The sequence below is a fragment of the Castanea sativa genome, chromosome 11 (assembly GCF_040712315.1).
Source record: "Castanea sativa cultivar Marrone di Chiusa Pesio chromosome 11, ASM4071231v1".
Taxonomy (NCBI): domain Eukaryota; kingdom Viridiplantae; phylum Streptophyta; class Magnoliopsida; order Fagales; family Fagaceae; genus Castanea; species Castanea sativa.
In genome coordinates, this window is record NC_134023.1 from 1,917,578 (window position 1) to 1,989,666 (window position 72,089).

At 37.6% G+C, this 72,089-nt stretch overlaps 4 protein-coding genes across 5 annotated transcripts; 1 reads left to right on the forward strand and 3 right to left on the reverse strand.

Annotated features, from left to right (window-relative positions):
• Window positions 1–24,304: 24,304 nt before the first annotated feature.
• Window positions 24,305–43,545, reverse strand: LOC142617705 (uncharacterized). 2 transcript variants are annotated; one of them, XM_075790658.1, is made up of 3 exons: window positions 43,475–43,545; window positions 27,501–28,505; window positions 24,305–26,258 (listed from the first exon to the last, which is right to left on the reverse strand). In XM_075790658.1, the coding sequence occupies exons 2-3, from the start codon at window positions 27,868–27,870 to the stop codon at window positions 24,496–24,498; spliced, it is 2,133 nt and encodes a 710-aa protein (XP_075646773.1). In that variant the 5' UTR covers window positions 27,871–28,505; window positions 43,475–43,545; the 3' UTR covers window positions 24,305–24,495. The 2 variants fall into 2 exon arrangements, with proteins under 2 accessions (XP_075646773.1, XP_075646774.1); XM_075790659.1 differs by lacking the exon at window positions 43,475–43,545 and adding an exon at window positions 28,935–29,058.
• Window positions 38,717–42,179, reverse strand: LOC142617706 (putative serine/threonine-protein kinase PBL25). Its single transcript, XM_075790661.1, has 2 exons — window positions 42,122–42,179; window positions 38,717–40,785 (listed from the first exon to the last, which is right to left on the reverse strand). Exons 1-2 carry the CDS (start codon window positions 42,168–42,170, stop codon window positions 38,984–38,986), a joined length of 1,851 nt encoding a protein of 616 aa, XP_075646776.1. The 5' UTR covers window positions 42,171–42,179; the 3' UTR covers window positions 38,717–38,983.
• Window positions 43,546–44,735: 1,190 nt separating the features above from the next.
• On the reverse strand, window positions 44,736–47,786 carry LOC142614478 (uncharacterized). The gene is made up of 2 exons (XM_075786993.1): window positions 47,493–47,786; window positions 44,736–45,253 (listed from the first exon to the last, which is right to left on the reverse strand). Exons 1-2 carry the CDS (start codon window positions 47,691–47,693, stop codon window positions 45,053–45,055), a joined length of 402 nt encoding a protein of 133 aa, XP_075643108.1. The 5' UTR covers window positions 47,694–47,786; the 3' UTR covers window positions 44,736–45,052.
• Window positions 47,787–51,772: 3,986 nt separating this feature from the next.
• LOC142615596 (uncharacterized) lies at window positions 51,773–52,453 on the forward strand. Its single transcript, XM_075788336.1, has 2 exons — window positions 51,773–52,117; window positions 52,391–52,453. Exons 1-2 carry the CDS (start codon window positions 51,773–51,775, stop codon window positions 52,451–52,453), a joined length of 408 nt encoding a protein of 135 aa, XP_075644451.1.
• Window positions 52,454–72,089: the final 19,636 nt, after the last annotated feature.

A 72,089-nucleotide genomic window follows, 5' to 3' on the forward strand; every position in this document is an offset into this window, starting at 1 on the left:
GGAAGAAGCCAGCTCATTCCAACACTCTTTACAGGCTGCCAAGCAGACGAGCTACGAGGAAGGGGTAGCAACCACCGAGGAGCAGCTGACAGAGGTCTTCGCGGCTTTGTGCCGGGAATACTGTCAGAAAGTCTGGGGGGAAGCCCTAAACGTAGTTGGAGTTCCTCTATCCTTGGATCTGAGGAAGTCTGAGAACGTTTGGCTTCCCCTGGAGATACAGGAGATTGAAGAGGCTCCTGCTGCTACTCCTACCCCTGAGTCCACTCTCCCTGCTCTGCCTCCGATGGTCCCACAGCTAATTCCAGATCCTACAGAACCTTCAAGTTCCAACAAAGAGAAGGAAGGAGGCGGGGATGCAAAGAAGGACTTGAGCCAGAAAGTGGAACCCAACGTCCTTCCAACGAAGACAACAGACAAAGGAAAGCAAGTCCTGACTCCCTTTGAGCTGGAGTTGAGAAAGACCGAGGCCACCAGTACCTCTCAGCAAGACCCCCCTCCAAAAGCTTAGGACCTAGCTTTAGGACTTTTTTTTTTCTACATCTGGATTAAATATGTAATGCACATTTAAGTGATTAATGAAGAACTATTTCGTTTGATTCTCATTTATGTCGCATCCATTTTACTTTATTCTTGTTATATTGGTCATAAAGATTGCCATTAGTACATGGTCAAAAAGGGGCAGAGCAAACAAATCTAACTTCAAGTTTTGCACAATCATAACCTCCACGCAGTCATTCGCGTGTTATTAAAAACTTAATAAAAAGTGATATGGCTAATATGTTTAAACAATGCCTTGGTTAAAAAAGAGAGACCTCATATAACGATTAAAACCTTATAATGTGTAGCATTGTTTTTAGTAGGATGTAAGATCCGAGGACCACTCCTTCCTCACATAAATTTGCTTAATACTTTTAAAGAAATAAAACTTAAGATCCGAGTTATTGAACGGTAAGGCACTAACTCCCAGACACAATAAGAAGTTAACTTTGATCAAGTTTATAGTCCGAGGACAAGACTTAACTAATTTTCCATTTGATTCTTTAGACCATTAACTTCAAATGTTAATTTTCCCAAAGTAGGAGGTCCGAGGACCCGGCATAACTAAGGTTCTGTTTAACAAATGACAAGACATCAATTTCCACAAGGTTTGTGGTCCGAGGACTACACTTAACCAAGTTTCTGTTTGATTCTTAAGAACAATAGCTTCAAATGTTAATTTTCCCAAAGTAGAAGGTCCGAAGACCCGACATAACTAAGGTTCTGTTTAACAAATGACAAGACATCAATTTCCATAAGGTTTGTGGTCCGAGGACTACACTTAACCAAGTTTCTGTTTGATTCTTAAGAACAATAGCTTCAAATGTTAATTTTCCCAAAGTAGAAGGTCCGAGGACCCGACATAACTAAGGTTCTGTTTAACAAATGACAAGACATCAATTTCCACAAGGTTTGTGGTCCGAGGACTACACTTAACCAAGTTTCTGTTTGATTCTTAAGAACAATAGCTTCAAATGTTAATTTTCCCAAAGTAGAAGGTCCGAGGACCCGACATAACTAAGGTTCTGTTTAACAAATGACAAGACATCAATTTCCACAAGGTTTGTGGTCCGAGGACTACACCTAACCAAGTTTCTGTTTGATTCTTAAAAACAATAGCTTCAAATGTCAGAGATACTCATAACTTTAATATGTTCACTGACAAAAGCACATTTTATTAATAATAATACCTTCTAATATTGTTTACATTCCATGGGCGTGGTACAATTTTTTCATCTAGGTCAGCTAGCCGATATGACCCTATGCCGGCTACTGAAACAATGCGATAGGGGCCTTCCCAGTTGGGTCCTAGCTTACCCCAAGCTGGGTTCTTAGAGGTGCCCACAACTTTTCTTAGTACGAGATCACCAGGTGCAAGTGGCCTTAGCTTCACGTGGGCATCATATCCCCGTTTTAGCTTCTATTGATAATAAGCCATTTGGACCATAGCTGCCTCGCGCCGTTCCTCAAGCAAATCTAGGCCTTTCTCCAGGAGTCCCGCGTTATTCTCTGGATTAAAAGAGCTCGTCTTTAGGGTGGGAAAACTAGATTCCAGAGGTATCACTGCCTTGGCTCCATAAGTCATAGAGAATGGCGTTTCTCCAGTGGACCTACGCGGTGTGGTCCGATACGTCCACAGAACATGAGGGAGCTCTTCTACCCATCTGCCTTTCGCATCGTCCAACCTTTTCTTCAGCCCACTGACAATGACCTTGTTAACGGCCTCAGCCTGCCCATTTCCTTGAGGATAAGCTGGGGTGGAATATCTATTTATGATACCCATGTCACCACAATACTTCCTAAAAACCTTACTGTCGAACTGAACACCATTGTCCGAGATGAGTGTGTGTGGTATACCGAATCTAATGATGATGTTTTTCCAGAAAAACTTCTTGGAGTCAACATCTCTAATATTTGCTAAGGGCTCGGCCTCAACCCATTTAGTGAAATAGTCTGTTCCCACGAGAAGCCATCTTTTGTTACCTGTTGCCCTCGAAAATGGCCTAACTATGTCTAGTCCCCACTGTGCGAAGGGCCAAGGACTGGAAAGGGGGTTAAGAACTCCTCCAGGTTGATGAATATTAGGGGCGAACCTCTGACACTGATCACATTTCCTGGCATAGTCTTGAGCCTCCCTTTGCATATTGGGCCACCAATAACCCTGAGTCAGAGCTCTGTGGGCTAAGGATCTTCCCCCAGTGTGGCTGCCACAAATCCCTTCATGCAGTTCTTCTAGAAGCCCTTCCGTTGAGTCAGGGTGTACACACAACAAGTACGGTCCTGAAAAGGATCGTTTGTACAGTTTCTGGTCCTCGGACAACCAGAAACGTGGCGCCTTTCGGCGTATCTTATCTGCTTCAGATTTGTCCTCAGGAAGGACATCATTCCTAAGAAAAGATATGACCGGGTCGATCCAACTAGGTCCAGGCCTTATTAGATGGATGCGAGGCGTGTTGGCAATGACAAGAGAGGGTTCTAGTAAATCCTCAACGAGGATAACCCTAGGTAAACCTTGAGCCGAGGACGTTGCCAGCGTGGCTAAGGAGTCTGCATGGGTGTTTCCGCTCCGAGAGATATGAGTTAAGGCGAAGGAGTCAAATTCAGTTTGCTGGCGCTTGATCTGGGCCAAATATTCCTGCATCCTTGGATCTCTAGCCTCCATGGTCCCCGTGACCTGGCCGACCACCAGTTGAGAGTCCGAGAAGACATGGACTTCCTTTCCACCCATTCTATGCACCATTTTCATGCCTACTAAGACCGCTTCGTATTCGGCCTCATTATTAGTGGCCGAGAATGCCAATCTCAAAGACTTTTCGAAAACAATTCCCTCGGGGGATGTCAGGACAAGTCCAACACCTGACCCTCTCTGATTGGTTGCCCCATCCACATACATTTCCCAAATCGGAGATACCGCAGCTGTGATCACACCAACTAATTTTTCACCCATGTGGGCCTCTTTTAGAGTTTCTTCCAGCAATGGCTCGGCGAATTCCGCCACCAAGTCAGCGAGGACCTGGCCCTTCACCAAGGTGCGAGGCTTGTATTTAACATCAAAAGCCCCCAGGATGGTCCCCCACTTTGCTATCCTTCCTGAGTAGTCGGCGCTACGCAGCACTGCCTTGAGGGGCAATTGGGTCAGAACAACCACTGTGTGGGACTGAAAATAATGGGGAAGCTTTCGCGTGGCATGAACCACGGCTAGGAGCGCTTTCTCTAAGGGTTGATAACGCACCTCGGCATCACCTAAAGACTTAATAACGTAATATACCGGTCTTTGCACCCCATTATCATCTTTTATCAGGACCAGGCTGACCGCGTGGACGGCCACTGCCAGATAAGCAAACAAAATCTCATGTGCCTCCGGACAAGACAGAATAGGTGGCCGAGAAAGATATTGCTTGAGCTGTTGAAAAGCTAACTCGCAGTCCTCGGTCCATTGAAACCCTTTCCACTTATTCAACAGTTGGAAGAAAGGACGACACCGGTCAGCTGACCGAGATATGAACCTATTCAAGGCGGCAATCATTCCCGTTAACTTTTGAATTTCTTTTGGGTTCCGAGGAGGCTGCAAGTCCTGAATAGCCTTGACCTGCACCAGATTTACCTCTATGCCTCTATGAGTAATCATGTATCCCAAGAACTTTCCAGACCCCACGCCGAAAGAGCACTTTGAGGCGTTGAGGCGCAACTTGTACTTTCTCAGTATCTGAAAAGTGTCGGCCAAATCTTTCACGTGTGAGGGTATTGTTTTGCTTTTCACCACCATATCGTCCACATATACTTCAATGGTTTTCCCCATTTGCTGTTCGAACATTCTGGTCATCATCCTTTGATAGGTAGCCCCAGCATTCTTCAAGCCGAATGGCATGACCTTATAATAATAATTCCCCGTCGGTGTAATGAAGGCAGTCTTCTCCTGATCCTCTAAGGCCAAGGGAATCTGGTGGTAACCCTGGAAGGCGTCCAAAAAACTCATCCGAGGATGTCCGACAGTGGCATCCACCAGTTGATCAATACGTGGCATTGGGAACGAATCTTTAGGACAGGCCTTGTTCAGATCAGTAAAGTCCACACATACCCTCCACGTTCCATTTTTCTTTCTAACAACAACAGTATGAGCCAACCATTCGGGGTAGAAAACTTCTTTGATAGCCCCCGCCCTTTTGAGTTTAAGAACCTCTTCCTTCACAGCCTCAGAATGTAATCTGGAAGATCGCCGAGGTGGCTGCCTCCTCGGAACAATAGCTGGGTTGACATTTAAGTGATGACAAATGAAGCCCGGATCCACGCCTGGAGCTTCATAAGGATCCCACGCAAAAACATCAACATTGTCCTTCAAGAATTCTAACAATTCCATCTTCTCTTGGTGTGGCAAAAGTACACCGACTTGGAAGAATCTCTCTGGGTCATCGGCTACTGGAAACTTCTCTAACTCCTCGCAATGTGTCTCATCTCCTGTCACCATTCCAGATGAATCAGGAGCCGTTAACTGCTATAAGTCTTTGGTGATTAAAGCCGAAGACTTGGCTTCTGTCTGATGTAGTACCGCAGCCGATATGCACTGCCTGGCTACCGATTGGCTGCCGAGGATTTTCTCAACACATTCCCCCGAGGGGAATTTGACTTTAACGTGTAAGGTAGAGGAGACAGCCCCAAGTGCGTGCAGCCAGGGCCTCGCAAGGATGGCTGTATATGGAGAGTACGCGTCAACCACAATGAAATCCACCTCAACCGTTTCTGAGCCGGATTGAACGGGTAAACGGATCTGTCCCTTCGGCACAACGGCTCTCCCTTCGAAGCTTATAAGCGGCGAGTCGTAAGGAGTTAGATCTTCCAACTCCAACCTTAGCCCCTTAAATAGATCAGGGTACATGATATCTGCACCGCTGCCCTGATCTATCATCACTCTTCTCACATCATAGTTCCCTATCCTGAGGGTGACCACAAGAGCATCGTCATGGGGCTGGATAGTCCCTACCTTATCCTCCTCGGAGAAACCTAAGACGGGCAAAGTGCCCTTCAACCTCTTCGGCCTGCTACCCACATCCTCGGCCTGAGGATGGGAAACCGCCATCACCCTAGTGGGACCTGAGCCGGTCCTACCAGGTGCAGCGAAGATAACATTAATTGTTCCCAATGCTGGCCGAGATGAATTGTTCCTCTGGTTGTTTGAGCCAACTTGACTGACCTGCCCAGTGGGCTGACACAAGTGCTGCTTCAACTTTCCCTCACTGACGAGCTGCTCCAGATGGTTCCACAGGGTCCGACAGTTCTCGGTAGTGTGGCCCACATCCTGATGGTACTGACAAAAGAGGTTTTGATTTCTTTTCGCAGGGTCCCCTGCCATCTTGCTGGGCCATCTGAAGAAGGGCTCTTTACGAACTTTCTCTAGTAACTGATGCACTGGTTCTCGGAACACAGTATTTACAGCCTGAGGTGCTGCCGAGATGGATTGCCCGAAGTAATCCCTCATCGGCTTGTTGTTGTGATATCTGTCCGACCTGAAATCCCTTCTTTCCTGCGGGATAACCTTCTCCTTTCCCTTCCCCTGCTGCTGGTCTTCCTCTACCCTTTTGTACTCATCAATACGATCCATAAGGCGGCGTATGCTGCGGACGGGCTTTTTCGTCAAAGACTTTCTTAGGTCGTGGTCAGTAGGAAGACCTACCTTAAAGGTATTAAGCGCCACCTCATCAAAATCACCATCTATTTCATTAAACATTTCCCAGTATCGGTCGGAGTATGCTTTCAGCGTCTCCCCTTCTTTCATGGCCATGGATAGCAGCGAGTCCAATGGCCGAGGGACTCTGCTACACGTAATGAACCGCGAAGCGAATGCCCTAGTTAGCTCCCCGAATGAGCCTACAGACCCCGATTTGAGACCGTTAAACCATCTCATAGCCACAGGTCCCAAGCTGGAGGGGAAAACTTTACACATCAGAGTCTCGTTGTGAGAGTGCACTGCCATCCTCTGGTTGAAGTGACTCACGTGCTCCACCGGATCAGTCCGGCCATTGTAGATGGTAAAGGTGGGCTGGGTGAACCTCCTAGGAAGCCTCCCCCTCTCAATCCTCCGTGAAAACGGAGATTTGGAGAGTTGGTGTAACGCCCTACTCATAGCGTCGTTGCCTAAGCCCCTAGAAGGAAGATTCTTGCGTCTGCGAGCTGGCCGGTCGTCCTCCTCACCGGAGGACACTGAGCTGGCAGGTGAGCACGATCTCGAACTGTAGCCAGCTCGCCTATCCTCTTCCGAGGAAGGATTAGGTGAGGATGATGAAGGCCTACGTCTGGCGCGGCGTAGCTTTCTCTTTAAACGGTTGATCTCCTTCTGCATGGCTTTAGAACCGTCCTCCTGGGGGGCGCTACCCCCACCATGAGTATGGCTGGCGCCTGGGTACTCTGTATGGACACTTCCCTCACGATCCCTTCGATGTTCAAGACGCTCGAAATGGTCCTCCGGTTGTGATCCCTGTGACTCTGCATGGTGAGAGCCTAAGCCTACCATAATATCCCTACCTCTTCTAGACTAGATTTCCCACAGACGGCGCCAATTGTAAGTGCACAATTGCACCTGGCCCCAAGAACAGTTACGGGCTCAGGCCCAATGAGCCTTAAACAATATGAATTTGTAGAGTGTGGGCTTGAAACCCAGGTTAGAAGTGTCTGAGGATTAAATGACAAGACAAAGATTGCAAACACTTGAAAACAACAAGGAATATTGTAAATCAACCTGCTCGGACATAAGCCGAGAGCTGTTCTTATATTCTCTCTTTCTCTTTTTTCTTTTTCTTTTAGATTACAAAAAAGGGAGCCCCCATTCCTGTTCTAGGTTGCTCCTTAAATACTCCTCTTTTTGATACTTTGTACACGTGTTGCCCCAACTCCCCCTTAGCCTAGATATTTCTTTTGTCAGTGCCTTTGAATAGTAACCAGAAGTTTCCCTTCCACTATTCAGGTGTCACTTCCCCATTAATGCGGCCAGGGTGGTAGGTGCAGGGTCTTTAATGTGGAGGTGGCAGCCTTTATCTTTGGTATTTCTCTAACATCGGTGCTTCTAGGACATTCAAGGGTTCACCCCCTTTAACCATTGGTCTTGACCGTGTCATTCCCTAACCTTTACCATGAAGTCCCGGGTTCTCCGGTGTCCGTCCGAAGGGAAATTCACCCTCGGCTGGATCCTCGGATCCTCGGTGTATGGGCCGACCCGTAGTACTAACAAGTTCTAAACCCAAGAGCGGGTCGGCCTTCTTTAGCATGGCCCAAAGGCCCACATCCCCATCAGGGTCTTTTTACTCCCCACAATTTTTATAGAACTTTATTAGTAATAAGTTCATCATAAAATGCAAAAATTATAAATTGCACACACATTATCCATTATAATTATTCAATTAAAATAATGAGAATTTTTTTTTAAAAAACAAAAACAAAAACTTTTGAGGACTATTATAGAATAAAAGTTTATATAGATTGTGTCTTTCTCTTTTTCCTTAATTCTCAAACAAAATACACATCTCAAACACCCACAATCAATTACATCATTTACAAAATTCACAAATCCACAATGTTCAACCTTAATTTCAAAATTGTAATTGTTGTTGTCATTCGATATAAAATGCAAGCCCCCTTCTTTGGTTGTAGTCAACTCTGTTGGGTTAAAAATGAATTGAACCCTTTGCAAATTAATTAATTACCCAAGTTAATTAATTAGCCAAATTACATGCAATAGCGTGGTAGCACAAATAAATCACCAAATAACTAAATGCAGTGGAAAATAAATTTGACCGGGTGAATGTAAGGTCACCACTCCCGAGAATCCACTATTATCAATTACAAACGGTTACAAGTATAAAGAATCTTACCAAACCCTTTGGCCTATCTCGAAATATCAACCTACAGTTGAACCCTTACGCCAATACCCAATTGGATTTATATTGTAGCGGCAATCTTTCTGTTCAATGCACGGATCCCAGTACGTGACTAACCAATAATACATGGATCCCAATACATGACTAACTCCACCAACTTGAAGAAGATGTTGGCTGCAAAGTTCAATTCATCAACAATGAAGATCAGAATGCTCCTTGGTCACAAAACCCTTGGGGCAAAGACGCGGTAGCTTCTACCGAGAGAATGATGAACTAAAGCAATTTTTGCCTCCGGTCACACAATACCTTTAGGGATATATTTCCATGTGCGACGGCCTTTAAAATAATCATTATATATGTCTAGGGTTTGAGAAAAGAAAACCTACACAAATACATAGGGATATGCGTGTAATTAGATCTGGAATTTCTAATTTCGTTATCTCGACAAATACAGCTTGTGTCAAGCTTCAACATTTAATCTCGATAGAAAGGATTCTGTCGAGCTTTAATGAACAACACTTCTTCACTTGTTTCTTGATCAGATTTGCATGACTTCAATACTTAACTTGAACATTTGTTTCTTAAAATACTAAACCCATCCTAAATCTACCCAATTACAAGTAAAGTGCGTTTTGTCAAAAGATTAGCCAATTTACATCAAATATGTCCCTAACAATCTCCCCCTTTGGCAATCCGTGACAAAACCACAACAAACAAATGAATCATGAGAAAAGTCTTAAATCACTAAACTCATAACCACTTGTTGGATTACAAAACAAATCTAACCCTAACATAAACTCTTGAAAAACTTTGCAAGAAAAGAGTTAATGGCAAGATAGACTTTCACAACCTATCTTTCTGAAACACTTAAACAAAACTCATCAAGGCATCATATGTGAAACAGAAATAAAGATTGCGTACATAAAGAAACATGTGTATAAAGAGGAAAAAGAAACATACATCACCATCATATATATATATATGTATATATATATATATATATCAAGAAAAGTACAATGTATGTAAAGAAATGGTCACAAGACCGGTGTACAAGAGGCTAATATAAAGAAGAAAAGAAAAGTACATATAAACCTCACTACATCGCTCAAAATCTATATACACTCCCCCTATAAAAAAATGTCCTATACTGACTCTCCCCCTAAGTACAAGACTACTCTCAATCCCAAAACTACTTCCCCTTTTTGTAACAAATGACAAAGGGCAAGTCACTTAGAGGTCGGCATCTCGTCATCACTAGAAGAGCTAGCATCATCTTTATCATCACCAGCATCATCATCCTCATCAGTTGAGGCCTCTGGAGAAGGAGAGGGAGAAGGAACAATGTTAGCCATGCGAGCCTGTCTGAGGGCAATGTGATTGACTCGGGTGTTCACCTGACACATTTCATCTGTGAGATAGTCAAGATAAGCACCAAAGTCAGCCTCCATCCGCTGAAGCTGGGCCATGATGGCCTCTAGGGACACGCCACCAGCAGCAAAGGTAGAAGGAGCCGAGGAAGACGGTGGAGCAGCAGGAGCTGCAAGATCTGTTGTCTCCACTCGTGGCCGCTTCGGTCGAAGCCCTTGCAGTTAAATTTTCAATTAGAATTGTTTATACCAGTGACATTAGCTAATCAGTTACATATATGAGAAGCTCACTTGATGTTGGTGATGTAGATTGATAGAGGTAGGAGAGGGTGAGTTAGACTTATTCCATACTTAAATGATGTTATATAGGTTTCTCCTTTTACTATCATGAACCTTTTTTTTTTAAACCACAAATATTAATAGTTATTCATGATTTGAGATAGATTAAGAAGAGAATCAAACATTTGGCGCATTATTACATTTGTATTAAGATAAGAATAAATATTTGTAAATTCTTGGCACTAACTAACTAATAAAACATCTCCTTAATTTGTATGTGTCAAACATTTGGCGCATGTAACTCCAATATAAATTGCATGTCCATATTAACAATCTACACAAAGGTAGAAATTTTTGGATGGAGGTAGGGGAAATTTGGTTCAAGGATTTCTTTGAATTCTATTTGAGGAATTGAGAAGTGAGAGGAAAAAAAAGCCCACCAAACCTCACTTTTTCATTGCCAGTAGAGAGTATTTTGGATGCATAAATTGCATTGGCAGCTTCTTCATAGTGAACTCCATTTCAACTTCTGTGACATTGGAATTGTAATTATACTATAGCCCTCCACAGACACAACATGCCACAACAATCCTCAAATCCTACAAAATTAAACCATTAATCAACATGAGAAAATGAAATTTGGAAATCATAAATGTATGGCATAATTATCTTTAGCTATAACGTGAGTGTTTATGTGAAGTTGACTTAAACTAATGCAAAAGTGAGTGAGGCATTTTATCAACCACATGATGTTCATGTCCTAAATGGGAATAAGATGAATATTTTGCAACATGAATCCACCCAAATATTACACCTAAGCAAAAGGCTATTTCTTAGGGTGTTCAAAGAGCTCCTTTCCTTTCTCCATTACACCTCCTTTGATTTGTTTCTACATAGTTAACAATTAACAGGAATATATTGAACAACTATGGTATTTAAATAAACAATGATTAATTAACAATCCTGTAGTCTAAACCCAAAAACTTCATAGCAATTTGAATCAGGAACTGCGGAAAAATATAACTAACATAATCAAAAGAGACAAAAGAGAAAGTACCTTTAATACAAAGGCCTTTGAAAGCCTCTTCACTGCGGACCAAAGAATTTGAGGTTGCAATTGTCGATAGTTGAATGCAATGACTATTGGTGACTATGCCATATCACATAGCATTTGATTTTTTCTTTAACATGGAAAATTCTTAGCATTCTTGGAATATAGTAAAATTGAGATCTTTTCTCTCACATTCATGATAGACCCCACCATAAATTTAATGAGTGGACCCTATCATATATATATAGATAAGGGAGCACTATTCACCGTGCTTTGGGAATACTTAAGAATTACTCTTGTAACACAACAAGAGAAGCATTCATTATCTTAGTAGACAATACTTCCAATATGGAGCTCATTGGTAAGATTGAATACTATCTTCAATTTGGGAATCCTAATATAGCACTTAAAATGAGAGAGAGAGAGAGAGAGAGAGAGAGAGAGAGAGAATAGAGTGGTGAGACTGTACATTTTCTTTTTCTTTTTTCTTTTTTTGAGTGATTGTATATCTTCCTAGACCATACATCTCCATTTGTTTACACAAAATGGTTGAATTAAGACTTGAAAAATGAGTAGGAACATTGGTTTGGTCAGATAATATCACTGAATCTGAACTACAGACCATTGTTTGTAAAGAAGTTAAAGAGTGTGTGTAGTCTGAAGGGAAGTTTGTACAGAGGAAGAGAGCTTCTAAGTGAGCCAAGATCTTGGCTTTCAAGTTTCATCTATGCATTGAGGAGGAGAAAGAGAGTTTGTAAGTGGGTTAAGGTTTGGGCTTTCATCTACACATGGGAAAGGATCATGCTTAGGTCATAATATGGAAGGAATAAGTGGGCTAGGACTTTTCATAAGGTTTGGTTTAGTTTTCAATAACAACCCATCTTTTAGATAATAGTAAAAAGAAGTTAACGTGATTTTATGAGAAACATTAAAAACAACTTAATGAGAAGAGGTTAAAAATGCTAAATGCAATATCAGAGTGTGTGTGGACCTTTTTTGCAAGTGTTGGCCTGAGCCGCCTGCCGCTACACTAGGCCCAAAGTTTTTTGGATCAAGGAGTTAGGACCAGTCCAGGCGCAAACCTTCCTAGTCCGGTTTGTGTGCAAACAATGCCTCCGTTGATCAGGTCCTGATCATATGCTTTCGGTAGGCAGGACTGTTACATTAACTATAGCAGGTAGATATAATAAAAACAATAATAGAGATTTAGATAGAACAGACAGTGGGCCCATATGAGGGGTGCCCACTTTACACAATGGTAACAGAAGAATAAGTATTGAATAGAGAAAAACAAGCGTATTCAAAGAAATAAAAGTTAGTCTGCCATGTCAAACCATCCTACGGAATCAACGTCAGGAAGAGGAACCACTCCTTCAACGCTACTAATCTCCCTGAGAAGGAAATTAGCTGCTTTGAAAGAACAGGCCTAAGTGACTTGGGTTGAGTAGAGTTCCTTTTTGTTGCCAGAGGGCATGGATTAGAGGGGGAGAAGGAGATTAACCCATTTGGTGCATGCCAATCACTCCATTCTCTCTGCTTCTCCCTTCCTTTTTTTTTTTTGTTTCTTTTTCCTTTTTCTTTTTGTTTTTACTCTCTTCTTATTCTTTCTCTCTTCTTGTTTCTCTCACTCCCCTGTTTCTTGCAATTTCAATGATTATCTTATAGAGGATTTTCGTCCCCCTTTAGCCGTGCACAGTAGGGCTCCTTTGCCGACCATCACTAACTGGTCAGTCACCCAGACAGCGCCACTTTGCTTCAGAAAAAGAAGGCTTTTTCGTTTTGCTTGCTCCTTGTGGCACCCTCACCTGCCACGGTTTGAATACTCTCCTTCTCTCTACCTCTCTCGGCATGCACCTAGTGGCTCCTACTCAGCTTTACCTCTTTTGGGTAGTATGTCATCCCAACAGGACATTGCTTCCAAAAGGGCTTGAGCAAGAAACACGAAAATGAGTTTTTCCCCCTCCCCACTACCAGACCATACCCCCTTACCTCTGACCCATGACCTCACCATTTCCTGTATTGGCAGGGTACAGGTTGGTGGTGATTGGGCCTTGCACGTGCCTTGCCTTCATGCTTATTCAAACTATGTCTGTTGCTCATCTGTCTGCCGCGGTCTAATCGCCAAATTGTCCAGTTTGCTGCTCGTTTTGGCTTCTTTTGGCGTGGGTTGTTTCACCTGACTCCTCATTTATGGCTTGCATCTTCTATGGGACGAGCCTTGCCCGATTGTGGGCCGTTCCATGCCTTTATTTCCAACCCCTGTTACTTGCTTCCTGTTACACAATTTCTGTTGTGCCTGTTGTGGAGTCTACTTGACCCAAGCCTGCTAGGCCACTTTAGACTTTTTCTGTTCATTCTTTCTCCGAAGGCCCAATAATCTCACTGGGCCCTTTGCTACTCGCGGGCACCCTTGTTCCACCTACTTTCATTTGGGCGTCCTTGGCCTAGTTACTTTCTTGGGCATCCTTGGCCCTTTTTCAATTCTATGTTTCCCATGGGCTTTTACTAATTTCTTGGGCTTCCTCGGCCTAAGTACTTCTCACATTTCCCTTGGGGCTCACGAGTTCTCCATAGCCCCTTACTTTCTTTACTTGCATTACTTTGGGCATGCCGTAACAACCATGGCCCAATCTCACTTTTCCACATCCATACAACCCATGGGTTTGTTGTTACTTTCTTTCGGGCCTTTTTAGGCCCACTTACTTCCTCAAGATCCATTTATTTGCTTTATAGACCCACTTTCCGTCATTCCTGCGACTTAGCTTAATAGCATTTCCATACTACTTTATTTTGTCCATGACTTTGGGCCTTCCTCCCTGCTGGGCTCACAAAAATGAGCGTCTATAGAGTGCCACATGGCAGGAGCTCATGTGCTCCTGCACGAGATCTCTGTTTATCATAAAAAACAACAATTATAAATTACACACTTATATCCATTTTAATTATTCAATTGAAGTAATGAAAAAAAAAAAACTACAACAACAACAACAACTTTAGAGGAATATTTTAGAATAAAAGTTGATATAGTATTTGTCTTTCTCTTTCTACTTAATTTTAAAACAAACTATATATCCCAAACACCTACAGTTAATCACATCATTCACAAAACTCACAAATCCACAATGTCTGACCTTAACATCAAAATCGTAATTGCTGTTGTCACTCAATATAAAATGCAAGCTCCCCTTCCTTGATTGTAGCTAGCTCATACAAGTTAGGATTAGATGAAACAACAATGTTAGAACTAGATAGGTGTTGTCAAAAGATTGAATCTAAATGACATTGTTTTTGGTCTGTGTATTTGACATGTGATGGCATAAAGGGCTATGAATGGGTATATATAAAGGGGTAAAAATGCAAGAGGTGAAAATGATAAATTAAAATACAAAATGTTTTGTGTGTATATGTGAGGGATGAAAAGTCTTAAAACATTGAAATAAAAAATACAAAGAATATTTATTTTTTAATTAGAAAAGTCTTGAAACATTGAACCAAATGAAACAAAAAGTCAATATTTAATTTGTTCTTATCTTTGATATGGCACTTGAGAATATTTCAATTCTCTTTGCATATAATGCGCCACTTGGCAGAACTTCATGCTCTCCCGCTTAAGATCTCTGCTTTTAACCTTGAACCTTGCGCTATACTTTTTGTAAAATTAGTTTCAATTATATTATATTAGTAAAAAGGAGAAAAGAAAAAAGAAACAGTCTTTATAGTCTAGCAGGAAGATGAGTCTAGCAAGAAGTTTACCACAACCATCTTTATAAAGAAAAATGAAAGGTTGAAATTTGACCATTTTGTTCAACTTATTAACAAAATAGTAATGATTCATCTATAATGATTTTGCAGCCTCCTTGAAACTTCCAAAATACATTAATTATGGCTAAATATAGTAAGAAAAATATCCTTTGCCACTAATACCAAGCCTTACTTACCAAGAACTAATACCAAAAAAATGTCCAACACATAAGGGTAATTTTTGCCATCATGAACCTTCAATCCAAGTGATGCAAATTGCCCTTGTGGTTATCAAACATAGTAGTCAAAACCTGAAAGAAAATTTTAAAAAGAAATTGTGTGAATTTTCATTTATAGATGAACTTTATTGCAATAATGTTCAAAGTAGGATAACTATTAAATTCGTAGAGAATTTCAATTAGTGAAGAGAAGCAGCTTTAGTGACCAAATTTGGTAGAAAGTTTTTCAAAAATATTAAAGAATATCATATGCTAAGTTGTAGCTTAGTTCTAATTAAAGCTAATTCATCATCGGGAACTACATAAAGTAAATTAAGAAACATTAGTTGCAGTTACTGTTTAGGCTGCTTACCTTCAACGGGAAGGCATGCCAATTCTCCATCTTGAGCAACACTTTATTGACCATTGAGATAGGCACAAACAATGCGATCCCTGTGTTGAAACCACTCTCAAGCTCCTACAATGGTGGATTGGAAATCACACAAGGAAGAAAGGAAGAGAGTAGAAATCGAGAATTGTGGAAACGAATCTTCTCATTGATAAATATCTTGCTCTATTCCTTATATAGCAAGATCAGAATGGCGGGAAAAGAATAACAAAAAGCTAACTAACCAAATATCCTATAGCATCTATACAAGTGTCAAGACAAAGACTAACCAATTAACTAACTATGAGTATCGACCAAAACTACAAGTCGTTTAACTCCCCACTAATCTATCCTACATGTAGTTTATGTACACAACTACAGTACAGTGTTACAATACATCATACAAACTAATCAATCTTTAACACCTAGGAAATTTGCTATGTGTAGAAAAGCTCTTTGGAAACCACAATCCAACCAAGGTTACGCCTATGAAGCCAGAAAATTTTGACAAAATTTCAAGGGCAACTTGAATTTGTGAATGACCCAAATATTCCTAGAATCATTCAAAAGATTAAAAGACAAATAGATAATACAATTATTTGGCAAGAAATTTTTCAATAAAAATTTTGAGGTGCTAATAAACAGAGAATTCAGGTAGGAGTACATACGGATAAACAAACTAAAAAAAAAAAAAAGGAGCAAAGCTCCTTGATGTGCTTTGTTGGAGACAAAGTTTCAAGGGCTGGCGTTGGCAAAGGCTTCCCCTACAGAATCCCCGACACTCTCAAAAAAGCTCATAATCTAATTATTATTTTTTTTTTTTTAAATTGAATCAGAAAGAGAAGAGCATAAAATTTGAATTTTTAGAGAAGGAGAGATAAAGAGATTTATGAACCTAGTGAAATCAATGAAAAGCGTGGAGAGCACCTCGATCGGTGGTATATTTGAAACCCTTTGAAGTCATTTATTCAAGATTGAGGGTATGACCAAATGTATGTCAAATACCATAAGAGAGGAGATTGATTTGCAGAATAGGAAGAGCTGAAAAGCCATAAGTTTGTGTAATTGAGGAATGGTTTGGGTATGCTAAGGGACATCAAAAGAAGAGAGTTGTGGACTGGAGAGAGTAAATGTGACGATTAATGAGGGAGTTTGGAAGATTGTAGATAGAGAGGCTCTGCTCTTTATTTATATATATATATATATATATATACATATACATTTGATTGATTGATGGGCAGGTATCTAATGGGATTTGTGTTATTCTCCACGTAACCCTTACACCAATTCAGCTAGTTACAAAGGTTATATATAGACATAGATTTTTTTTTTTTTTTTTTAAAGGGAAAAGATAGATATAGATATTGATTTATAAAGAAATATGATTGTCTACATTAAATTTAAATGGGAACTGAAACAGTTAAGAGAGAGAGAGAGAGGTAAACTGGTTCAATGGTTTTTGTTGAAGCAATTAAATAACCAACATCCTTTCAATTTCAAAGAAAGATGTTTAAATTCCATTTTTTAAGAGTTGAGGTGGAAGGTCAAATGCAAAATTTGCTCTAATAAAGCACCACATGGCCAAACGTCATGCTTTTTCGCATGAGATATTTGCTTTTATATATATATACATATATATATATATATATTGATTGTACAAAATTCGCTATTGCAATATTTCCAAGGTCATATAAGCTACAATTTCGTTCTTATAAAGATTTTAAGATAATTGAAATGAGGTATGTTATTCTTACTAAATGATAAGTTAACTATCTTACCACACATTAGCTTGCTTGTGTCTTCTAAAAAAAAATTGTTGTTCTTTTTCTTACCAATTGGTTTAGTTCTATACTTCCTCATAATTTTTTCTTCTGTCCAACATTATCTTTTCGGTATCTAATGATGTATTATTATCTAATGGGATGGTTTCATAATAATTCTTAGGTATATGCTTGAGCATTAAACTTTGATGTTTATACATATCTCTCTTTTCCTTTTGTTTTTTTCTTGATTATTCGATAGTTGGGAGAGAGGGTTTTAAATCCTATACATCACTATTAGAAACATGTCTATGCACATCATAGTGTATCCCGCACATCGGCTGGTATTGATAAAAGGTTTAAATTTTGACAAAACTAAAGTGCATGTGGTTATTCTTCAAATCGAAAATGCTAGAATCAAATTCACACTCGCATTAAAATCACAAGGGTGACAATTGTATGAACCCCCTTATTTTAATACGGTAAACCCCACAAATTGGTTATAGGAATGCCAAAGACTAAAAAAGAGGCTATAACTTGTGTTCTAGGCTATGAAAGGGATACAACAACGATGGTCTATTGGTCTCTAATATCTAATTCCAAACTAAAAGATGAGCCATTTAATATTACAAATATATTCCCCTCTCTGATTAGAAGAATTGAGCATATGATATCCACCTTATTGTTGTATAATATTAGTATTTTTATTTTTTATTTTAAAAAGAGCATCATACCAAGATAACATTTCCATTAACGTTAGACAAGATATGTGAACAATTTGGTTAGTGTCCTAGAGCAATCTGGTCTTGAATATCCTTCATGACTAATATCCCAAGCAAATAATTAAAAGCTTAAAAATTTCCTAGTAATTAATAACATGATCCACCAACAAATACCAACAAGCAAACAACAATGAATTGGCTTGACTAATAAACCTGATATGTAAAATTTGAATAGCAACAACAGATAGATTTATTTATTTAAAAAAAAAAAAAAAAAAAACACAATAAATAGATTTAGCTATTACAATTATTCCTAACAACTTTCCTATATCCCTCAGTAGGGACTCACTCCCTGTCATTTGTTCCCTCTTTGCGCTGCATGCAATTGAATTGTCAACAATTACCTTGCCCTTCCAAAATCCCTTCCAAGGCACTTTGTAGGCTGTTTGCAACCTTAGTCATTGAGGGGCGAAGTACACGTTCTTTACAATGGGGTAGGTGGTGGTACTTTAATTTGGGTCCAAAAACCTATGAATTTCCCTTTGGGCAATGTATGGCACTACAAAATCAACTATAAACCTTTCCTCATTATTTTCATTTGCATGATATGCCTTGCACCCGGACAACATTTCTAGCAATACTACTCCAAAGCTGTACACATCAACTTTGGTTATCAAACTGCCATTAATTACATACTCAGGAGCCATGTACCCAGAAGTGCCCACCACACTTTCACATTCATGACTAGACCAATTGTCCACAGGGGCTTCCACAAATAAGTTGAAATTCGACAGCTTAGTAGTCAACGTGGCATCTAGGAATATGTTAAGCGGTTTGATATCGCGGTGTATGATTGGTGGTACTGCATACATGTGTAGGTATTCAATGCCTCTGGCTATGTCTAGTGCCACTTTAATCCGGGCAGCCCATGACATTAGAGAAGTACTTTCAGGATTGTGAAGCTGGCCATGAAGGGTACCATATTCCACGTGCTCATAGACCAATACGCGCTCCTTACTATCTTTACAGAATGCCAATAAGCGAGCAACATTCTGATCATTGAGGCGGGATGAAGCTTGCAATTCACTTAGGTATTCATTGTCATTGCCAGCACGCTTAATAGCCACTTCTCGGCCATAATCTAAAATGGCAGGGTACATTGGGGCAAAGCGACCTGTTTCAATCTTGCAATCTTTTGAAAAGTTGTTAATGGCTTCAAGTAGCATTTTCAAAGGAAAGTTTTCCCTATCTATAATTTCCAAGTCTTTGAATCTTGTTGTTAGGATTGTGTGTCTATGTCTTTTGGAACTGTTTGTTAGTGACTTGGCTGCAGAAATAATGACAATATGGAATTTCTTTTGGAATGAGATAATTTTAGAGGTGTTCGGTTAGATTTTGAACTATTACTACTCTTCAGCTTAAGAATCTTTTTGAAGTTTGTTGTGCGTCTAGGGCTTGCTGATATGGAAGGATAAGTTGGAACTAGTTCATAAATTTCAGAACTACAGTCTGTTTCAGACCTACCTGGTGGGAAGCATGACGATATAGAATAACAGAATTGTGCTGCTGCACGAGGTGTTACATTAGATTCTGAACAGCTATCATCTGTTTCAATTTCAGACATGGCAGGTGGGAAGAGTAATGAAATGGAAAGATTACTTGCTCCATTAGCATCGGTGTCAGACTTGTTGGCTAGAATTGGATTTGTTTCATTCAATACAGAACTGACAGACTCCAACTTAGCTGATGGGGAAAATGAATACTCTACTAGTGATAGAATTCTTTCTTCACTAATTGTTGGACTACAAAGTTCTGAGTTGTTGGCTACAAATTCTACAACCAAAATAATCGAAATCTGATGAGAAAATATCTAATTCTAATTAATAATCAATAGAAGTCATAACTCTGTTATTATATTAAAAGAGTACAAATCCTATTCGCTAATTACAATATGATAGTCGTACATGGAAAAGCATGCGACAAGCACAATAATCACTTAAAAAACAAAAATAGTACACTACAACTTGTAGCTCAGGAAACTATTGTCATTTATGCAGCCTATAGAAGAAATAAAATGATTATTCCATTGTTTCAATCCTTTGACACTCCTCCTCAAGATGTATCAACAAAATATTGATCACAACCATCTTGGAGAGAAGTGTACCGACATGTCAATTGATAAAGCTCAAAGCCTTTGTCAGCAAGTCTACTTGTTGGGAATGTGTACCAACATGAAGGAACTTTATAATCCCAGCTTGTACCTTGTCCCTCACAATATGGAAATCTACTTCAATTTGTATAGTTTTTTCATGAAAACCCGGATTGGCCCCCATATGAAGGGCTAACTGACTGTCACTGAATAACAAAGTGAGTTGAGAATAAGAGCATTGACCAGAGCATTTCATTTATTGTGATTTTATTTTGATTTTAGTATTTATTTCTGATTTCAACATTTTTAGTTATTTTCTTTTTATTTCGTAGAATTAAGAAACTCATAACTCATTGGCAAAACATATATACTATCATCCCTAGAGATAAAGCAAGTATTAGTGGAGAGATCAAGTACCTTGTAACCCTTAACAGAAAAAGGGTACCCTAACACATTGCTTAGCATTAGGATCGATTTTGGACCAGTTATGGCCTATAGTAGAGGCAAAACAAAGGCAACTAAAAACATTATTAAGGTGTGAATAGGAAGGAATCTGCTTATGGAGTATTTTATATGGAGATTTATTATTTGAAATTAGGGTCTGAAGTTTGTTAATAATGTGCACAACAGTGAGTACACTATCACCTTAATACATCAAAGGAACATTAGTGTGTAACCTCAAGGCCCTTTCTACACATAGAATGTGTTCATGTTTTCTCTCCACAACTGAATTCTATTGTGGAGTAGTAACACAAATACGTTGGTATATGATTCCATGAGTTTAAAACAATTCAATCATGAAAAAATCAAGGGGCATTGTCTGGCCTATAGTAAAGGTGTGGTGTTTGACTAGGATTTCATAAGATAAATCCAAGTTGATATAGTGTGGTCATCAACTATGGTACAAAAAATAATTGTAACCCTCCACACATCACAATGAATCAAATCAAAAGCTTCAATGCAAAAATGATAATGAAAAGGAAATGGAAGACTCTTTTGTTTTGCATGAGGAAAAAATGTCACTAGTCTTACTAGAAGCAGAACTCACATTAGGTAATACATCTCGTACATGCAAAACCTTTGAATTTTGAGGGATATCCTTGTCTAAGGTGCCATAGCTTACTCACGAGTTCATAGTAAAATTGACAAAGAATTTATGTACAGGAAGATGAAAGGAAGCAAGAACAGATTCAAAGTGTTTGAGAAGTTGAATTTTGCAGCAAATGAAGTCCGTTATGAACCTCACCCACACCTATTTTCCTTCAGCATGTGAGGCCCTATATGAAGCAAAAATTTCATAGTTTGACAAGACAACATAGGAGATTTTGAGTAAGCTAACTAACATATAATAAATTGATGGAAATTGTAGGCATATGTAGGACATTTTCAAGAATAAGGTGGGATGAAATTCCAACAGATCCTATGAGAATTTCCGTAGCTGTTTCGCCATTTGGAAGTTCCACACCACAATGCTTAAAAAATGTGATAGTGGTAAGTATAGTTACAGAATGCACAATGTCTTTTGTAGCCCCAGTATTCACAACCCAAGTATCTCCACCATATGAATGTCTACTAACCACTTTTTTCAGAAAATATCCGATGCCTAAAATCACAACTAAAATCAGGACAATGAAAGTTCTGCCAAGAAGGAAAATTACCTGCCATAGAAGTGGAGTGAGTGGCTAGCTGAATTACATTGTTGGTCTTGTGAGTTTCTTTATTAGTGAAAGTGAAATTGCTTGACTGAATCTGAGTTCCCAGCATAGCCAAGAACAGTTGACATTGCTCCTGAGTGAATGGGAATGAAGTAGAAGCAAAACTATAATTCTTTTCAACTTGTTCATCTTGAAGATTGACTTGGTGTACAACTGAGGAATTCTTGACCTTTGGCTTGAAGCCAAGAGGGTAGCCATGGATCTTGTAACATTTTTCATCAGTGTGGCCCATCATTCCACAGTGATTGAAAGTTGGCTTTTCTTTCCCCTTAGAATTCTTGTTATTTTTATTTCCTGAAGAAGAAGATAACTCAGTATCTAGGGTTGATGATTCCATATGAGGACCTGAATTGTTTCCCACAATACAGTGCCTTTCTTCTTGAATTAGCAAAGAGTACACTTTGTTGATGGATGGGAGAGGATCCATCAATAAAATTTGTGCCCTAACTTGAGCATAGGAGTCATTAACACCCATTAAGAATTGCATCACTAAATCTTGATGCTAAAGATCATTGAGTTTCTGACCTAAGTTGCAAGTGCAAAATCCACAAGAACACATTGGAAAAGGTTGAAATTTTTGCAATTGATCCCAAAGCACGTTCAATTGAGTGAAATATGATGTAATTGATGATTGACCTTGAGTAATACCAACAATATCCTTCAGTTATTGAAAAACTCGTGGTCCATTTCCTTGTGAAAGTCTTTCCCTAAGGTTGTTCCAGATTTCAAGAGCAGTGTCCTTATAGACTATACTTGTAGCAATTTTTTGAGAAATGGAATTGAGGATCCATGAAGCAACCATTTTGTTGCAATGAATCCAAGCTTGAATTGCCAATGATTTTTTGACCATTGGAGATGAGAGAGTCAATGTGCCATCAATAAACTCTAACTTGTTCTTGGCAATTAGTGCCATTCGCATTGATCTTTCCCAAGTTGGGTAATTCTCTGTTGTGTATGCAGACTGTACAAGAAATTCAGGAGAATCCTTATTACTTTGTTTCAATTCTTTAACCAAAAAAAATTAAGCTGCAATTATATATTCAGATACTAAAATTAAAATATTCTTGTCTAATTGGAAATTCTTTGAAACTTACCTAGATCAACTTACCTAGAGAGAGAGAGAGAGAGAGAGAGAGAGAATACTCAGTTTTTTGTGGAGGAAATAATGGATTAATTGCAAGAGATGACATCAAATTTATCCAAAATAAAAGAGAGGGAAGAAGAGTCAAAATATAAGAAAGAGAAAATGATGAAGGAATTGTAACAGTCAAGTAAAGAGTAGTGGAGAGGTAAAGAGGGAGGATAAAAGTTCAACGAAGTGTAATATTAAATGTGGACTAATAGGGAGAAGAAGGGTTTTTTTTTTTTTAGAATATGGAGAATAAAAGTTTAGAAAGGAACAATAAGAGGTAGAAAATAAGTAGATGATATGGCACTGATGTAGCTCGATAGGAGTATAGTAAAAATAAATACTAAGTTACCACCGCACACCCTTGGTGCTGTGGTCACTCCACAAGTATAAATATTTGTGGGTTGTGAGGGGCAAGGGCCGCGGTTCAAGTCTCCAGGCTAGAGCTTCACACACATATACAATTAGATTAGGCTAAAGTAGAAATTCTATCTTGTATTAAAAGAAAAAAAAACAATAAATACTATGTTTTAGATTTATATACGTGTGTGTGTGTGTGTGCGCGCGCGCGCGTGTGTGTGTATATTGCAAATTCTTATTTGGCTGCTCTTCAAGGGCCCTCCAAACCTCAGGTTTGTGCAAAATAAGATAATGTTGGAAAGCTTATAAGATTATATTTACAACTGTACCAAATTTGCATCAAATCACACATCCAGATCAAACTTATTGATGATATAGAAAGAACTATGCATATACCGTATGATTAGATGCACTAGTCTTTAGTGGGAAATACAAATAAAAGGTTTAAATTTTGACAAAATTAAAGTGCAAGTGGTTACTGTTCAAATCTAAAGTGCAAGGATCAAATTCACACTCACATTAAAATCACAAGGGTGACAATTGTATGAACCCCTTATTTTAATAGGGTAAATCTGACAAATTGGCTACAGGAATGCTAAAGACTTAAAAAGAGACTATATGACATATGTTCTAGCCTGTGAAAAGGATACGACAAAGCTAGTCTATTGGTCTCAAATATCTAATTCCAAAGCTAGTCTATACAGCAATGAGCATATGATATCCACCTTATTGCTGTATAATTTTTTTAATTTAATATTAAAATATTAAAAAAGAAAAAAGAAAAAAGCATCAAACCAAGGTAACAGTTCCCTTAACGTCAGACAAGATATGCGAACAATTTGGTTAGTGTCCTAGAGCAAGCTGGTCTTGAATTTCCTTCGTGACTAATATGCCAAGCAAATAATTAAAAGTTTAAATCTTTCCTGGAGTAATGAATAACATGGTCAATCGACAAATACCAATAAGCAAACTAAAAATAGTTTTATTTATAAATTTGAATTGGTTTGACTAATAAACCTGATATGTAAAATTTGAATAGCAACAACAGATAGTTTTATTTATAAAAAAATAAAAATAAAAATAAAAAACACACAATAAATAGATTTAGCTATTACAATTATTCCTAACAACTTTCCTATATCCCTGAGCAGGGAGTCGCTCCCTGTCGTTTGTGCCCTCTTTGCGCTGCAGCTCTCTTAAGATATTCTACCAGTCTATCTTGGTTCAATTTCCTCATCACTAATTGATCCACATTCCGCATCAATAATTGATTCAAATTCCGCATCAATAATTGATTCACATTCCGCATCACTAATTGATCCACATTCCAAGGTACTTTGTATGGTGTTTGCAACCATAGTCATTGAGGGGCGAAGTACACGATCTTCACTTACACAATCCAATGCTAGGGACGCAACATTTACCAGTGCCTCCATTTCCAATGGGGTAGGTGGTGGTACTTTTAGGTCCAAAAACCTGTGAATTTCCTTTTGGGCAATGTATGGCGCTAAAAAACTAGTTATACAAATTTGCTCACCATTTTCATTTGTATGATTTGCGTTGAGCCCGGACAACATTTTTAGCAATACTACTCCAAAGCTGTACACGTCAACTTTGGTTGTCAATCTGCCATTAAATAAATACTCAGGCGCAATGTACCCATTAGTGCCCACCACCTTTTCACGTCTATAACCAGGCCAATTGTCCACAGGGGCTTCCACAGATAAGTAGAAATTAGACAGCTTAGCAGTCGACGTGGCATCTAGGAATATGTTACGCAGTTGAATATTGCAGTGTATGATTGGTGGTATTACATACACGTGTAGGTATTCAATGCCTCTGGCTATGTCTAGTGCCACTTTAATCCGGGCAGCCCATGACATTATTAGGGAAGTACTTCCAGGATTGTGAAGATGGTCATAAAGGGTACCATATCCCATGTACTCATAGACCAATAAGTTATCCTTACCATCTTCACAAAATCCCAACAAGCGAACAACATTCTTGTGATCGAGTCGGGACCAAGCTTCCACTCGACGTGGGAATTCATTTACAAATTGCTCAGACATTAAAATTTCAGCACGATGAATAGTCACTTCTCGGCCATCATCTAAACTGGCATAGTACAGTGAGCCAAAGCCATTTTTTCCAATCTTGCAATCTTTTGAAAAGTTGTTAGTGGCATCAAGTAGCATTTTCAAAGGAAATTTTTCCCCAACTATATTTTCCACGCCTTTGAATCTTGTTATTAGGATTGTGTGTCTAGGTCTTTTGGAACTGTTTGTTTTTGACTTGGCTGCAAAAAATAATGACAATATGGAATTTATTTTGGAATGAGAGAATTTTAGAGGTGTTCGGTTAGATTTTGAACTATTACTGCTCTTCGGCTTAAGAATCTCTTCGAAGTTTGCTGTACGTCCAGGGTTTGCTGTGCTGGAAGGATCAACAGGAATTATTTCATAAATTTCAGAACTACTGTCTGTTTCTGACCTACTTGGTGGGAAGCATGACGATATAGAATAAGAGAATTGTGCTACTGCACGAGGTGTTTCATTAGATTCTGAACAACTATCATCTGTTTCAATTTCAGACATGGCAGGTGGGAAGAGTAATGAAATGGAAAAACTTCTTGCTCCATTAGCATCAATGTCAAAGTTGTTGGCTAGAATTGGATTTGTTCCCTTCAATACAGAATTAGAGAATTGTGCTGCTGCATGAGGTGCTTCATTAGATTCTGAACAGCTATCATCTGTTTCAATTTCAGACATGGCAGGTGTAAAGAGTAATGAAATGGAAAGACTTCTTGCTCCATTAGCATCAGTGTAAGTGTTGTTGGCTAGAATTGGATTTGTTCCATTCAATACAGAACTAACAAACTCCAACTTGGCTGATGGGGTAAATGAGTACTCTACGAGTGATGGAATTCTTTCTTCACTAATTGTTGGACTACCAAGTTCTGAGTTGTTGGCTACAAATTCTGCAACCAAAAATATCAAAATCTGATGAGAAAATAACTAATTCTCATTAATTATCAAAAGAAGTAATAACAAAGTGAGTTGAGAATGAGAACATTGACCAGAGCATTGCATTTATTGTGATTTTATTTTTATTTTAGTATTTATTTCTGATTTCAGCATTTTTAGTTTTTTATTTTTAGTTTTTTTATTTCATAGAATTAAGAAATTCATAACTCATTGGCAAAACATATATACTATCATCCCTAGAGATAAAGCAAGTATTAGTGCAGAGATCGAGTAAATTGTAACCCTTAACAGCAAAAGTGTACCCAAAAAATACACATTGCTTAGCTTTAGGATCGAATTTGGACCTATTATGGGCTATAGTAGAGGCAAAACAAAGGCAATTAAAAACTTTAAGGTGTAAATAGGAAGGAATCTGCTTATAGAGTAGTTTATAGGGAGACTTACAATTTAAAATTAGGGTGTGAAGTCTGTTAATAATGTGCACTACAGTGAGTATACAAACACCCCAATACATCAAAGGAACATTAGAGTGTAACCTCAAGGCCCTTTCTACACATAGAATGTGTTGATTTTTCCTCTCCACAACTGAATTCTATTATGGAGTAGCAACACAACTATGTTGGTGTATGATTCCATGAGTTTAAAACAATTCAATCATGAAAAGTTCAAAAGGGCATCGTTTGGACAATAGTAAAGGTCTAGTGTTTGACTTGGATTTCATAAGATAAATCCAAGATGATATAGTGTGGTCATCACATATGGTACAAGTGTTTAAGAAGTTGAATTTTGCAGCAAGTGGAGTCCATTATGAACCTCACCCACATCAATCGGCCTCCAGCATATAAGGTCCTATATGAAGCAGAAATTTGATAGTTTAACAAGACAACATAGGAGTTTTTGAGTAAGCTGACTAAGATATAATAAATTGAAGGAAAATGTAGGCACAGGTGGGACATTTTCAAGGAAAAAGTGTGCTGAAATTCTAACAGATCCTATGAGAGTTACCATAGCTATTTCACCATTTGGGAGTTCCACAACACAATGCTTAACCAATGTGATAGTTGTAATTAAAGTTACAGAATGCACAATGTTATTTGTAGCCCCGATATCCACAACCCATGTATCTCCCCCATATGCATGTCTGCTAACCACTTCCTTTTTTTCAGAAAATATCAAATGCCTCAAATCACAACGAAAATCAGGACTATGAAAGTTCTGCAAAGAGGGAAAATTACCTGCCATAGAAGTGGAGTTAGTCCCCAACATAGCCAAGAACAGTTGACATTGCTCTTGAGTGAATGTCAATGAAGTAGAAGTAGAACTAGAATTCTTTTCAACAGTGTCACCATTCATTCCACAGTGATTGCAAGTGAGCTTTTCTTTCCCCTTAGAGTTCTTGTTATTTTTGTTTCCCGAAGAAGAAGATAGCTTAGTAACTGGGGTTGATGATTCCACATGAGGACTTGAATTGTTTCCCACACTACAATGCCTTTCTTCTTGAATTAGCAAAGAGTACACTTTGTTGATGGGTGGGAGAGGATCCATCAACAAAATTTGTGCCCTAACTTGTGCATAGGAATCATTAAGACCCATTAAGAATTGCATCACTAAATCTTGATGCTGAAGATCATTGAGTTTCTGACCTAAGTTGCAAGTGCAATATCCACAAGAACATATTGGAAAAGGTCAAAATTTTTGCAATTGATCCCAGAGCATGTTCAATTGAGTGAAATATGATGTAATTGATGATTGACCTTGAGTAATTCCAGCAATATCCTTCTGTAATTGAAAAACTCGTGCTCCATTTGCTTGTGAAAGTCTTTCCCTAAGGCCGTTCCATATTTCAAGAGCAGTGTCCTTATCGACTATGCTTGTAGCAATTTCTTGAGAAATAGAATTGAGGATCCAAGAAGTAACCATTTTGTCGCAACGAATCCAAGCTTGAATTGCAGTTGATGTTTTGACCAATGGAGATGAGAGAGTCAATGTGCCATCAATAAACTCTAACTTGTTCTTGGCAATCAGTGCCATTCGCATTGATCTTTCCCAAGTTCGGTAATTCTCTCCTACAAGAGTTTGATACACAAGCATAGCACTAGGGCTTTCTTCATGGTGCAGGTACAAAGGATTGGATGGATCATCCAAGATGGATGAGCTTCGTGAAGGGGATGAAGAAGTTGAAGTCAAAGCCATTGATATGTAAGTGTTTTCGACTTACTGCTTTGACAATATATTGAAATCTGATAAGAAAATATCTTATTCTCATTAATTAGCAAAAGAAGTTACAACTCTTGTTGTTTCTACACTCTTAAGAACAGAGTAATCAAATTGAAATTGGGTACACACAGATTCTCAAAAAAAAAAAAAAAAATTGGTTACACAGTAAAATGTAACTAACTAACTTAACCTATTGGTTAATTACACTATGACAGTTGTACACAAGCACGATAACTACTTGCTAACAAAAACTGTATACTATACCACCAGTAGCATGAGAAACCATAACAATTAAAATACTGTTGTGTATGCATACTGTACAAGAAATTCAGGAGAATCCTTATTACTTTGTTTCAATTCTTTAACAAAAAAAAAAAAATTAAGCTGCAATTATATATTCAGATACAAAAATTAAAATATTCTTGTCTAACTGGAAATTCTTTGAAACTTACCTAGATCAACTTGGTGCTTCCGCGTACTGATCCTGGACATAAAATTCTGGGAGATAAATATGAGTGAGAGAGAGAGAGAGAGTGAAAAAATTGCATATCATAATGGTGTGTTGGTATTCATAATAATTTGGAAGTTTCAGCAGAGATAAATTTCTTATTATTTGTGAGTAAATGTGACTTTGGCTAATCCCACTTGGCTATTAACTTCTCAGAAGAAGAAAAAAAAAAAAAAAAAGGATTTTCGATTGCTTTAATTTTTAATTTATTTTTTACAAATGCTCCGTTTGACCATCTCACTGAGGAAATTCACATGCAGGTTCAAGGAATCCGACTTTAGTCAATTTTTTATTTGCCACCAACTTTGGGCAGCTCTGTGAGGGCCCTCCAGACCTCGGATTTGTGCAAATAAAGTATTGTTGGAAAGCAGCAAGCAACAGCAGAGAATTGGCTTGACTAATAACCTGATATGCAAATTTGAATATCAATAATAAATAGATTTATTTATATAAAGAAACAGCAGCCAATCACTATGTTATACTGAAATAACCCAGCAAGCGAAATGATGAATGAAATGATGGGCATGGAAAGATTAGAAGAGAGAGAGAAAACATTCCAACCCATTACTACATGGGCTTTCCCTTGTTTTATAAGCCATTGTTTCGGGCCACAATAGATATATATATATATATATATATATATATATATATATATATATATATATATATTACCTCAAATTAAATGCAATGTCCATGTCTGTTCACTAACTGCTTCCACGAGCTTCTCAGAGCAGAGCTTGAAGAGGAGGAGAGGGTGGTCGTATTTGGTGGTGGAATGGCGGAGATGATCGGAAATGAATGAAGGGTTTTGGATTAAAGATTTCCATTGTTTTGCCGAAAAAGGTGAACTTTAAGATAGATTTTATAGGGAGTCCCACTTTTTTTTTTTTTTGGAGATTTATAGAGAGTCCCACATTGCTTCTTCTTTTTCTTGTTGAGTGAATAATAAGAATTTATGTGAAATTGTCTGACATTATTGGCTGTTTCCTTCGAGAAATTATTGGAGCCTCCTGGAGGACCACCCACTTATGTGGTCCTCCCAGCTCCTGTTATCCAATAGAAAAATGACACCTATCCATTTTTGTTGACTCAGCTCCACATCAGCACTGAACCATTACCTTAACTCTTGTTAAAAAATCAAACCAATAGACCCAACCGGATTTAACCCAAGATCAACCAAACAATGATTCAAATTTTCTCTCAAACCCTTAAAACATTATCTGAATCAGATAGGCTTCCTCTGCGTAAAATCTCCACAAACTGCATCCTATGAAGTTTAAGCTCAATATTTGAACCATTCTATTTGAGCTTCTCACGATTGATACAAGCCCACTTCAGAGCAGGCTCAAGATTCCCAATTCTCACAGCTTCAAGTATCTGATGCATTTCAAAGAATTGAGATCTTATTGCAATTGCCTCTGGTTCTTCAGCCTCGTTTAATATGCTATCTCCAAGATCAAACAAGCCTTGCCGGTAAAAATGGTTTGCAACAGTCTGATTCACAATGTGGAAGTCAAAATCAACATTTCTGTATGCCTTTGAAATGTCTGGATTGAAGAATTTCTCTAGTAGTTTTGGGTACTTGCTAAGGTTTAAGTTTAGTTCCTTCTGTGACCCTTCTAACTGGTTGGAGATGTTGCTGCAGCTGGTAGATATTCTAGGACAACTGGGTTGTTTTTTTCCTTTGCTCATCTTTCAGTAAACCAAACTAGGATGCGTTGTGGCCTTCATGTGCTACCCAAGATGCTCATGGCCAAAGTTTTTGTAATACAATAGCTTTACAACAATAAAATTTCTGACATTTCTCTCAAAAAAACATCACTAATATAGTCTACCAAATGAGAAATTTTATTGTCAAAATGAACAAAATTTACAATGAGATCCAAACATCAAAACAAAAAGATGAACCTTATCTATAAACACAAAAATTGTTTGCAAATACAATAACTAAAAGCCAACATAGCTAATATAGCCTAACATACAAGCTAATGCAAAGATAACTGAGCTTCTAAAGAGCATTTACAACTCCAAATTAAAACAATTATACCAAAACCACATAAATAATTCACATCAGAACCAATTCCTCCAAGTTAGGAGCAAGCCTACAACCAAATACCACTAATACAATCTTCCCCACATTACAAATTGAAAAGAACTTAAAACACTTATACGCCTTCATCTCATTAACCATGTCCCTGTTAAGATCAAATGGGCATGGGTCTTAAAACCTAAAACCCAAAATTCCCATGTCCGATCAAGTACAAAATCGACCATCGTCTTCCTTTGCCTCTCCACAAAGCTTAGAGATCGTGTCTATGGCTTTGAAGTGATTCTCCACCGATTCATCGAAAGCCAAGACCGTAACCTTTTTGCCATTGCAATTCTCTGCAAATCTTGATGGATTCTCAGCATTCACGGAAGGAACTGGACTGTCCTTCTTCTTCTTCGTTGCTCCTTCAGTTGTCATCGTCGTCTTCTTCTTCTTCCCGCGCTTCGCGCTCAAAAGCTCAGAAAATGGAGGTTCCTCCATATTTTGAAATTACCGTTACAGAGGAACCCTATGTTCTGTGTACCGGTTCTCACGTTCCCACCAGATTCGATACCGAAACCGACCGCCATGGAACTTGTTGGCTTTCCCTTCGGCCCTCCACTGACTGTCACTGCTAGAGTTCCTATGGAGATGGTGACAGGTGAAAATAGCAGCCTTCCATGGCCAACAATTTTGTAAATTTTAGTTTCATATAAGAGAGAAAAGGGAAATTTCTTCTCTAAAGGGAGAGAGGAAGAAAGATGCAGATAATGTTTAAGGGTTTGGGAAAATTTTTGAATCAATGTTTTTAGTTGATCTTGGATTAAATCCGGTTGGGTTTATTTGTTTTAACCTTGGTTTGATTTTCTAACAAGAGTTAAGGTGATGGGTAAGTGCTGATGTGGAGCTGAGTCAACAAAAATGGATAGGTGTCATTTTTTTATTGGATAGCAGGAGCTAGGAGGACCACTGATGTGGTCCTCCAGAGGTTCCAATAATTTCTCGTTTCCTTCAACCTTCAAAGACAGAGATAAAAGGGTAAATTCAGAATTGGTTAGCGAATGTAATTGAGTGAAAAAGTGAGAAAACAAAAGGAGTTATTTTTATCTTCAAATTTTAAGTAGTGGATGGGTCCAAGCCCTTTACATTATCCAATATGGTATCCCACATAATCTTGGTTCACAAACCCCCCAATACCATCCTCAATGGCCCAATTCACACTCAATGCTTTAGATCTTCCTATATTTTTATCTGAGGGGCTTCACCTGATAAAACTACCCGACAAAAATGTTGCCACCCTCCTTGTCAAAAACGTATCACACCTTCAATAAGTTAAGGCCTGTTTGTAAGAAATGTTATTTTGTGGAAATACATATAGGTAAAAAAGTGTGTAAATATACATGTAATATTGTGTAAAAACTGAAAACTATTATTTAAACAACAGTAACATACATCCCCTTACTCCCCTCCGTATTTCTTTCTCAAATTCAATTTTAAAAAGAAAAAGAATTGTCCTGGAAATTCTCACGCACAACTTCAAACTTCCACTCAACAATTTAAAATTCCCCATTATCATCAATCAATTACAAGTTTGATAATAAATGGTATAATGGATGGTCGGGTATAGTTTTCAATTAATTAAATTTATTTGAAATTATTTTTTCAAAGTTTGTAGCTTTAATGGATTGGTAATTTGATTATCTATTTAGGGTGAAAAACTTTAAATTTGTTGACTTTTTTTTGGGTAAAATATCTTTTTCATCCTTAAACTTTTACAAAAGTTTGTTTTTAGTCTTTAAGCTTTCAAAAGTTTATTTTTGGTCCCTAAACTTTGCAAAATGTTCTACTTTTCGTCCTTCCGTATGTCTGTTAGTTTAGGTCTCACATGGCTTAACGGAATGCTAATGTGGTATTTGATATTGACCAAACTAATTTATTTTTAAACTTATAAACACTTGGCGCACAATGATTGGCCCACATAGATTAAATAGTTCTACTAGTGAGAAAAATTTACACTTACACCCACACAATCCAATCCAAACCTCAACCATCTTAAAATTCCCAAATCTAAAATGCTTAAAACTCCAACGCCATAATCTCAGAGGCCACGGCCTTAATCGACGACCCTAACCGGCGACCCCAAACCGAAAACGAAGTATCGATGACGGAGTGTTCAAAGGCAACTCCTACTGCTAATTAAGAGAAATCCACATGAAAGTTTCGACCAAGACATAGCTCATTAAACTCAAATCCACCAACAAATTTCAAAAAATACAAGAAGAAATGTGACAAAATCAATTACTAAATCAGTATGAACTATGAACTTCACTAAACTTGAAAAAATAAAAATAATAAACCCATGCACTCATATCAAATTTTTGGCATATCATAGGCTCATCTTTAGTGTGAAGCTCCATCATGAAGACTTGAACCTCGGCCGTTATCTCCCACACCTCACAAGCACTTATACTTGTGAAGTGATCACTGTTCCAAGGGTATGAAGTGGTCAAATTTGTTGACTTGAAGTGTATAGTTATTAACTCACATATCTAATTGGACCAGTAGGTTTTATTTACTCAATAAAAGTCATGACTTGAAGGTTCGAATGACAGTTAATTTACCTCAATCTATTAGCTCAGTCATTTTTTTTGAAACTCAGGTATCTTCAAATTGTAGGACATAACTTGAAGGACAACCCAGCAAGGAGCAATGAAAATTCTCAGTTGGAACTGCTAGGGGCTTGGGAACCAGCATGCAGTAGATGTGCTCTCTCACCTTGTGAGGGAGAAAGCTCCTAAGATTTTGTTTCTCATGGAAACAAAGCAGTGAGTAGCAGAGATGAAGCAAATTCAAGTTGAACTACTTTATCATTGTATGTTTGCAGTACCTAGTATTCGACGGAGTGGAGGTCTAGCATTGTTATGGAAGGAGGAAATTGACTTGCACATCCAAACATGTACCTTACACCATATAAATGCTCTCATTCTAGATGATCCTGCCAACCCATGGAGATTAACAGGTTTCAATGGATGACCGGATGAACAACAGAAACATGAGTTTGGGCAGCTCTTAAAACACCTCCACACTAAACACTCAGTCCCTTGGCTTTTCTTTGGGGACTTCGATCTTGTAGTCAAAAGAAAAACAGGGGCGCCTGCCAAAGCCACTAGCAACTATGCAACAATTTCGGGCAGCCCTTTTACACTGTGGACTGGTGGATTTAGGCTTTAAAGGTAATTTATTTACAGACTAATGTTTGTACTAAAGATGATTTTGTGCAGGAAAGGTTGGACAGGGCATGTGCCACAATTGACTAGAGAGACAGGTTCCCTCAAACCCAAGTCACTCACCTGCAAGCACCCTATTCGGACCACATTCCAATACGTATCACTACATAAGACCAAAGGCAGGTGACAATAAGGAAAAAATATGACAAAGATTTGAAGAGCGATGGGCCACCCAACTTGAATGTGGTAATGTGATCCAAAGTGTTCCCTGGGAGCCCAATGTCAAGACATTTTGAAAAAATAAAGAGATGCAGGTTTGCACTTGCAGATTGGGGACGTAACACTTTTGGGTCCACAAAGACTTAATTGCAAGAAAAACAAAAATTGTTGGAGCAATTATGCTTGCTAAACAGTGCCGCATGTGTAGGCCCCATCAAAGATCTCAAAGTCGACATTAGCAATCTTATTCACTAAGAAGAGCTATTCTGGTGACAAAGATCTTGCTCTATTTAGTGACCAGTTGGGGAAAAAAAATACCAAGTACTTCCATAATCATGCCAGCCAACACCGACGCAAAAATCACATCTCAGGAATTTTTGACAATGAGGGGAGATGGTGCACATCAGATGTTCGGGTTGCCCAGGTTGCTCAAGCCTATTTTCAGGATTTGTTTTCCTCAGCCCAACTAGATAATATAGAGTGTGTCTTAAACTCAGTTGAAAGCCATGTCACGCCACAAATGAATGAAAGCCTTACCCAAAGGTACACCTTAGAAGAAGTCCAAACAACCCTATTCCAGATGCACCCATCAAAATCACCAGGTTTGGATGGTATGTCCCCTTTCTTTTTTCAAAAAAATTGGTACATTATAGGCACCGATGTCACGGACGTTGTCCTATCAGTATTACACTTTGACCATATGTGGAAAAAAAATGAACCATACACATATTGTTCTAATACCAAAAAATAATGACCCAAAATATTTGGCTGATTATAGACCCATTAGTTTAGGGAATGTTGTCTCTCGAATACTCTCAAAGGTTATTGCTAATCGTTTAAAGCATATTTTGCCTAATGTTATTTCTAATTCTCAAAGTGCCTTTGTGCCAAACCGGCTTATTACTGATAACAAAATAGTTGCATATGAGATCCTGCACAGAATGAGAAACAGAAGGAGAGGGAAGGTGGGACATATAGCAGTCAAGCTAGACATCAGCAAAGTCTATGACCGGGCGGAGTGGACTTTCTTGAAGGGTATCATGCATAAATTGGGTTTTGATAGAAGATGGATGCAATTGGCCATGGAGACAGTCACCACAGCTTCTTACTCAGTCTTTATCAATGGAGAACCAAAGGGTTTCATCACTCAATCTAGGGGCATTAGGCAAGGAGACACATTATCTCCCTACCTTTTTCTCCTATGTGTTGAAGGCCTCTCGGCATTGTTATGTAAAGCAGCAGAAAACAGAGTGCTCAATGGGGTGTTGACTAGCCAACACGGGGTGTGCATTTCCCACATTTTATTTGCCGATGATAGCTTGCTATTTTGCAAAGCCACAGTTGGAGAATGCCAACAAATGCTGAATATCTTGGGCCAATATGAAGCGGCATCGGGTCAAGCCGTCAATTGCCAAAAAACATCCTTGTTTTTTTTTAATAAAATTTACAAAGCCAGATGTAAGGAGGATGATTCAACATATGTTGGGGGTAAGAATAATGACGGACAATGATAGGTACCTTGGCCTACCTATGGCAACTAGAAAATCTAAGGTTAACACCTTTTAAAGATTTACAAAAAAAGATTACAAAGCATGTGATGGGGTGGAAGGAGAAATTCATATCAAAGGTAGGACGTGAGGTTCTAATAAAAATGGTAGCACAGCAATCCCCACATACTCTATGAGCCTATTCAAATTACTCAAATCCATATGTGATAATATAAATTCCTTGCTAGAAAAATATTGGTGGGCACAAAGCCAGGATGAAAGGAAGATTCATTAGATCAATTGGAGGAAACTTTGCACACACAAAAAGAAGGGGGGAATGGGTTTTCGTGATCTACATGCTTTTAACTTAGCAATGCTCTCTAAGCAAGCCTGGAGGTTAACTGGAGACATCCACTCGCTATTTTACAAGATATATAGAGCCGGGTATTTTCCAAATTTCTCCTTCATGATGGTTGAACTAGGAAGCAACCCATCTTTTGTTTGGAGAAGTCTCTTGGCAGCAATGAACATTATCTATGCAAGATCTCAATTGTGTGTGGGAGATGGCAGAGAAATAGGGGTCTTCGCTCATAAATGGCTACACCACACCTCAACACCACTGCATGAGGGTGCATTAGACATACAGGTAAGGGAGCTCATTGATGAAGACTCTAGGCAGTGGAACCGAGGGAAGCTTGAAGCCATGTTTACTCAAGACACAGTGCAAGAAATCATGGTAGTAGCACTCACCAATCTGCATCCCAGGCTCAACAGAAGTATAGTAACAATAAATACTACGCTTCAGCTTTTAGATATAGCTATAGACTAGCTGCAGACTTATAAGATGTGTGGGAATATATAAATATAATGTAATGAGATGTAAATATGTAATATATAAAATGTAAGAATTACTCCAAGTATTATTTATTTATTTTTACGTATTTCTATAAGTATTTTTTTTTATCTTTTTATCTCTACAAAGTACAAATACATATACTATTATATTTTTTCTGTTTGATTAATATTTTTTTTTAAGGTGAACCATATTTTTCTAAATTCTGTTGTAGTATATTTCATTTGATATACAACTAAAGTTTATAAGTTTCAAATTTATTATTCAAATTTCTCATCTCCTAAGGAATAATGAGATTATTATAATAATAAGAATACCACCAAATTACAAAGTTATCTTAACCAAAATTACAATGAAACAAAAGGAATAAAAGATATTCTTTATAATAATTTATTACTCAAAAAATTGGTAGGCATATTCAAATTCATAGCGACATAGATTGCGTTTTGACATAAACTCAAATTCCTATATCTAAAAAAAAAATATTAACCCAAATCAAAATTTAACCAAAGGTATAGAAGGAAGAGAGAAAACTTTGTAATATAATTTTTTTTTATAAATAATATCAAAACACATTTAAAAAAAACCATCAACCTTAATCTAAATTATAAGAAAAAACAAAAATTCGAGAGAGAGAGAGAGAGAGAATACTCAGTTTTTTGTGGAGGAAAACATGGATTAATTGGAAGAGATGACATCGAATTTATACAAAATAAAAGAGAGAGAGAAGAAGAGTCAAAATATAAGAAAAAGAAAATGATGAAGGAATCATAACAGTCAAGTAAAGAGTAGTTGAGAGGTAAAAAGGGAGGATAAAAGTTCAACGAAGTGTAATATTAAATGTGGACTAATAGGAAGAAGAAGGGTTTTTTTTTTTTTTTTTTTTTTTTTTTTTTTTTTTTGAATATGGAGAATAAAAGTTTAGAAAGGAACAATAAGAGGTAGAAAATAAGTAGATGATGTGGCACTGATGTAGCTCGATTGGAGTATAGTAATAATAAATATTAAGTTACCACCGCGCACCCTTGGTGCAGTGGTCACTCTACAAGTATAAATATTTGTGAGGTGTGGGAGGCAAGGGCCGAGGTTCAAGTCTCTAGGAGGGAGCTTCACACACATATACACTTAAATTAGGTTAGAGTAGAAATTCTATCTTGTATATATATAAAAAAAATAAAATAAATAAATAAATACTAAGTTTCAGATTTATGTGTGTGTGTATTGCAAATTCTTATTTGACTGCTCTTAAGGGCCCTCCGGACCTCAGGTTTGTGCAAAATAAGATAATGTTGGAAAGCTTATAAGATTATATTTACAACTGTACCAAATTTGCATCAAATCACACATCTAGATCAAACTTATTGATGATATAGAAAGAACTATGCATATACCGTATGATTAGATGCACTTGTCTTTAATGGGAAATACAAAGAAAAGGTTTAAATTTTGACAAAATTAAAGTGCAAGTGGTTATTGTTCAAATCGAAAATGCAAGGATCAAATTCACACTCACATTAAAATCACAACGGTGACAATTGTATGAACCCCCTTATTTTAATAGGGGTAAACCTCACAAATGGGCTACAGGAATGCTAAAGACTTAAAAAGAGACTATATAACATATGTTATAGCCTGTGAAAAGGATACAACAAAGCTAGTCTATTGGTCTCTAATATCTAATTCCAAAGCTAGTCTATTGAGCATATGATATCCACCTTATTGCTGTATAATTTTTGTATTTTAATTATAAAATATTAATAAAAAAAAAAGCATCAAACCAAGGTTAACAGTTCCTTAAAGTCAGACAAGATATACGAACAATTTGGTTAGTGTCCTAGAGCAATCTGGTCTTGAATTTCCTTCGTGACTAATATGTCAAGCAAATAATTAAAAGTTTAAAACTTTCCTGGAGTAATGAATAACATGGTCAATTGACAAATACCAACAAGCAAACAACAATGAATTGGTTTGACTAATAAACCTGAAATGTAAAATTTGAATAGCAACAACAGATAGATTTATTTATAAAAAATAAAAATAAAAATAAAAAAACACGCAATAAATAGATTTAGCTATTACAATTATTCCTAACAACTTTCCTATATCCCTGAGTAGGGAGTCGCTTCCTGTCGTTTGTGCCCTCTTTGCGCTGCAGCTCTCTTAAGATATTCTGCCAGTCTATCTCGGTTCAATTTCCTCATCACTAATTGATCCACATTCCGCATCACTAATTGATTCACATTCCGCAAAACTAATTGATCCACGTTCCAAGGTATCACATTCTGCATCACTAATTGATTCACATTCCGCATCACTAATTGATCCACATTCCAAGGTACTTTGTATGGTGTTTGCAACCATAGTCATTGAGGGGCGAAGTACACGATCTTTACTTACACAATCCAATGCTAGGGACGCAACATTTACCAGTGCCTCCATTTCCAATGGGGTAGGTGGTGGTACTTTTAGGTCCAAAAACCTGTGAATTTCCTTTTGGGCAATGTATGGCGCTAAAAAACTAGTTATACAAATTTGCTCACCATTTTCATTTGTATGATTTGCCTTGAGCCCGGACAACATTTCTAGCAATACTACTCCAAAGCTGTACACGTCAACTTTGGTTGTCAATCTGCCACTAAATAAATACTCAGGCGCAATGTACCCATTAGTGCCTACCACCTTTTCACGTCTATAACCAGACCAATTGTCCACAGGGGCTTCCACAGATAAGTAGAAATTAGACAGCTTAGCAGTCGACGTGGCATCTAGGAATATGTTACGCAGTTGAATATTGCGGTGTATGATTGGTGGTACTGCATACACGTGTAGGTATTCAATGCCTCTGGCTATGTCTAATGCCACTTTAATCCGGGCAGCCCATGACATTATTAGAGAAGTACTTCCAGGATTGTGAAGATGGTCATAAAGGGTACCATATCCCATGTACTCATAGACCAATAAGCTATCCTTACCATCTTCACAAAATCCCAACAAGCGAACAACATTCTTGTGATCGAGTCGGGACCAAGCTTCCACTGGACGTGGGAATTCATTTACAAATTGCTCAGACATAAAAATTTCAGCACGATGAATAGTCACTTCTCGGCCATCATCTAAACTGGCACAGTACAGTGAGCCAAAGCCATTTTTTCCAATCTCGCAATCTTTTGAAAAGTTGTTAGTGGCATCAAGTAGCATTTTCAAAGGAAATTTTTCCCCAACTATATTTTCCACGCCTTTGAATCTTGTTGTTAGGATTGTGTGTCTAGGTCTTTTGGAACTGTTTGTTTTTGACTTGGCTGCAAAAAATAATGACAATATGGAATTTATTTTGGAATGAGAGAATTTTAGAGGTGTTCGGTTAGATTTTGAACTATTACTGCTCTTCGGCTTAAGAATCTCTTCGAAGTTTGCTGTACGTCCAGGGTTTGCTGTGCTGGAAGGATCAACAGGAATTATTTCATAAATTTCAGAACTACTACCTGTTTCTGACCTACCTGGTGGGAAGCATGACGATATAGAATAAGAGAATTGTGCTGCTGCACGAGGTGTTTCATTAGATTCTGAACAACTATCATCTGTTTCAATTTCAGACATGGCAGGTGGGAAGAGTAATGAAATGGAAAAACTTCTTGCTCCATTAGCATCAATGTCAGAGTTGTTGGCTAGAATTTGATTTGTTCCCTTCAATACAGAATTAGAGAATTGTGCTGCTGTGTGAGGTGCTTCATTAGATTCTGAACAGCTATCATCTGTTTCAATTTCAGACATGGCAGGTGGAAAGAGTAATGAAATGGAAAGACTTCTTGCTCCATTAGCATCAGTGTAAGTGTTGTTGGCTGGAATTGGATTTGCTCCATTCAATACAGAACTAACAGACTCCAACTTGGCCGATGGGGTAAATGAGTACTCTATGAGCGATGGAATTCTTTCTTCACTAATTGTTGGACTACCAAGTTCTGAGTTGTTGGCTACAAATTCTGCAACCAAAAATATCGAAATCTGATGAGAAAATATCTAATTCTCATTAATTATCAAAAGAAGTAATAACAAAGTGAGTTGAGAATGAGAACATTGACCAGAGCATTGCATTTATTGTGATTTTATTTTTATTTTAGTATTTATTTCTGATTTCAACCTTTTTAGTTTTTTTTTTTTTTTTTTTTTTTTCATTTCATAGAATTAAGAAATTCATAACTCATTGGCAAAACATATATACTATCATCCCTAGAGATAAAGCAAGTATTAGTGCATAGATCGAGTAACTTGTAACCCTTAACAGCAAAAGTGTACTAAAAAAATACACATTGCTTAGCTTTAGGATTGAATTTGGACCTATTATGGGCTATAGTAGAGGTAAAACAAAGGCAATTAAAAACTTTAAGGTGTGAATATAAAGGAATCTGCTTATAGAGTAGTTTATAGGGAGACTTATAATTTAAAATTAGGGTGTGAAGTCTGTTAATAATGTGCACTACAGTGAGTATACAATCACCCCAATACATCAAAGGAACAATAGAGTGTAACCTCAAGGCCCTTTCTACACATAGAATATGTTGATGTTTCCTCTCCACAACTGAATTCTATTGTGGAGTAGCAACACAACTATGTTGGTCTATGATTCCATGAGTTTAAAACAATTCAATCATGAAAAACTCAAAGGGCATTGTCTGGACAATAGTAAAGGTCTGGTGTTTGACTTGGATTTCATAAGATAAATCCAAGATGATATAGTGTGGTCATCAAATATGGTACGGAAAATATATGGTAGTACATCCCTTAAACTCAAAACCTTAGAATTTGAGGGATGCCCCTGTCTAAGGTGCCACAACTTACTCATGTCACTAGAGTTCGAAGTAAAATTGACAAAGAATTTATGCACGGGAAGATGAAAGGAAGGAAGAATAGAATTACAAGTGTTTGAGAAGTTAAAATTTTGCAGCAAGTGGAGTCCATTATGAACCTCACCCACATCAATCGGCCTCCAGCATATAAGGTCCTATATGAAGCAGAAATTTGATAGTTTGATAAGACAACATAGGAGTTTTTGAGTAAGCTGACTAAGATATAATAAATTGAAGGAAAATGTAGGCACACGTAGGACATTTTCAAGGAAAAGGTGTGCTGAAATTCTAACAGATCCTATGAGAGTTACCATAGCTATTTCACCATTTGGAAGTTCCACAACCCATGTATCTCCCCCATATGCATGTCTACTAACCACTTCCTTCTTTCTTTCTTTTTCAGAAAATATCAAATACCTCAAATCACAACTGAAATCAGGGCTATGAAAGTTCTGCAAAGAAGGAAAATTACCTGCCATAGAAGTGGCGTGAACTGCTCGCTGAATTACATTGTTCGTCATGTGAGTTTCATTATTGAGTGAATGTCAATGAAGTAGAAGTAGAACTAGAATTCTTTTCAACAGTGTCACCATTCATTCCACAGTCATTGCAAGTGAGCTTTTCTTTCCCCTTAGAGTTCTTGTTATTTTTGTTTCCCGAAGAAGAAGATAGCTTAGTAACTGGGGTTGATGATTCCACATGAGGACTTGAATTGTTTCCCACACTACAATGCCTTTCTTCTTGAATTAGCAAAGAGTACACTTTGTTGATGGGTGGGAGAGGATCCATCAACAAAATTTGTGCCCTAACTTGTGCATAGGAATCATTAAGACCCATTAAGAATTGCATCACTAAATCTTGATGCTGAAGATCATTGAGTTTCTGACCTAAGTTGCAAGTGCAATATCCACAAGAACATATTGGAAAAGGTCGAAATTTTTGCAATTGATCCCAGAGCATGTTCAATTGAGTGAAATATGATGTAATCGATGATTGACCTTGAGTAACTCCAGCAATATCCTTCTGTAATTGAAAAACTCGTGGTCCATTTGCTTGTGAAAGTCTTTCCCTAAGGTCGTTCCAGATTTCAAGAGCAGTGTCCTTACAAACTATACTTGTAGAAATTTCTTGAGAAACGGAATTTAGGATCCATGAAGCAACCAATTTGTTGCAGCGAGTCCAAGCTTGAATTGCGGATGATGTTTTGACCATTGGAGATGAGAGAGTCAATGTGCCATCAATAAACCCCAACTTGTTCTTGGCAATCAATGCCATTTGCATTGATCTTGCCCAAGTTGGGTAATTCTCTCCCACAAGAGGTTGATACACAAGCATAGCACCAGGGCTTTCTTCATGGTGCAGGTACAGAGGATTTGATGGATCATCCAAGACGGATGAGCTTCGTGAAGAGGATGAAGAAGTTGACGTCGAAGCCATTGAAATGGAAGTGTTTTTGACTTACTGCTCTATCAATATTCAATACATCGAAATCTGATAAGAAAATATGACTGAATTGAGAGAGAGAGAGAGAGAGAGAGAGAGAATTGCATATCATAAAGGTGTGTTGGTATTCAAAATTTACAAGAATTTGGAAGTTTCAGCGAAGATACATTCTCAAGCACTCTCTTGCCGTGTTCTTTCCGCGTGATTGACTAGACCGAGGACCAAGTTCAGTTTCTAGAAGAAATAAAAGAAAGTAGAGGAGAATCCCTATTGCTTTGTTTCAATTCTTTAACAAAAAAATAAAATAAAATAAGCTGCAATTATATATTCAGATACTAAAATTAAAATATTCTTGTCTAACTCAAAATTCTTTGAAACTTACTTGGATCAACTTGGTGCTTCCGCGTACTGATCCTGGACGTAAAATTCTGGGAGATAAATATGAGTGAGAGAGAGAGAGAGAGAGAGTGAAAAAATTGCATTTCATAATTGTGTATTGGAATTCATAATTTATAATAATTTGGAAGTTTCAGCAAAGATACATTTCTCAGAAAAAAATGAAAGCGCGTTTGTTAGCTCTATTATTTGTGAGTCAAAAATGTGACTTTGGCTAATTTACTTGCCGAGACCATTCACATCTTGTTATGGCGGCCATATGTTCTAGAATCCCACTTTGTTATTAACTTCTCAGAAAAAAAACAAAGGAATAAAAGATTGGGATTTTCGATTGCTTTAATTTTTTAGTGTGATGATGCTGCACCTGTTACTGTTAGAGCCTTACAACAAGGATGACGTACAAATGCTCCATTTGACAATCTCATAGAGGAAATTCACATGCTGGTTCAAGGAATCCGATTTAGTCAATTTGTATATGTGGTTGATGTAGTCACGCTCTAATATATGGATACAGGAATTACAGTGTTGTTTTTTAATCTGCTTTGGCGGCTGATGAAACTGTTTGTTAAGCAAGTTATAAATTTCTAAATTTTTATTTATAAATAAATAAAATTCTTACTTTTTTTTTTTTCCCCATTTTCTACTGATTTTCTGCAATTTCTTATTTGCCACCAACTTTGGGCAGCTCTTTGAGGGCCCTCCAGGCCTCTGATTTGTGCAAATAAGGTATTGTTGGAAAGCTTGTAAGATTAACTTCACAATGGTACCATATTGGCATCAATCAGACTTTTAAATCAAAATTATCAACGATGCAGAAAGAACTATGTATATATCATGATTAAATGTGCTAGTCTTTAATGGGAAATACTAGTAAAAAGGCTTAATTTGTTACAAATTTAAAGTGCAGGTGTTAAATTGTTCAAATAAAAAATACAAGGATCAAATTGACACTCAGTTTTAAATCCAGGTTGACATTTGTATAAACCTCCTTATTTTAATAGGAGTAAACCTCACAAATTGGCTACATGAATTCTAAGGAGGCTATAGCTTATGTTCTAGAGATGGTCTATTTATCTCTAATATCTGATTCCAAATTAACAGTGGGCCATTCAATACTACAAATATGTTCCCCTCCTGACCAGAAGGATTGAGTAAATGACATCTATCTTCTTATTTCAACATAATTATAAATAACCATTTTTTTAAAGTATCAAACCAAGATAACAGCTCCATTAAGGTCTAACAAATGTAAACAAACGCAATCTGGCATTGAATTTCCTTCATGACAAACATCCTGAGCCCTAGAATTAAAGCTTTACTAGTGTGATGAATAAACATGATCATCCTACAAAAACCAGCAAGCAACAGCAGAGAATTGGCTTGACTGATAACCTGATATGCAAATTTGAACAGCAATAATAAATAGATTTATTTATACAAAGAAACAGCAGCCAATCACTATGTTATACTGAAATATTCCCAAACAAACACAGCTCATAAAACACTGCATAACATCCAAAAACTGTGACTTTCCATTATCCCTAAACAGCAAATCACTCCCCATCTACTTTACTTCTTTGTCGGCCTTCTGTTCCAGGGTAGCCTTAGTGTCACTTTGTTTTGGGATTTCCTGTATTCTCACATATGGTTTCCTGGTCAATGTTTCTCCTCTTAGAGCAGCAACATAACGGTCGTTTGTGTCCTCTTTGCGCTGCAGCTCTCCAAGGTACTCTGCCAGTCTCTCTTGATTCACTTTCCCCATCATCTGATTGATTTGCAATTTCAAACAATTGAATTGTCATGATGTTCTTCCACTTTGGAAAGAAAACGCTTCAATGAAACAACCTCAAAATCGAGAACCTCGTTGACTAAACAGTTGCAGTGAGAACTTAAAGAATGCACAATCCTTTAAGTATATCGAATTAGAAATGAATTGGGAGAATATCACCCACATACACATACACTTAAAGCAAAAGATACAAATCAACTCTCAGCTATATTATTAAAAACTACTTATATATATCATAGTTGATTATGATACTTGTGTTCCTAATCTATAAGTCAAGAGAATATGAATTAATTGACATAAAACAAAACAAAACTTAGGTACAATTCCTTAGATTCCATACCTAAGGTTCCTCAACGTTGCATTGACCAACCAATACAAATAATGTTATCATTTCCCAAGGAAAATTAAATTCAATGATACAACTTATTGGCCAATGCAACCACATGGGTTGAATTTAGTTGGGTACTACAACTAAGTTTTACCTCAGACATGAAAAACCATGTAATGAATCTTACGTTAAAGATCCATGTAAGTTTTTATTATCCCAATCCCTAAACTCAAATAAATCTTATTTTGCAAGGTGTGTCCAATAGTATCCAATCCAAGATGTATTGAAATGTTGTGATCCAAAATTTATAAAGGAAATAAAGTTAACATTTGGGATATGTTTGACAAATATTGCATTTGGTAGGAAACAAAGATTACTGGACAAATATACATGCATGAAACATATAAGGGCTGGTTTATAAGTATCAAATGCTCCATTGAATCTCAGCCTCCACAAAAAATCAGGATGGAGCTCAAGGGCAATTAACCCCCATAAGATTTTTTTTTTTCTTAATGATTTCAATTTTGAATTTTTTTTTTAATTTTAATTTTTGATAGGTAAGGAAAATATTTTATTAAGAAAAAACTAGCCAACCCGAGTACATTGGGGATGTATTGTGGGGCAAAATTCAAGAACCAAAATTACAATGATCAAGTAAAGCCAAAAAGGAAAAACAAGAAAAATGCGACAAAGCCACACTCCAACCAAGGAGAGTATGCAAGAAAAAAGACTTAATCTCTAGCAAAGACCGTTCACATCCCTCAAAGCATCTAGCATTCCTTTCTCTCCAAATACACCACATCAAACAATGCGGCACAAGTCTCCAAAAAACTACTTGCGATATCGCCCGAATTTACTTTGCCAAGACTCAAACAACTCAAATACTGTACGAGGTATAACCCAACGGAGTCCAAAAAAAAAAAACGCCAAAGACCACAGCTTAGAAGCTATGGGCCAATGAAGTAGAAGATGATCCACTAACTCCCTATATCTCTTACACATATAGCACCAATCAAGAACAATAATACCTCTTATTAGATGTAAGAACCTTACCTAAAGAGGCTGACCATGAAAAGAAAGTCATCCTTGGAAGGACCTTCGATTGCCATACCAACCTCCAAGGGAAGGAGAGAGTAGGAGGGTAGAAAGAAAGATAGAAACATTTATTCATAACTAACAACTAATGTGACATTCACAATCCCTCTCATTCTCAGACACAGCAAAAACATAAATCTAAGAATTTTGATATCAAATGATAAAAAGCCCAACAACCCAACAAGCGAAACTATTAATAAAATGATGGGCATAGAAAGATTTCAAAGAGAACAGAAAGCATATTATGCTCCTAAAATTAGATGTTGTACCTTAGTTTCCCCAATATTACAATAATCAATGCAATACAAATAATGTTTTTTTTCTTTTTCTTTTTTCCCAAGAACAATTAAATTCAATGATATAACTTATTAGCCAATGCAAAATTGTAACCACATGGTTGAATTTAATCGGAGAACCTAAGGTTGTGAACTTACAAAACGTACCCAAATTTTACCCAGGTCGTTAAACCCCATATAAAGAACCTTTTGTTTATAGACCCAAGTAAGTTCTTCATCCCAATTCCTAAACCTTAAAACAAGTCCTATTTTGCAAGAAATAAAGTTCACAATTGGGATATGTTTGACAAGTATTGTATTGGGTTGGTTTTAGAAGTACCAAAATGTTACATTGAATCTCAGCCTCCACACAAAATCAGAATCTAAGAACTAATGTCACAACCCAACAAAAACATAAAATCTATGAATTTCCCACACCAAATGATAAAAAGCACAACAACCCAACAAGCAAAAAGATGAATTGAAATGATTCAAAGAGAAGAGAAAGCGTGCGTACGAGAGTTTCGGGGCGAGCGGTCTGGCGAAGACGAGCTTCGAGCTCAGGGTTCTGTTTGTTGGTGAACTGCATGACGCCGTAGCCGATGACTCCAGGAACGACGCCGCATATGGTAGCGAAGGCTAGGAAGAATGGCTTTGACTCCCTCGTCCTCCTCACCAGCCACCTCCACGTCGTGCTCTTCTCCCACAGTAACGACATTTCTTCCAAATCTCTCTCTGTCACTGTCTCTGTCTCTGTCACTCAATTTTCTCGACCTATTCCGACCAATTACTATATGGGCTTTCTATTTTTGTTTTGGTTTTATGAGCCTTTGTTTTGGGCCTGTACAATATATATGGATATCAAATACAATTCATCGTTAGTGATATCTTTGGTTGGTGATTTTTTTTTTTTTTTTGGTAATAAGGAACTTTCATTAAAACTACAAATATTTCCTTTTAAAAAAAATTAAATTTATCTCTTCTAATCATATGGGATTTAAAATTGAAGACCTGTCCAGATTAAATGAAAAAACAATTCATCTATTATACATGTATGAGCTAGAAATCTGCAGACTCAAAAGGTAATTGAGCTTGGTCAAACCCACCGCAATTAATTTATAGAGATGAGTGTTTGGATTAACAATTGGATTGTTTTATGATAATTCTAATTCAAAGATGACAATCTGGCAAGAAATTAGCACTAATAATGTTCACAAAGGGGAAAATTATTATTCTTATCTTCTCGGAATGGCCAACGACCCTTTTACACTTAAGGAAAAACAAGTATAATCACTATTTTCTCTTAATTTTACTATTTGATTCTCTCACTTCTCCCTCCGATCCCTATTCACTGGGGATCTATTGTCTTTTATGGTGGTCTTCCTTTGATCTTGACCCTCCACTTGGAGGGTTGTTAATTCTCCCTCAAGATGCTTGTCTCATTCCTCCTTTTAGGGCCCTACTAAGTAAGTAACATGTTGTGTTGGCGTTGTTCAAATGTCATTCAACCAGTAATACGGCTAACATAGTTGGTGCAGTGCATTCAATGCAGAGGTGATAGTAGTTTTTTTGGGAAGTTTCCTCGTCATAGGCTCGGACCAAGAACTCTGACCTCATGTAGATTCCTTCTCTCAAGCTGTCTTCATCCGACCTCCTTCAACAGGCTAATTGCTTCAAGCCACATGTCTTTTCTTGAGCCACCTTGGATTTGGTGGGTTGATGGTTGGGCTGTTAGGCTCCTCAGATTCGGCCCAATGGGACTAGTCTATCTAGCCTCCCACAATACATTACAAATCTGAAGGATTATTCAATATCAAGTCATTTTAAATTTTAAATGATGTCATAGTTTATAGATGATTAGAATAAAAATAGATAAAAACGGAATGGTGAGAATATTTCTAGTGCAATGGATAGAATCTTTTCTTTTCTTTTTTTGGATAGAACAATGGATAGAATCTTGTTTTCTACCATAAGTGCATTTAAGAGAAGGGAGAGAGTTACCTCCTATTAGTTATTTACTAATATTATGCCCTTGCAATGCACGGCTTAATTAAAAAGTCATATATAAATAAATCATAATTGATGAACCATTCAATAAAACCACATCAATTTATAAATATAATTGAGCCACTTTATACAAACACCATTTACGACTTCATAACTTTGTTTTTTATAGAAACTTTATGACTCCATAACTTGTAATGATCAAATAAGTAAAACCCACCAAAAAATGGAGAGAAAAAAAAATGCAATATGACATATCCAATAAAAAAAAATTAAAAATGAAAAATACCTCACCTTTATGCTACGCATATGTTTGGCTTCATAGAACCCTTTATGAATATTTTTACAAAATTAAATATTTATTAGTATCAATAAAATAAATGATGAATAAAATAATAAAAGAATAGTTTTGGAACAATATCATATATATAAACAAATTTGAAAGTTAAGCCATAGAGAGAATTTCGAACTACATGAAATATATTATATGCACAAAACCTAATAACATGACACATGGCTAAAAAAGAGGGGGGAATCAAAAATAATTCTGGTAGTTATTGGTTAGAATTTTAATTCTATTAGATGTTATTATGAAACACCATACCTTTATTTTTAGCATAAATCTACCTAAATCATAGCAAAAAAAAAAAAAGCATAAAACTACGTAAATTTTTTAATTTTCTTAAAAAAAATGACAATGCACTTAGACATGCAAATCTAAATATTAGAAACCAAAACAACATGGTTTTTGTATGATGAAAATTAAAGATAGAGATCAAGGTTAATTTACCTGATTATTGACACATCCAAATATCCAATACCAAAATTGAAGGGGATAAAAATAGGAAATGGGTATTCCTATAGAACTCGAAGGGACGGAGAGCATGAAGACGGATCGACACCGTAGGTGGCGCAATCATGACGGTTAAATTTGGCTGAGTATCCGTCATGTATGGATTAATGGAAGATCCCAGGTTGTATGTCATTTGATATGTTTTAAATCAACTTTTGCTTTATCCTCACGCAAGCGTGCACACTTGGACTTCTTGCGACACAGGTTTGAGAAGGCTCCTATATGGAAAGGAACTTGAGAGGGAAGTTGTATCCTAAAAGAAAGGTGATTCCACCCAATATAAATACCCCAGAAACCCTAGATATGGAGGTACGCACATTTGACTCAACTCTGGCATTCTAGGGTTGTAAAGAAATTCTAACTTGACCTTCGGAGGGTTTTTGGCCGGCACCACACCGGTGCTCTCTTTTGGGTCTCTTTGTTTTCTCTTTGCAGGTATTGACTCGACTCGGATAGTGCTTGCAACTCACTGGTAATTTTTTTGGCATCATCAGTTGGCGCCATCTGTGGGGAAGAAAATCTTTCGATTATTTCAGCCTCGCTCTATTCCTGAGACAAAGAGTTGTATGGTACTCACTCGATCGATGACAACAAACAACAATCAAGGCGACGAACCGCCCGCCACAGCTCTAGAGAGGTAGGTCCAAACGCTTGCGGCGGCAGTTGAGCGCCTCACCAAGCAGAATCATGATCCGGAAGAACAATTGCGACAAAGGACCGCACACCCAAGTGCACCAGGAAGACCAGGAGAGGCGCTAGTCCGAAGGAAGGAACGCGAGAAAGACACGAGGCGCAACGCTCCAACTAGACCCGAGCGACAAGAAACCAATCGACCATCTGTCTCAGACACTTTGCCGACTCACATAGCCGCTGAAATGCAGGAGATGAGGGAACGCATGGATGTGATGATGAACGTCCTTAGAGGACGGGTATCCAGCAACCTGGACGACCTAGTCCATAGAACAGATTCGCCTTTCACAGCGTTGGTAAATTCATGCCCCGTTCCCCCAAAGTTTCACATGCCCTATGTGGAAAACTACGACGGATCCAAAGACCCGTTGGACCACCTGGAGTCTTTCAGAACCCTAATGCATCTTCAGGGTGTACCGGATGAAATCATGTGTAGGGCTTTTCTCACCACATTGAAAGGGCCTGCGAGGGATTGGTACAGTAGGCTCATGCCTAATTCCATCGGCACTTTTAAGGAACTAGGCGCACAGTTCGTATCACACTTTATTGGAAGTCACCGACACAAGAGGTCTATTGCATGTATACTTGGTATTAAGCAACGAGAAGACGAGACATTAAGGTCTTATATAGCCCGCTTTAACAAGGAATCCCTTTCGATAGACGAGGCAGATGACAAGATACTTGTGGCAGCATTCACGAACGGGCTACGAGAGGGTAAGTTCTTGTTCTCTCTATGTAAGAATGACCCAAAGACTATGTCCGATGTATATTACAGGGCGACGAAGTATATGAACGCGGAGGATGCCTTGTTGGCCAGAGACGACTATAAGCCAAGAAAAAGGGAAAGACAAGAAGATACGAAACCAGATAATGGACGAAAAATGGCCATAACCAGAGACCGACGAGAAGACCAGAGATCCAAACCACCTTCAGGGAGGTTTACAAGTTTCACCCCCCTCACAGCCCCAATTGACCAGGTGTTAATACAAATCAAAGATGAAGGACCCTTGACGTTCCCGGGCAAGTTGAAGGGAGATCTGAACAAGAGGCCAAGAGATAGATACTACCGTTTTCATCGTGATCACGGCCACGACACGACGGACTGCTATGACCTGAAGCAACAGATCGAGGCTCTTATCAGGCAAGGAAGGTTGCAGAGGTTCGTGAGGAAGGAGAGAACGGATCAACCCCAAGAGCAGAACCCTAAACGGGAAAACGAATGTCCCAGACCACCGGTAGCAGACATACGGATGATAATAGGGGGCAGCGCTTCAACAGGGTCGTCCAAAAAGGCCAGAAAGACCTATTTACGGACGGTACAAAGCGTCCAGTCGACAGGCTCTTCACTAGAAGGAGAACGACGGAACGGCTCCAGCATCGAGTTTTCGGAAGAGGAGGCCTGGCGCCTTCACCACCTCCATGACGACGCGCTCGTCGTTAGCATACAGGCTGGGGACTTCAACATCCATCGAGTCTTGGTGGACAACGGAAGCTCAGCAAATATCCTTTACTACCCTGCATTTCAGCAGATGGGGATCGCCAAAGAACGCTTAATCCCGGCATGCACGCCCCTCATTGGCTTTGGAGGTTCCCGGGTATATCCTTTAGGATCTATCACGTTGACGGTGACGGTAGGAGACTACCCGCAACAAATAACCAAGGATGTTTCTTTTCTCGTGGTTGATTGCTCCTCAGCATATAATGCCATACTCGGACGACCCACTCTCAATGCATGGAAAGTCGTCACCTCTACCTACCATCTGATGATCAAGTTTCCCACCGAATCCAGAGTTGGAGAACTGCGCAAAAATCAGGTGGCTGCGCAGGAATGTTACGTTGCCATGATGGAAATGGATGACCATGTGCAGGCGATGACCATTGAGGAACAGAGAACAGTAGCAGAACCCGTGGAGGAATTAGAGGAGGTATAGTTGGATGATTAGAGGCCCAACCGAACCACTAGGATCGGAACCTCAATCGACCAAACGATTCGACATGCACTCCTGGTGTTCCTCAAAGAGAATCAAGACGTGTTCGCATGGAGCCACGATGACATGCCGGGAATAGATCCAACAATCATAGTTCACAAATTGAACGTATCACCTTCTTTCTCTCCAGTTCGACAAAAGAAGCGTGTGTTCGCCCCCGAACGGGATCGAGCCGTGGCAGAGGAGGTGCAGAAGCTGCGAGAAGCGAACTTCATAAGGGAGGTGTATTACCCTGATTGGCTGGCCAACGTGGTCATGGTCAAGAAATCAAACGGGAAGTGGAGAATGTGTGTTGACTTCACGGATCTGAACAGAGCATGCCCTAAAGACAGTTACCCACTCCCGCGCATTGACACCTTAGTAGACTCCACCGTGAGACATGAATTATTAAGCTTCATGGACGCCTTCTCGGGGTATAATCAAATTAAATTGGATAAAGCTGATCAAGAGAAAACATCATTTGTGACAAGCTAGGGGCTTTTTTGCTACAAGGTTATGCCGTTCGGGCTCAAGAACGCGGGAGCCACGTATCAATGATTAATGAACAAAATGTTCGTGCACCAAATTGGCAGAAACGTCCAGGTCTACGTGGATGATATGTTGGTGAAAAGTACAAAGGTGTCCGATCATCTGAGGGGCCTCCAGGAGACATTCGACACTCTTCGGACGTATAAAATGAAGCTGAATCCAAGCAAATGCGCATTCGGAGTTACTGCTGGAAAATTCTTAGGATTCATGGTGTCCCAGCGGGGCATTGAAGTCAACCCAGAGAAAGTGAATGCGATTATGGGAGTTCTCTCCTCGAGGGACGGTGAAGGAAGTGCAAAGCTTGACAGGGAAGATAGCAGCCTTAAATAGGTTCGTATCGAGAGCAACGGACAAGTGTCTCCCTTTCTTCAGAACGCTAAGGAGATCTTTCGAGTGGACGGATGAATGCCAAAGGGCATTTGAAGAGTTGAAGGCATATCTCTCTGCCCCGCCATTGCTTAGCCCGTCCATGCCGGGGGAGGAATTGTTCCTGTATCTTGCCGTCTCATCAGCAGCGGTAAGTGCATTTCTCATCGAGGAAGGGAAGATACAAAAACCAGTGTACTTCATCAGCCGGGCGCTAAGAGGCGCGGAGGAGAGATACCCACGGATGGAGAAACTCGCTTTCGCTCTTGTAACTGCAGCTCGAAAACTCAAACCTTATTTTCAAGCACATACCATAAAAGTCCTGACAGATCAGCCGTTGCGGAGAGCAATCAACAATCCTGAAACTGCTGGACGGATGGCTTTATGGGCTATCGAACTGAGTGAGTACAATATCCAATACCAGCCGCGAACGGCTGTGAAAGGACAAGTACTAGCAGACTTCATTGCCGAATTCACTACACCTGAGGAGCAGGGGGCAGGAGAGACGCCCACATGGAGAGTTCACACAGACAGATCCTCTAATAAGCATGCGGGAGGAATCGGGGTCGTACTCCACACCCCGGAAGGAGACAAGATTGATTACATGATTCGTCTGGAATTCCCCACTACAAATAATGAAGCAGAGTATGAAGCCCTGTTGGCAGGGTTGGAGCTTGCGATAGCAGCTGGGGCCAGGAAGGCGGTAGTCTACTCCGATTATCAAATTGTAGCCAGTCAAATTAATGGGGGCTATGATTGTAGGAATGAACGAATGAGAAGGTACCTCGGAGAAGTGAAGGGTCGAATGAGTGACCTCCAATTCACGATAGCTCAGATCCCACGAGAAGAGAACCAAGAGGCGGACCGACTCGCAAAGGCTGCTTCGGCCAAACTTATGATCACCCCAAAACAGGTATTGTCCTTCGTCCAACATTCATCGCTATTAGATAAAGTTCGAGTGCAGGAAATAGGCACCAAAGACGACTGGACGGTTCCAATCATGATGTACCTCAAGAACGGCAAGCTGCCAGATAGCAAAGAAGATGCAAGGAAATTGAAGGTTAAGGCTGCCCGATTCATCCTGATCAAAGACGTACTCTACAAAAGAGGATTCTCCCGACCATACCTAAGATGCCTTGGCTGTGAGGAAGCGGACTACGTGATGAGGGAAGTTCATGAAGGAATTTGTGGAAACCACTCGGGGTTAAGGTCTCTAGTGCACAAGCTACTACGAATGGGATATTACTGGCCGACAATGCAAAAAGATGCCCATATGTGCGTCAGAGCCCGCGATAAGTGTCAACGGTTTGGCAATCTCATCAAACGGCCAACGGAAGAACTCACACCTATGACGGCTCCATGGCCGTTCGCACAATGGGGATTGGACATCATGGGTCCATTCCCGATAGCAGCAAGACAACTGAAGTTCTTGGTGGTTGGTATTGACTACTTCACCAAATGGGTGGAGGCAGAAGCTCTTGCTACTATCACGGAGAAAAACATTCGTAGCTTTGTATGGAAAAGCATTATTTGCAGGTATGGGATTCTAAGAGTGCTCGTTTCAGACAACGGGAAGCAATTCGACAATGATGCATTTCGGGACTTCTGTTCTCAGCTAGGAATCAAAAATCACTACTCGTCACCCGCCCATCAACAGGCCAACGGACAAGTTGAAGTCACGAACTGGTCCTTGTTAAAGATTATCAAGACCCGGCTCAAGGGGGCAAAGGGTATATGGCCGGATGTTCTACCAAGTGTTCTGTGGGCGTACCGGACAATAGCAAGAACGCCAACAGGAGAGACACCGTTTCGATTGGCGTATGGTACTGAGGCCCTCATACCGGCAGAAGTGGGACTAACGAGCTACCGAGTGGAAAGCTATGATGAGAGCAAGAATAATGAAGCGTTGCGTCTAGAGCTTGATCTTGTAGACGAGGTTAGGGCAGCAGCAGCACAGAGACTGGCGCGGTACCAAGATATGATGGCAAAACACTACAACTCCAGGGTTCGGCACCGGGACTTCAAGGTGGGAGATCTGGTATTACGAAAAGTTCTTGGCGCTACGAAGGATGCATCCCAGGGAAAGCTGGGTCCTAACTGGGAAGGCCCATACAGAATTATCTCATGGCATAGGAAGGGAACGTACTACTTGTAGACGTTAGACGGAAGAAAGTTGGGCCATCCCTAGAACACGGAGCACCTAAAGAAGTATTACCAATAGTGCTATGGTCATAAGACAATGTCTACTGACTTATTTTCTCTCTGATTTTAAACATTTCATAGTTTTTACTTATTAGAACTCAAGTTTTTTCCTTAAATAATTTGGTCTGTTGAACTGATATAGTGAGAGGAGTTTTTCATTTAGAAAATACGAAATGTATGGTGTTAACAATTCTACAAGTTCACAAAGTGGACGGATCATCCCAAAGGGATGAAAATCTACGAGTCCACGAAGTGGACGGGTCATCCCAATAGAATGAAAACCTATAAGTCCACAAAGTGGACGGACCATCCCAAGGGATGAAAACCTACAAGTCCACAAAGTGGACGGATCATCCAAATGATGAAAATTTTACTGATCCACAAAGTGGACGGACCATCCCAAGGGATAAAAACCTACAAGTCCACAAAGTGGATGGATCATCCAAAGGATGAAAGTTCTACTTATCTACAAAGTGGACGGACCATCCCCAAGAGATGAAATTCTACTAGTCCACAAAGTGGACGGATCATCCAACGGATAAAAATCCTCCAGTCCACAAAGTGGACGGATCACAAAAAGATAAAACCCTACCAGTCCACAAAAGTGGACGGATCGTCCAAAGGATGAGTCCCAATAGTCCACAATGTGGATGGACCGTCGCAAAATGAAAACTTTAAAGCCCACCAAGTGGACGGGTCTCGAAAAATACATCTGAAAGTAAAGTCCAAAGAAAGGACGGACAAATACAATTCTTCACAGCAGATGAGTTGTCTAACTAAGATAAACATGCATACAATATACGACGGATAATAAGCAAGCAACAGGCAATAAAAGATTTGATAAGTTAAATTTAATAATTACAAACGACAGTTCAACAAAGTTCTCTTACAACGGTAAGAATTTTTTACAAAATAGAAAAAAAATATCCTACTTATTCTTTGGAGAAGAGTTCCCGACCAATGGACCGTCGTTTGGCTGACTAGGAGGAAGAGCTTCACCTTCGTCAGCTGGAGCAGTGACGGCAAACACTTCGTCTGTGCTTTCTGAACGGACGGACTGTGCAAGTGTTTGCCCTTGAGCTTCAATGGAAATGTGGGACACGTCCAGATCAGGATACGACGACTTCACCTGACGGATGGCGTCGTCAAATCCATTAGCAAAGGAGCTCCCAAGCTCCGTCAGAAGGAGTTCGGAGTCGCGATATTCCTGGACGGCTATCTCTTTTGCGTTGTGGAATTTGGACATTGTCTCCGTCAACTCCTTCTCCTTCAAAATCTCGTGCAAACACCCGTTCTCCTTTTCCACCTCACCTCTGACCTACTCCGAGCATTTGAGCTTTCTATCCACATTGATCTTGTAAGTTTTCAGCTCGTAAAGCTCATCCTCCATCGTCTTGTTTTTCTTTCTCAGACGGTCCATGGTTGTCTCGTGATTGAGACAACGGCTAAGTAACCCTTTCATCATCAGCATGGCCTGGAAGCGAAATACAACGTTATGATAATGACGGGTGTGAAAGAACTTAGCAAAACTAGTAAACGGATTCAAAGTCACCTGTGCAAGGGTGAAAAGGCCAGTCTCACCCATCGCCTCCGTTGTATGGTTGCCAAGGTTCGCGTAGTCGTCAGCTGTCAAGATAGACGACAGCTTCTCAAGGGCATAGCTTGAATCCTCCCGAAAGAGAACGGGTGGTTTCTCCCCGGTGGGTACTGGACCCTTCATCAAGCCTTTGCCCTTTCTATGCTTGACGGGCATTTTCTTTGCCTCCAAGGCCACGACGGGTTCAGGGGTGGTCTTTTGCTTCTTTGGAGGACGGTCCGTTTTTTCATGTTGAGTTCATTTTGATGGTACAGGTGGGACCGTCCCCTTTGTTTGACCCCCCTCCTGCTTTTTCTTCGCTGCCTGTTGTTTAATGAAGGCTCTCCTTTTGGCGGCGTCCATCTCTGTAAATCATAGACGGATGAGAAAGGCTCGGTAAAATAAAAAAAAAGAGAAGAAGAAAGACGGATAGAGTTTCGACGAACTTACGTTTTCGAACTCTGTTATTGTATCGACGGGCAGCGGATGAAGGTTCGGGTCCGTCACAATACCAGTATAGAGTATCAAGGGTGATGAGTTGAGCCCAAGTCCTCTCTTGCAGTTTCGTCTTGTTAAAAATTTTCTCCAGAAAACTCCACTGCTCCAAGTCAACTTGAGGACGGTCCCGAGCTGCATTAAGAGACGGTTAGATTTTAAAGAGTAAACTAACTTTCAAAGATAAACTGGACGGAAACAAAAGGAATGCATACCCGACGGAGGCATTATGCCCCATGTAGTGTCGACGGGCATGTAACTACTATCCCCTGGACGACACATCCATTCGTCCCCTTCCAAAAAGAAGTAATGACTCTTCCAGTCTCTATTTGAGTCTGGAGTATCACTGATGAGCCTCAACAATGGGCTTCTAGCGACAAAGCTATACATCCCCTTTGACTTGACGATCTCTGTTGGACGATAACAGTGGAAGAATTCTTCCACCGTCAACCTTCGGGCACCGTCAGACATTGCTCCATATAAAACTTCTACCCCAATGAACACCCTCCAGGCGTTTGGGGAGATTTGGGTGACAGACAGGCCAAGGTACTGAAGAAGACGATCGTGGAGAGAACTTAAGGGAAATCTGAGCCCCGCCTTTAAGGCTTGCTCGTAAATCCCAACATCATCTACCCCTTTATAGTAACATTTTTCGGATTTGTCTGGAAGACGTAGACAGATGTTATCTGGTATTTGATACTTGGTCCTAAGTGTGTTAAGATGAGATTCAGTCATAAACGACCTAAAATCATGTACCGTCCAAAGAGGCAGCATGACGAACTCTCTAAGGCCATCTGGGCCAATCACTGACTGGACGGGGGGATCTGCACCGTCTAAGCTACTACTAGACGACTCTGAACTTTTCGTTTCTAGACCACCATCAAGGGAAGAAGAGGTACTGGACGGATTCCTCTCTTCACTTGAAGTGTCAGGATCTCTTGGACCTGACGGGAACCTCTCATCGTAGCCCGCCCCCTCGCGGACAAACGACTGGTTACTTGACACACTAGACATTACCTACATTTATGACGGTATAACCTAAGACATCGACGGATCTAAAGAAAACGCATATATGTGAAGCAATGAAATTAAAAGAAAGACGGAGAAGGGTTTGGAATACATACCGGATCGAGATGGCTTCTAACGAGGAACAACGGATAGATCTGCTGAACGACAAGAAGGCACGATAGCTATGACGGTTGCGCTCTGCTCACAAATTTTTGATAAGAAGAGAAAATGAAGGGAGGAATGTCTAGCTTTTATAGAACAAAGGGCGCAGAATACGAAGTAACGCCTCGCTTTGGGGAAACAACCAATCCACAAGGACCACGTGTTCTTCGTCAGAAATGCAGGCCACGTGTCATCCGTTATGGTATACTAAAACCGTCCCCTCTCAATACATTGCTTTTAGTCATTCCATGAATCCGTCAGGTTTCAAAGACGGATCCAAGGACTGAAGGGGGCAACTGAAGGGGATAAAAATAGGAAATGGGTATTCCCATAGAACTCGAAGGGACGGAGAGCATAAAGACGGATCGACACCGTAGGTGACGCGATCATGACGGTTAAATTTGGCTAAGTATCCGTCATGTATGGATTAATGGAAGATTCCAGGTTGTATGTCATTTGATATGTTTTAAATCAACTTTTGCTTTATCCCCACGCAAGCGTGCACACTTGGACTTCTTGCGACACACGTTTAAGAAGGCTCCTATATGGAAAGGAACTTGAGAGGGAAGTTGTATCCTGAAAGAAAGGTGATTCCACCCAATATAAATACCCCATAAACCCCAGATATGGAGGTACGCACATTTGACTCAACTCTGACATTCTAGGGTTGTAAAGAAATTCTAACTTGACCTTCGGAGGGTTTTTGGCCGGCACCACACCGGTGCTCTCTTTTGGGTCTCTTTATTTTCTCTTTGCAGGTATTGACTCGACTCGGATAGTGCTTGCAACTCACTGGTGATTTTTTCGGCATCATCAAAAATGAAGAAGCAAACTACAAACAATAAGCATCCAAACCCTTTAAGCAACACCATTGATAATTGCACCAAGTATTCTAACCCAGAGCATCGTAGTGCCCCACTTCTATATCTATATAGAAATAACACTAATGATATAAGAAAAAAATAGAGAAGGGTTGTAATACTTGTAGTATGTTACCTGAATTTGAAGATCATAGCCAGAAATTGAATCACTCGTAACTAAGTTTGGCAATAAGTTTTCATGGATAATTGAAAATATCTCCATTAATATTAAAATATGATGAGAATTGAGAAGAAATACCTTCTGGCAAGGTCTTGCATGCCGAAAGTGCATCCTTCTTAGGCTATTCTTGTGAACAATAATTTGTATAATGAGTAAAATCAATAAAAAATAATTTGTATACCTTATATAAAACGAAGCAAACATCAGATTGAAAGCAAGAAGAAAGTTTATACAAAAGTATGTCTCATTATAAAATGAAAACCTCTTAAAAAAAACTAACTTGAAAAGAAAAGAAAAAAATCACACATCCATTAGCATCGTTGAAGCTTTAATTACTCACCTAGCATCATGATTGAAGTTTATTATCTCATTCAAGGTCACACCTATAATATATAGGTGTTAGATGCATCATATAGAAGTTTGATTAAAAGAAGGCCTCCAACTCTTCACACCTAATGTTTTTATAGAATTGTAAGTCTATTCATAATTCCTCTTGTGCACAGATACCCAACTCTTCACACCTAATGTTTTTATAGAATTGTAAGTCTATTCATAATTCCTCTTGTGCACAGATACTCTTGCAATGTTTCGTGGTGTGAGTGGGTAGATTTTTATCATTATAATTTTGTGATATGGATTGCATCTTGTAGGATTATAATTTTTGTTAAATCTTATCCCTTTTTCTTTTGATAGGATTAAATCTTTTCCCTTAGTCAATAGTTTTGTAGCTTCATATTCTAAGAAAATATTATTAATTTAATAATAATTAATAAAATGTAAGTTGTGACTTGAGGAAAATAAAACAAGGAAAATGTGGGATGGGATTTAAATTAATAAATTTTCTCTAATAGATTTTTATTGGAATAGAATTAAGATTTCTAAAATTTAGATAAATTTTTTTTTATCTAATTTAAATTTTTTGTATGTTAAATATAATCCCTTAATTTAGGAAATATATCTCATAAAAAATTAGGAAATAATCCTAATAAATAATTAAAAAAATTAATTTACTAATTAGTAAAACTAGTCACTTGGCGCAACAACGGCTTCTAAACCTAACTTTTATTATATAGTATATAGTATATGATTTGAAGGAACAAAAAGCAAAGTGGGTTATATCCTTGATTATATATATATATATATATATATATATATATATATATATATATATATATATATATATATATTACAGAGAAGTAATTTAAACCTTAAACATTTTCCCGAGAAACTATAGGAGGTACATTAAGTTACAAGAATATGTTAGTTTATAATAGTAATAGGTGATCATACCATAATATGGTGTACCCTCACTTATATAATAGCACCTTCTTAGTGGATGGTGTTGCTTCACCAACTCACATTAGAGAATTAATTAAGCATTAAAGTTAGTTATTTACTGAAATATTGTGTCTTTTAGATAAGATACAACTTTTGGTAAATAGACGTATCTCTTCCCAAGAGACACGAAGAGTCTATAAATACTGAGACTCCTCATTCATTATTACGTTACATTTTATTCTCTCTATCTATGTTGGTGATTCCCAGTCTAACAACATTACCATACACAATAAGAGACCAATAGTGGTATCTAAGCCAATGGTTTCATAGAGAAAAAACACACCACCACCAAAACCACAACAACGAAAACCACCCTCACCCACAGCTTATAATCATTCCATTGATTTATTGAAATTAATTTTTCAAAAAATTCGTAACTAGGTATTAGGCTTAGTAACAACATTGTCTTATTATAATTATCATCAAGACATTGCCTATTAGATGAATCGTCGTATTGGGAGAGAATTGGCGATCTATCATTCACCAGTGATATTTATGAAGTACATGAAAATTTAGTTCTTCAAGAAAAATATTGGGATTCTTATACTGAACAAGAAAAGGTACAAAAAGAAACATTTAATACAGAAATCTAAGATTAACAGTTTGGAAATTGAAGAACGCAAGAACATACCCATTTTTGGATTGACCCGGAACATCTAGATAGAATTTACTTCAACATTGAAGACTTTGACAAACTTTCTTTCAATATTGAAGAAACCCCATTTGAAAGTGAACCATCTGAAATTTCGAATTTGGTTGAGAAAACTATAATATTTGGAGAAGTTGATGCTAAAGAATCTGTGTTAGAGAACCAAAGAAGCGGAAAAGAAGAACAATTTGAAGAACATCGCTACAAGCAGCAAACCCATCAAACACTGCTTCAAAGAGAAACTATTGAAGAAGACACTATTTTGAGTTCTTCCAATTTAGATCTAAACAAATCTTTGAGTGATTTTGTCTTAGATGAGTTTGCATCGTTGACTCCAAAACAATCTAAAACTATAGTATACAACTCTATTTCCAATCCTAATCCTAATCCTAATCAACCTCTCATTCAATCTAAGTCAGGTCCACGTATTAGACAAATTGTCAAAAAGTCAATAAGACCTCAAATTAAACTTCCTAGCACACTTCATAAAGCCATTAAAAGTTGGAGTTATTCAAGCCTTGAAACAAGCTCACCAGCAAGCCTCACTTGGAGTCTAATTTGTGAAACTTGTCTAGAGCCTCCAGACTTGAATAAAAATTGGCAGATTCACCTGACTTTGAAAATAGTTACAACTCTAATAGTTATAACAGAGAAGTTTATCCCCAGTTTTAAGCATAAAACTACCAAAATTCAAAGGGTAAAGAAGTCAAAGGTATTCTTAATCCTTATTACAAAAGAAAAAGAAATTTTAGCAAATTTTTTTAGAGAGTTTCAACCTATGGCGTCCGCTCCTGATGATAGCTCTTTATTATCAGACCAAGATACCAATCACTTTTTGGTGTAGGCGGGGATTGAACCCCAGATCTCTTATACAACCATCAGAGACTTTACCAGTTGAGCTAACTGGAACCCATTTTTAACAAATTTAATAGAGTTATCCAGGTCCACAAGACAAAGACGCAATTTGAGTTCTCTATAATACAAAATAATGTATATAGAATAATTTGGAGGATATCCTTGGCAAAACCCAAGAGTAGCATATAGGAGGGGATACATGAAGGACTACAAGCGTCGTTATATGTAAGAGTTTTATAATTTCTTTTAAATAGTGTGCTTATATATAAGTGTGATTTATTATACTTTTTAATTTTATTTTCTGGTTTGGGGTGTTTATATTTTACAAAGACAATATAAGTATGCTTCAAAAAAAAAAAAGACAATATAAGTATTTTTATTGTACTCAATTTGCTTATATAATAGTAAGTTTGGTGTGTTTATTAATTCTATTTTGTTATCACATTACCATACACAATATGGGACCAATAAATTAATGGCATATATAGGTGTGTTGTTAGGGTTCTTTAAAATTAAGTTTTTACAATCTCATTTGTATGAGATTTATCAAAGATATTAGATATCACACACCTTTGGCAGTCCACATGGCATCTAATAATATGTTAGATGACGCGTGGTGTATGATTCGTGGTACTCCATACACTTGTTCTACCAGTATATAAATTGGGTATTCGTGTAATGTTTTTATTAAGGTTTAATTAAATACACTTCCAATAGTTTTTCATTTCACTTTATTATAAAATTCTTTCTAAGGACCCGTTTGAATTAAGGAGGAAGGAATGAGAGAAGTAGAATTAACTAGAAATAAACTAATTTGGACCAAATCTACTCTACGCCTCTTCCTCCCTCTCAATTCAAACAAATCATAAGTTTTCTTTAATGCCTGACAAGATATGAAAACAATATTGTCCTAGTGTAGTCTAACCTTGAATTTCCTTCATGACTGATATCCCAATTCCCAGACCTAGAATTAAAACTTTACTAGTGTGATGTATAACATGATCATCCTAAAAATAACAAGAAAACAGCAGAGAATTGTTTTGACTAATAAAACAGATATGAAAAATTTGAATAGCAACAATAAATAAATTTAAAAAAAAAAAATCAATAAATAGATTTAGCTATAACCATTATTCATAAGCAGTCAATCTCTCTATTACACTGAAATATTAGCAAACAAACATAGCCCAGAAAATGCTGCATAACATCCAATAACATTGAAACTTTCCAATATTCCTAAGAAGGCAATCACTCCAGGTCAATATGTGGGTTCCTAGTCAATGTTTCTCCTCTTAGAGCAGCAACATAACGGTCGTTTGTGTCCTCTTTGCGCTGCAGCTCTCCAAGGTATTCTGCCAGTCTATGTTGATTCACTTTTGCCATTTTCTGATTGATTCACAAATATCAAGCAATCAAACAGTCATGATATATATGAAATAATTGACATTAATAGGAATTATGGCAAAATTTAAGTATATATAGTTTCTTATATGTTTTTTTTTCTTCAGAAGCAATTCCTTAGGTATTGTACTTCTTTTTTATTTAGTTAATAACAAGAAAATTTGCAACATAATTGTCATGAAGGTCTGGTAGAACAGACTCCGTTCAAACAAAAATCAAAAAAGAAATCCTAGCCCTCTTGCCTAAGGCATGAGCTAAAGCTATTGTACCCTCGGTTCAATGATGTTATATTGACTAATACCATACAAAGAATGTTATTTTTTCCAAGAAGAGTTTAAAACCATGAAATGAACCTTTTGTTAAAGATCTATGTAAGTTTTTATCCCAATCCCTACCTTAAAGAAGTCTTATTTAGCAAGGTGTTTCCAAGAGTATCCAATCCAAGAAGTATTGAAATGTTGTAATACAATATTTGGAAAAGGAAATAAAATTAACATTTGGGATATGTTTGACAAGTATTGTATTGGGTAGTTAACAAAGATTACTAGGCAAAATAACATATGAGCATAGAGGCACCTAATGTTACATCGAATCTCAACCACTTGGTTAATAACAATGTCACAATCTTACAATCAGAAAAAATCCCTCTCAATCTCATCAGTCTGAAACGCAGAAAAATCAATGTTATCTTTTAGGCGTAAATGCACTTTCAGTCCCTATATTTTGCACTTTTTTTTCCCTACATTTTGCACTTTTTTTCCATTTTAGTCCCTACATTTTATTTTTACTACTTTTAGTTCCTAAACCAATTAATGCCTGATGTTTAGGTCCTTTCCGTCACCCAACTCACGACAAAAGTTGACGTGGCTGACGTGGACATTAAAATATTATTAAAGAAATTATTTGACATTTTTTAAATTCTAAAATTAAAAAAAAAAATTAATTACTCAATTTTAATTAAAAAAATAAAAAAACAAACAAAAAAAATTACTGGCTTTCAAACAAAAATTTTACTTTCTTTAATTAAAATGAATTACTGGCTTTCAAACCAAATTAATCCTTATTTTCTTATCATTTTCTTTTCCTTTCTTGTACTTTCTTTATAACCAAACACATCAAAATAAAATAAATTAATTAAATGTTTTTCTTATCTTATTTTATTTTATTTTTTCTTTTCATTATTTTTTTCAGAAGAACATGTTCATGTTCTTTGTGTTCTTCCCTAGTGTTCTTCCCTATAATCAATCTCCAGCAAAAAACAAACCCTAAACCCAAATCCTAACCAAACCCTAAACATCATCACAAGAACATGAAGGAAAAGTACATGTTTGTATCGCATACAAAACTTACGTAGCGGAAAAATAACCGATTTACTTCATTCATAAAAGTTAACATGTACTATATAAGTTTTATAATTTGAGAATAAGAGAGTATATCTTGGAGCGGTGAATTTCAAAACCGAAGATCAGAAGCAGTTGAGAACACTTTCAATCTTCACTCCAATTTCACTAACGCCCAAGATGTGTGGTCTCTCAATCAGTTTACAAAGAGAAAATTTCAAAGTGTCTAACACTCATATACACCACTTTGCAACAGTGTTCTTACAATTTTCTCTACAGAAAATTCTGTATGTTTCTCACTTTGTATCTAACTGATTATCTAATTGATTATCTAATTGGGTTGGCCTTTTGGGCCTTTCCAATTGAGCTTAAGTGTGTAGCTTGGAGTGGAACCAAAATGGACCAATAAGACACTAGTTTCAATGGGCCTTGGGCTTTTTTGTCAACTCCTGACAAGTCCAAAATTACCATTAATTATATTGAATACCACTATATAAATATAATTTCATTCTAGGTCTTATTTATAAATTTATCCCAAGACTTTATTGTACATGCAACCCCTTCATAAAATATTCGTAGTAACACAAAGTCATGAATGTAGACTACCACTTTGTAAATTACTACATCTTATCATTGAGTACCCGGTTTAATTCTTTAAGTTATTTATTATATATTTATGAAATTCAATTTCATAAATATATACTTTAGTAACTTTTTATCAAAGTGATTAGGTCTAACTCTTTGAATAACAAACCCATTAAACTTATCTCAAGGGAATATTTTGTATCTCTGTTAAGAGACTATGAATTTCATCTTGAGAATATATATTCCATCAACACTAAATGTGGTTGCCCAACATACTGAGGTTTTAACCATTACTTTAGATCCCACTCCTAATATATCAAAGCAACCTACACCTCATAATCAAGTTCATTATTCTCTCAGAATTAAGAGTTCATGCAAATATAAGTCGTGAGTTTATTATTCATTTGACAGTCGTTAAAAGAATAATCAATCTCACAGCGGTCCAGTTCAATATGTCTTAACTCTTAAAATATATCAACATACCAACTAGAAATCTCCATTTCTATGATCAAGACAAATCATCTTAGTTGATATGTTATAGTCTTCGCAGATTATATGCCCAATTTCATCACTGACTGCGAACTAAAATTCTGAGTTTACAAAGAACTTGTGATTTATGTCTCACATAAATCACATACTATACATCTCATGGACTATATGATAATGTCTCAATATTCATGTTACCATTATTTTTAGATAATAATAAAACAACTTTGTTAAACACAACATTAAATCATACATAATGTCATACATAATAACATACATAGTATCATACAATAGGATTAATGGCACACATCCTAACAGAACACATGAGCAAAAACCCAAAACCAAACACAAACTCAAATTTAAAAACACAAAGAACATAATAACAAACAAAAAAGAAGGAATTCAGAATCCCAAGCACGAACAAGAATCCTCGAACTGCGTCGTCCTAATCTCCGCCATCTACTCTCTATTCAAACCTCTCCCGAACATCATCCACCGCCACTGCCAGTAAAACCAGCCGCCACAACCCATGGCTAAAAATTCATTGTCCCAAAAAAAGAATTCAATATCAAACCCACCAAAAACAACCACAAATATAATTTTAAAAAAACCACCACCACAAACCCACCAACCACAATACCGCCAACCACCACCACATCATCATTCAACAACCCAAATCAGCCAAAAGTCACGAATCTAGCCAAAACCAGATTCACGGCAGCCCATGACTTAACCCACAAAGCCCACTCCCGAAGCTCCTCAAGCTTCAATCCTTCGTTGTTGACCACGATAACCATGAACAGCAGTGAGTCCTTTCTGGGCTTGGTCTATGGGTTTCACATCAATGGACTTAGCTGATCAAGACCCAGAAAACTCAAATCTACCCACCACTTGCGACGAGAGCGAGGATAAGTCTGCCAGCGGCAGCGTGGCCGGAGACGGCGACAATGGTTGGGATGGGGAGGGAGAGGAGGGCGATGATGATTGATCTGAAGGCTACGCACCAAGATAGAGGGAGAAAGAAGACAAAGAGGAAGAAAGAAAGAAGACTAAAGAAAGAAAGGGAGGCGGAGAAACTAAGAGAAAGATCTGGGGAAGAAGAAAAATAAAGAAGAAAAAGAAACTAGGCACAAACATAACAAATCTAAGTTCCACCATTTTTTTTTTAATTTTAATTATGTTTTTTTTGTTTTTTTTATAATTTTTAAAATTGATAATTTTTTTTAAGGTTAGATGCTAATGTGGAAGCTAACGTGAATGCTTATGTAGCATTTTTAATATTATTTTAATAGACACATCAGTATTTACTGTGTCAACAGTGCACCACGTTAGCCACGTCGGCTTTTGCCGTGAGTTGGGTGACGAAAAGAACCTAAACGTTAAACGTTAATTGGTTTAAGAACTGAAAGTGGTAAAAATAAAATGTAGGGACTAAAATGAAAAAAGTGCAAAATATAGGGACTAAAAATGCATTTACGCCTATCTTTTATTATATATCAACTGATTAAAGCCCAACAAGCAAAGAGAAATGTTGAATGAATTGGGATAGAAAGAGAAAAGCATACGAGGGAATCGGAGTGAGCATTCTGGCGGAGATGGGCTTCAAGCTCAGGGTGGCTTGTGTTTGTGAACTGCATGGACCTCTCTCTTTTAATGGTGGTTTTTCAATTTGTTTTGGGCCACAAAATATATAGACCTCAAATCCAATTCATGGCAAGTGAATATCTTTGGTTGGTGTTTTTTTTTTTTTGGGGGGGGGGGGGGGTAACAAGGAACTTTCATTAAAAATTTTTAAAAAATAATTATTTTTCATAAATTATATCTCTTGTAATCATATGGGATTTAAAATTGAAGCCATATCCAGGTTAAAAGCAAAAAAGGGTTATCTATCTAAAATTGATCCATTTTATAATTAAAATTATATATTACAAATCTAAATTTTATCTAATGCCATGTCATTTAAAATTTTAAAAAATATCATAGTTTGTAAACTGTCAGAATTAATAAATAAAAACTAAATGGCGAGTATATTTTTAGTCTAATTGAGAAAATCTTGTTCTGCCATAAGTGCATTTGAGTGAAGGGAGATAATTACTTATTATTTGCTATGTGTTTTCATAGGATTAAAGGAAAAAACCAAGTGGTTTATAGCCTTGATTATATATATAACTCAATAGTTGTAGATGATGGATTTAAACTCTAAACATCCACTAAACTGTTGGCTGAGTTTCTCCTATGTCAAGAGATTGATGAAGCTTGCCTAGTCGAGCTAAAGAGATATTTGAACACAATAAGTTTAGGGAAAATATTTTTTTCCTTAGTACTAACATGGTTTATTGTGATTTGTACAAAATAAAAAATGACAAAGATAGTCCCAAATGTAAGTGACGTTACACCAATCACAAAAGGTCATTACAACATATATATATATATATATATTTTTTTTTTTTGAATTTGACAATTACAGCAATGAGAGAGAATGATTTAAACTTTGGACATTTCCATTGAAAACACTAAAAGGTGTTCATTAAGCAACAAGACTCTTGGGTTCATATGTGTGTGTATATATATATATATGGGAAAAGATACACCAAACTTCTGGTTGAGTTTCTCATATGTCAAGAAAATGATGTAGCCCACAAAAATTAATAGTCTCTACCTAGTTGAGTTGAAGAGCTTTATCCATATATTTGAAATAATAAGTTTAGGGACACAAATTTTTATTTTTATCTTATTTAACATTTGTTAATATAATCTATCATGATTGGTGCATAATAAAATAATATCAATGGTGCAACAAAACCAAAATAATGTTACTTTAGTCGCATCAAACCATATCAACAATAGTAAAACAATTGTCCCTAACAACACTCTGATTGAAATGGCTTTGCACTATTGTATCAAATTGTAAGTGCAATACAAAGGCACTTGGTTTTCTCTATGGGGGAGATGGATGAGGCAAAGAGTTGAAATAATGGGCCGAGACCTTAGGCCCCATACCTTTAAGATGGATTCTAGGATCAAACTGATTCAGCTAATGATTAAAAAGCATTATTTAGACTAAAAAAAAAAAAAAAAAAAAAAAAAAAAAAAAAGCTTTACTTATTGATTCTATATAACGAGCAATGGCCAGTGGAGGACCGTCGCTGGATTTTAAAAAGACTTAAAAAGTATACAAGATAAGCTTTATTTTAAATCTGGTTATTAAAATGACTGCCACAACAAAGATCATTGGGCTTAAAAAAACACAAAAAAAAAAAAAGATCTTAGCATTTTTCTTTTCAATTAGATAGAATAGAATTTTAAAATATATAATTTGTTCCATAATAAGCATTTTTTATGAAAAAATTTTATCAATTAAATTAACGAGAACAACATTGTTGCATTTTAAGCGATTTAGTATATATCATGCAATATGTTGGCCGAAGTTTATACTTAAATGTGACTTTTTTTTATTTTTGTTTTTATTTTTATAATCAGACTTGAATGTGATATTCACACAATCCCTCTCGAATTTCAGACACATAGCAAAAACTTCATATAAGAATTTAAACATATCAAATGATAAAAAACAAAAACAACCCAACAAGTGGAATGATAAATTGAAATGATGGGCATAGAATGATAGAAAGATTTCATAGACGAGAAAGCGTACGAGGGAATCATAGCTAGCATTCTGGCGAAGACGGGCTTCAAGGTTAGGGAGCTAGTTGCTATTGATGAACTTCATCGCGGGGTATCCGATCACTCCCGACATGGCGGTTAACATCAACATCCGTCTCTTCTCCCCTAGTAGAGACATTTTCTCAATTGATCTCTCTCTCTCTCTCTCTCTCTCTCTCTCTCCCTCTCCCCAGCACTGACTCACTGCATGCATGGGATGGTTTCTAATTTTGTATTAGGTTTCTTGTGAGCCTTTGTTTGACAAGTTCTCTATAGGCCTTGTTTTGGGCCACAAAATATGTAGCTCTATTCCACTGCATCATAACAAGTGGATTTCTTTGGTTTTCAACTTTTTTGGTTAGAGCAATAAGCATTTACATCGGATCAATATAGATTTATTCAAATTTACTTTAAAATTTCTACTTTTAATAAATTTACATGGTTGAATGTAATTAGAGAATCTAAAGAATAACACTTTTAAAAAAAAAAACTACAATTTTGCATGAGAGAGAATCACTTTTTTTTTTTTAATCTATAATCATTCAGCCATAATTCAATATCTTGTTTTGGCCACCATCACCACCAAGTGACCTATTCATCTTGTACCCCCACCAAGTTCAAACAAAAGTACTATAATATATATACATACACTAAATACACACTATAACATAATGTATTAACTTTGAAACACGTGGGCTCTGTTAAATTTCCAATCCTATTATATCTATTAAAATATCTCTTTAGCACAAAAAAATAATTTAATAAATTTATTTATCAGTCATCTTCATTCTCAAATAAATTTGTAATTGGCAGTTTAAATTATGAAAGATTAATGCATCCATTTGGGAAAGGATACACCACACTGCAGGTTAATTTTCTCCTATGCCTAGAACATGATGTAGCCCACTAAAACTTTGGTCCCGGCCTAGTATAAGTTGAGCCCAAAGAGCTTTTAACAATGATTTTTATTTTTATTTTATTTTATTTATTTATTTAACATGGTCTTACAGTCTTACATAGGTGCAATACAAAAAGGTACTTCCTTTCCTCTATAGGGAGATGGATGAGACAAACAGTTGAAATAATGGTTTATCCGTTTATGATGGATTCTAGGAGCAAAACTGTTTCGGCTAATTTTTGGGTTTTGGAGGCCTTCAATAAAAAGCTTTACTTATTTTTACTTTGTTTTATAGATGTACGACAGTTGCTAGAAGCTTGAAAAGAATAATAGTATACACAAGATAAGCTTTATTTTCAATCTGGTGATCAAAATGACTGCTATAATAAAGATTTTTGTATGTTTTGTTTTTGTCAACAATATCATGCAATATGTTGGCCAAAAAGTTGAAGTTCACTTCGTAGTAAGCTTGGATTTTAATGTTGTTGAGGATTTTGTGGGATTGTGTTTTATGTTTGAATTACTTTCTTTATTGTTGCACTCTGTGGAGGCCTATTTAAAAAAGGCTCTAATAAACCTGAAAAGGAGATTTAATGAATGAAATTTGAAATTGGAAAATTTTCAATTTGCTGGATGATGAATCCTAGCAACTTTGGTGCTAAGTGATTCCTAAGTTTTCTTTGCTTGGTTTTGATTTCAGAAAATGCTTAAGTGCTGATTCTTAGTGTTTATCATTTCTCTTTTCTTATTGTTCAATTTTCCCTTCATCTCACATTTGATATTGTTTTTGTTTGGCATTAAAAAGCCGTGTACTTAATTCATACTTTTATAAGTTTTCATAATTGTTTGCAACTAATCCCTTCACCTCAAATTGTTTAATCTCTATTTCATTTTGGGACGTCCTAAAATGATATTTCATTTCTTTTTTGAAATGTCATACCAAAATAAATAAATTTCCTAACATATTTTTCACTTTATTTTAAAAA

Excerpts from the sequence above, each read along its gene's own strand:
- LOC142617705 (XM_075790658.1), bottom strand. The coding sequence starts at position 27,870 with ATGCAATTCTTAATGGGTCTTAATGATTCCTATGCACAAGTTAGGGCA. Across the intron at positions 26,259-27,500 it reads TAACTCCACTTCTATGGCAG|AATTTGTAGCCAACAACTCA; the intron begins GTAATTTTCCCT and ends TTTTGGTTGCAG.
- LOC142617706 (XM_075790661.1), bottom strand. The coding sequence starts at position 42,170 with ATGACGAACAATGTAATTCAGCGAGCAGTTCACGCCACTTCTATGGCA. Across the intron at positions 40,786-42,121 it reads TCACGCCACTTCTATGGCAG|AATTTGTAGCCAACAACTCA; the intron begins GTAATTTTCCTT and ends TTTTGGTTGCAG.
- LOC142614478 (XM_075786993.1), bottom strand. The coding sequence starts at position 47,693 with ATGTCGTTACTGTGGGAGAAGAGCACGACGTGGAGGTGGCTGGTGAGG. Across the intron at positions 45,254-47,492 it reads CCGCTCGCCCCGAAACTCTC|ATGATGGGGAAAGTGAATCA; the intron begins GTACGCACGCTT and ends CAAATCAATCAG.
- LOC142615596 (XM_075788336.1), top strand. The coding sequence starts at position 51,773 with ATGATAATAGGGGGCAGCGCTTCAACAGGGTCGTCCAAAAAGGCCAGA. Across the intron at positions 52,118-52,390 it reads TTGGCTTTGGAGGTTCCCGG|GCGATGACCATTGAGGAACA; the intron begins GTATATCCTTTA and ends GACCATGTGCAG.